Source organism: Pseudophryne corroboree, chromosome 5, assembly GCF_028390025.1.
Source record: "Pseudophryne corroboree isolate aPseCor3 chromosome 5, aPseCor3.hap2, whole genome shotgun sequence".
Classification (NCBI taxonomy): domain Eukaryota; kingdom Metazoa; phylum Chordata; class Amphibia; order Anura; family Myobatrachidae; genus Pseudophryne; species Pseudophryne corroboree.
Window position 1 is genome coordinate 777,895,770 of NC_086448.1, and position 72,089 is coordinate 777,967,858.

The following is a 72,089-nucleotide window of genomic DNA, read 5'->3' on the forward strand; positions in this document are numbered from 1 at the left end:
GAGGAAGAACAGACAGGCAATACTTTAAACAAACATGTCTCAGCACAGGAGGAACCCCATGCCAGGATTTGCGTAGTCGTCCAATCAATTGTAGGATTGTGAAGACGGAGCCATGGAAGGCCCAGGACCACAGGATGTGTGGCTCTTGGAATCACTAAAAAAGGAATAAGTTCGGAATGAAGAACTCCCACTCTCAGACGAACTGGTAGAGTCCTTAAAGAAATGACTGCATCAAAAATTTTGCTGCCATCCACGGCAGTTAAAGAAATGGACGAAGGAAGTCTCTCGGTGGGTAGGGACCACCGTTTAACATAGGCTTCGGTAATAAAGTTCCCAGCTGCTCCGGAATCAAGGAGGGCAATGACGTTCCGATAACGTTGAGCAACTTGAAGCGAGACTGGGAGATTACAATCTTGAGGAGATGGAGAGGAGATCATTACTCCTAGCCGGCCCTCTCCTTGGCGAGCTAGGATTTGGAGTTTCCCGGACGTTTGGGACAGGCATTAATGGTGTGAGACGGAGCTGCACAATAGAGACAGAGAAACTCGGAGAGACGTCTTCGGCGCTCAGCAGGAGTTAAACGGGAACGGCCAAGTTGCATGGGCTCATCTTTAGATGGTGACAGTTGACGAGGAGGAGGAGCAGAAGATTTTGGAGCAGATGATCTTCCACGCTCAGTTGCTCTCTCTCTGAAACGTAAATCAACTTTCGTGCAGAGTGAGATTAGCTCATCTAACTTAGAAGGTAAGTCTCTGGTAGCTAACTCATCTTTAATACGCTCAGATAAGCCATGCCAGAATGCAGCATACAGGGCCTCGTCGTTCCATGCCAGTTCGGATGCCAGGATCTGGAACTGTATCAGATATTGTCCTACAGTACGTGACCCCTGGGGTAAACGGAGAATCTCGGATGAAGCTGAGGTTACCCGGCCTGGCTCGTCGAAGATGCGCCTGAATGTTGACACGAAGGCAGTGTAGGAAGATAGCAGGGTGTCGGACCTCTCCCATAACGGTGATGCCCAATCAAGGGCTGAGCCACTGAGAAGAGAAATAATGTAGGCAATTTTTGTACGGTCACTGGGAAAATTGCCAGGTTGTAGCTCAAACTGAATCTCACACTGGTTGAGAAATCCCCTGCAGAATCTTGGAGATCCGTCAAATTTTGCTGGCGTTGGAAGATGAAGACGTGGAGCAGAAATGGGTAAGGTGGGTGGGGTTATAGCTGGAGTCACTGTGGTTGACGCACCAGACGCGCCTGATCCACGGAGAGTTGTCTGAATCCCATCCAGCCGAGTAGAGAGATCCTGGAGACAGCGGATGATGTGGCCCTGTGCAGCCTCCTGATGTTCTAGTCGGGCTGCCAGTTCTTGCATCGGCCTGGCCGCTTGATCCTGGTCTCCGGCTGGATTCATTAGGTCAGTGCTTACTGTCACAACTGAGGGCCTGAGCTGACGGGAGGCAGCCTCAGTTGTAGGGGCTGAGATGTACCGGAACCTGGGAGGTTGTATCAGACCCCTGGACATGTAAGTAACATGAATAATAACTGCCCGAAGGCGTGACCACGACAACTTGGATAAAAGTCAATGATGTTTATTATGACAACTCCGCAACACAGCAGCAGTAAAAGAAAACGTAAAAGTCAGCAAAGAATAAATACAGTTCCTGGGTACTACAGGATGGCAGGAGCCACAGGGCACTGGTAGTGTGAGATAGTTCTTATGATCTTCTAGATGGAAAGTCCTTACCAGGCCCGACTGTAGCAATGGAGATAACCCAGGATTGTGCCAGCTGGTGTTCCAGGAAAAGCTGGGTTGCTGAAGATAAAACAGCTGCTGTGGATACTGGCTGGAACCAGACTGTTGTTAGCATGGAGTGGATACTGGCTGGAACCAGTTAAATAATAAATGAACTTGGGAGCGATGAAATATGAACTGAAATGTAGAACTTGAGAGCGGAGAAATAATAATACCGGTGGAGAGTGGTAAAGTGTAGAAAGGACACCGGCCCTTTAAGGGAAGCTGTACTCTGCTGGTAGCTGAGCTGGAAGCAGGTAATGTTGTAGCTGGAAACAGATGAATCCACAATGGATTGGAGAGTCAGGCTACATCGCAGGTGGAATGCTGGTGCGGGTCTCTATGGTGGAAGTCTTGAGACAGGAGCTGGAACCTGGAAGACAATCACAGGAGAGAGACAAACAGGAACTAGGTTTGACAACCAAAGCACTGACGCCTTCCTTGCTCAGGCACAGTGTATTTATACCTGCAGCAAGGAAGGGATTGGCTAGGCAATTATGCAGATTAACAATACTGACAACAGATTGGAGGAAATGATCAGCTGACAGAATCCAAGATGGCTGCGCCCATGCAGACACTTGGAGGGAAGTTTGGTTTGTAATCCATGTGGTAATGAAAACAGTAATGGCGGCGCCGGCCACTGGAGACAGGAGACGCCAGGCTGACAAGTGCACATCCAACCACGCGGACACAGCGGAGGCCGCGGCTGACGTAATCGCCACTCTGACACTCTGCATGCAGAAGCTCAGGGACGGCGGCGGAGGCCGCGGGAGACGCCATGCCAGATATAATAAGGCGTTACTGTGACAGCGTCTCAGAGAGACAGGAGAGGATGCAGGAATGTGAACATTAGGATAACAGATGGGATCCGGTCCTGGAGCGCTGAGCCAGCCTTAGGAGGCATCTGATGGGTAAGAAATGGCGTCCAGATACCCGGATCGTGACATGTACCTTATTTGTTTGGGGTGCCACTCAGAGGCGGAGCTACAACCTTGGGGGGGTTTAACTGAACTCCATGCAAAAGGCGGTAATTCTGCCACTGCCTGCACCCACATAAATGGGTATCCGTTCAGATGGTCGACAATGTGAAGGTCGACACTCATTAGGTCGACCACTATTGGTCGACATTGACATGGTCGACACATGCAAATGATCGACACATGCAAATGGACGACTTTTTATTATTATTATTGATTTTTAACTTTTTCATACTTTAACATTTACGTGGACTATGATTGGGAATAATAACCTGTGCTGAGCACAGCAGAGCGAGGCACATTGCCCGCAGCATGGCGAGCGAATCGGGCCATGCAAGGGGACGCAATGCACTAATTGGGGTTCCTGGTCATGTTACGGAAAAAAGTGACACCAAAAACAGTTAAAAAATCCATTTGTCCATGTCGACCAATAATGGTCGACCTAATGACTGTTGACCTTAACATTGTCGAGCCATTCATACCGGAACCACATAAATGCAGGGCTTTTTTAACGAAAACCATAGCCCTCTGTACATTTCCAGATTGATCACACAAGAACTGCAGGAGGATGGACTCATCTCCACATACTGCCATGGGGCCTAGCAAAGCCACTGGTATGAGAAAACAAGCAACCTGAAAGATAAGATGGCAACAAACTAAACAAAATGATTCCCTTCACACCAAATCCTGGGCACAACCTGGGTTAATTGAACACAGTTTAAGCCACGTCACAGCAGCTGAAAGTCCATTCATACCACGGGCTTGACCCGGGATATTGCTGGGGGTTGGTGTTCAGGTTGCCGACTGTCGGGATCCCGGCACCCAGTATACCGGAGCCGGAATCCCGACAGCCGGCATACCGACAGATTTTCTCCCTCGTGGGGGTTCATGACCCCCCTGGAGGGAGAATAGATAGCGTGGCACGCTACCGTGCCTGCAAGGGGCTCATTTGCGCTTGACACGCTGTCGGTATGCCGGTGGTCAGGCTCCCGGCGCCGGTATGCTGGTCGCCGGGAGCCCAGCCGTCGGCATACCATACTACACCCATTGCTGGGTGGGTAGACACCATTCAGACTGCATCCATGTGCAGTCTGCCAGCCATTAGAGATGACATCATCTCCAAGCGCCAGTGATCCGGCACGCTGTATACTTTTAGCGTGACCTGGGTCATACCGTTCATACTGCAGACTGTCTGGGTCGGCGCCAAGTTTCGACCCTGGCAGTTACCTGGGTTGGATTCCCAGGTAACACAGCTCGGGTAGACTCTTTTCCACCAAGCTGGGACCCAGGTTGCCCCGACAATAACCCAGGTTATATATTTGGTGTGAAAGGGGTATTACAGTAGATCACAGATTCTCAAATTCGTCTACACGGTGCATGTTTTCCAGGTCTCCTCACAGAATCCCAAGTGAAATAATTAGCTCCACCTGTGGACTTTTTAAAATGTGTCAGTGAGTAATAAATACGGGATGCAGTCAATTTACCTCCAATTAAAATCCCGATGGTCAAAATCCCGACAGCAATTGACCGACGGTCAAAATCCCGACAAGGTCAAAATCCCGACATGGACAAAATACAGACAAAGTCAAATTACCGACATGTAAAATGCCGACATGAGTTTTTCATTGAAACCGACTTGTTCATACTTTACCATGAAATAAAGAACAAAAAAAGCCGGTTGATAGGTCGGGTGCACAAATCAAATTGATATGATTGATTATTGTATTAAAACGTAGCTTTTATTGCTTTTCATTAATATAAACACAGTCCATATTGTAGGACACATACAGCAAAATATAGAGGTTAAAAGTAACACATACAAACATATAAGTGATGAAAAGTGAGAAAAAAACATGATATAACATCAACGGTTTGAAATGTTTTTCATGGCCCGAATTACATACATTATAAACACATAGTTGCAGGAGTTATTGTGGTGAGCCCACCTTTTAACCTATCTAGTACACCATTTTCTCACTTTTCATCACTTATATGTTTGTACAGGTTGAGTATCCCATATCCAAATATTCCGAAATACAGACTTTTTTGAGTGAGAGTGAGATAGTGAAACCATTGTTTTTTGATGGCTCAATGTACACAAACTTTGTTTAATACACAAAGTTAATAAAAATATTGTATTAAATGACCTTTAGGCTGTGTGTATAAGGTGTATATGAAACATAAATGAATTGTGTGAATGTAGACACACATTGTTTAATGCACAAAGTTATAAAAACTATTGTCTAAAATGACAAGGCTGTGTGTATAAGGTGTATATGTAACATAAATGCATTCTGTGCTTAGATTTAGGTCCCATCACCATGATTTCTCATTATGGTATGCAATTATTCCAAAATACGGAAAAATCCCATATCCAAAATAACTCTGGTCCCAAGCATTTTGGATAAGGGATACTGAACCTGTATGTGTTACTTTTAACCTCTATATTTTGCTCTGTGTGTCCTACAATATGGACTGTTTATATTAATGAAAAGCAATAAAGGCTACGTTTTAATACAATAATCAATCATATAAATTTGATTTGTGCACCCGACCTATCAACCGCCTTTTTTTGTTCTTTATTTCTTGCTACATACTTGGTTGTATCAGGGTCGCACCCCCAGAGAGGTATAAGGTCTAATTAGACACACTAATATTGGGGTTCCTATAGGTGTCATTATATATGGGTCAATCTATATATAATGCTGATTTATTATTTATTTAGTGTGCAGATGTTTTTTTCTTTTTTCTTTTTTGTCATACTTTACCATCCCAGTGGACCTGGAGGGGGAATATAATAGTGTGCCGAGTGCAGCGAGGAACCGTGCCCGAAGCGCGAGGGGATGCGGTACACTTATATGGTGTCCATGTCAACCTATGTCAACATACACACCAAAAAAACAATGAAACACGCATGTCGGTATTTTGACCTGTGAACATTTTACATGTCGGTATTTTGACCTTGTTAGTATTTTAAATGTCAGTATTTTGTCCATGTCGGGATTTTGACCGTTGGGATTTTGATTGGAGGTATTTCATAACAGTCCCATAAATACACCTGTGCACCTGCTGGGATACCTGGTAAACAATGACTGTTTGTGGTCCTGAGGACAGAGTTTGAGAATCTATGCAGTAGAGTAGATCATTTCTAAAGTAATACTGTACACAAAGCATTTTATGCACTTTAAAAATCAGAATTTTTTTTATTTGTGGTGACATTTACTCAGTAAAAGCATAGTGTGGTCAGACATTTCGTGGGATGAACCAATTTATTTATTAACAATTATTTATATATAGTGCTAGAACATTCTATTGCGCTAACTAATCAATTCTCACAAGAATTCAGCCTATTAAGTCACAAGGAACTAGTGACATCATTTAGGTAGTAAGCGAAATGTGACATCACTGGATTCTAGAGAGCTGATTGTATTTTCATGACTATTTTTTCACCACAGAAGCACCTTAGTTATAGAGAGGCAGCTAATAGGCTTGGCTCAATGACAATCCCCATGTTTGGGAGTACCACTGTTCTGATAAAGGTGGTGGGCTTTAAAATACTCAAAACTGCCACCTGCAACTATCAATATCAGGGATGGAAGGACCAGAGGTTATGACTTTTGTACAACATATACTGTATAGGACATACAGTATATGTTGTACAAAAGTCATAACCTCTGTTCCTTCCATCCCTGATAGATATGTGTGTCTCTAACAGATATAGAAATACTGTAGGCTTCAAAGTAAAAGGTCATTGATTGTATCAGTCACTGCTTAGTAGATGTCTTAGCTCCTGATCCGGACCCAGGAATTATTATAGACGCAGAACGCGGCATGTAGGGGTTCTGTGAAGTGAGTGATGAAGGTGTGCAAGTGTCTGATTGACCCACAGATCTGATAAAAGGAAAGTCGCCCGGCCTCATAGTCTAAGTATATCCCTAATCTTTGCACCGAAATATCAGGGTACAAGGGGTTTATCTTGGAATCATGTATGGCTGAGTGTGTTTTATCCGACATACGGAGGCACCAGGACTTCTTATTATAACCTGTCACAGCCCGATCTCCCTTCCTCTCTATACTGGGATATGCCAGTCCTACCATCCAGTAGCCCAGTTCACTGGCCTCCACTTCCCAGTAATTCTGTCCAGAAGTGAAAATCTTTGTGCTCAAAATGTGATAATTCACAAATCTTTCGGGTGTCTTAGGCCGGCACTGCTTGGTTTCCGACCAAGACGCCATTTTAAAATCCCGAGACACAGCAACATAGTCTCCCGCAGTATATACGTCAAGAAGTATGTCCGAGGCCACCTGCATGTGGAATCCCCGTTTTGACTTCAGGCCCGTCACAATGTCCGTTAAGCCCGTGTGCAAAATAACCGAGATCAAACCCTCATCCAAATCGCATACGGCCTGCACGTTTTTCACGTCTTTCTTCTTGTCCTTGTGATCTTCCTCCTCATTATCGCAGTTGGTAGCGTCAGACTCCCGCCCTCGCAAGACGGTCAGGGGGTCCATGATGTTGCACAGTTCCTCAATGTGTCGCATCTTCTTGGATAGCTCCTCCTTTTCTATCTCCAGCTGCTGGATGAGATCGGACACATGAAGCGAGACCTGCTCCTCCTGGCCGGTGATCTCACTCAGGACTCTCTTCTCCAGGACCTCTAGATGTTCCCGGATTTCTTTGAACAAGAGGGTGACTCTCTCGGTTATACTGGATGCCTTTTCCTCGACTTTTTGCCGGTGTTCCCGTAGACTTTGCGTCCTTTTCTCTGTCTCCTCTCTTTTGGAGGTCAGTTTCTCCATGACCAGCCTCAGCTTGTCCTTCTTTTTCTTTGAGGCCTCATAGAGGAGCGCAACCTGGTGCCCTCTATGCTCTCCAAAAGCGCAGCAGGACACGCAGATGCACGCAGCGTCCTCGGGGCAGTAATACTCCAGGAGCTTCTTGTGGATGGAGCACTTTCTGTTTTCCAAAGAGGTCGTAGGATAGGTTAAAGTGTGTTCCACCAGCTTGCTGTGCGCCTGCAGATGGATTTCGCACAGGGAGGTCTCGCACTGCAAACAAGTCTTCACAGCAGGCACAGGGCAGTGCACACAGTAGGTACAGAAGATCCCGGCTTGCTCTTGCACTGGCCGAGAAGTCAGGAAGCACTCCACAATGTTGCACAGCTTCATGTTCTTCTGCAGCGTGGGTCTCTCTTGGAATTCCGCTCTGCATTCGGGACAGGTGTAAAGGCCGGCTTCCTCCTGGGTATCCAGGACTCGGCTGATGCAGAGGCGGCAGAAGTTGTGGCCGCAGCTCAGGACAGCAGGATCTGTATAAATGCTCAGGCAGATGGAACAGTTCAGCTCCTCCTTCAGTTCAGCAGAAGCCATTCTTACAAGCAGCAGCAGGAGCAGCAGGGAACTGGGCTGAATGTACTTTCTGTTGTGCAGCAGCTTTCCTCTCTCTCAGCACGACAAGCCCCAGTCTGCTGATAGCCCTGCACCAGCGTAATTAGATCTGAGAGCCAGGCACCCAGCAGTACTCCCCAAGAAAAATGAAAGTATACTGCAGAAACACTGTAGCAAGAGTTCTCCTTCCCTCTCACTGGCAACGCCAATAGAAAGCTTGCTTTCACCCTCTGCCACTCTGTGCAAAGCCAGCTGGGATTGGTCGGTGTGTTGGTATGCAGTAAGACCTGTGAAAAGCAGAACACTTCTGCTGTGTGGGAGTGTTAGACTCCCAGGCTTATTATTGGGGGATCATGAGGGAACTAACCCTAGTACAACACTCAGGTTACCCCAAGCACATAAAACACAAACAATTTCCACTTTCAGATATACTTCTCCCCTGCCTGTGTCTGAAAGTAGTTGGGCGGTGTCCCCTGGTAGCACATGTGCTGCATAACTTTGCTAATTAGTCAGCTGTTCACATAACTGTTCTCAGGATGTTGTTATTCACTTATCACAAGTTACGACTTGGCCTTTCTGTTTCAGAGGATTTAAAGGCCCCGATACGTCAACAATCCCAAAAAGCAATTTGCAGATTCTGAGATTTTTTGCCCAGATTTAAAGATTCCCCAATCTACAAATCGGTGCCCATGCATTACCGCAGATCATACATGCAGACATCCTGGCTGCTCTCTCCGAGTCAGCAGGGGGGCGGGGCAGGGTTTGACACGCATAGGGGGCGGGGTGGAGGAAGAACAGGGGCAGGTGGAGGCAGAACAGGGGCGGGGTTATCGTGGCACATAGTTTAAGCCACGCCCCCTGCTATGTAATGCCGCGATTACCGGCAGTATACAGCAGGGGGCGTTGCTATGATGACGCGATTCAGCAAGAATCGCGTCATCGACTGCCCGGACCGCCCACTTTACTCACTAAGTGGGCGGCAGGGCAGGGGTCCCCTAAAAAATCGGGAGACTTGCCTGCTCCTCCGGAGGGGCGGGAGGGTCACCCGATTTTTGGGAGCCTCCCACCCATTCCGGGAGAGTAGGCAAGTATGCTGCAGATGCATTCCAGCAAATACAGATCTACCAATCTGGAAAGGCTTTACTAGAAACGGTCTCCAAATCTGCTGATTGTTACCATACACTAACAATCTGGGGCCTAATTGATCTGTGAAATCCAACATGTTGGCCAACCTGATTTAACAATCCCCATCGATTTTTGGCTGGACTCTGCGACCTGTGAACCCCATACATTGCAGATTTATAAACACAATCGTCTGCAAAACTCCAAATTGCTCCAATTGGAAAAATCGGAGGAGGGTTAGCCAGGGCCGGCGCTACCATTAGGCAGCTTTAGGCAGCTGCCTATGGGCGCTAGCCACTGGAGGGCGGCATGCTCCAATTAAATATATTTTACAAAAAAAAAAAATATATTAGACGGAGCTGCGCGTATGAGAGAGCAGGTCAGGAGACGGGCGCCGCACAAGCGCACGGCATGTTCGTGCTGACGGCGCCTAGGATGCGTGTTAGGCTGTCAGTGTGGGCGGCGCCCGTCTCCTGACCTGCTCTCTCATACGCGCAGCTCCGTCTATTTCTGTTAGAGACATGGAGCAGGGAAATCAATACACTGGCGTAGGTGAGGTGACTGACGGCTGTGGCAGGCTAGACCCTCGCCGCGGCCGCCCCTGGTCTGGGCTTACTTATCAAAATATTTTTTTTTTGTAAAATATATTTAATTGGAGCATCTGAAAGGCAAGAGAAGTCTCCCTATCCCCTCCCACCCTGCCGCCCCGCGCCTTCCTATCCCCTCCCTCCCTGCCGCCCCGCGTCTCCATATCCTCTCCCTCCCACCCCGCGTCTCACTATCCCCTCACTGCCGCCCCGCGTCTCGCTATCCCCTAGCTCCCCGCCGCCCCGTGCCTCCCTATCCCCTCCCTCCCTGCCGCCCCCGCGTCTCCCTATCCTCTCCCTCCCACCCGCGTCTCACTATCCCCTCACTGCCGCCCTGCGTCTCGCTATCCCCTCCCTCCCCGCCGCCCCGCGCCTCCCTATCCCCTCCCTCCCTGCCGCCCCGCGTCTCCCTATCCTCTCCCTCCCACCCCGCGTCTCACTATCCCTTCACTGCCGCCCCGCGTCTCGCTATCCCCTCCCTTCCCGCCGCCCCGCGCCTCCCTATCCCCTCCCTCCCTGCCGCCCCGCACCTCCCTATCCCCTCCCTCCCTGCCGCCCCGCGTCTCCCTATCCCCTCCCTCCCACCCCGCGTCTCACTATCCCCTCACTGCCGCCCCGCGTCTCGCTATCCTCTCCCTCCCCGCCGCCCCGCGCCTCCCTATCCCCTCCCTCCCTGCTGCCCCGCGCCTCCCTATCCCCTCCCTCCCTGCCGCCCCGCGTCTCCCTATCCCCTCCCTCCCCGCGTCTCACTATAACCTCACTGTCGCCCCGCGTCTCACTATCCCCTCCCTCCCCGCCGCCCCGCGCCTCCCAATCCCCTCCCTCCCTGCCGCCCCGCGCCTCCCTATCCTCTCCCTCCCTGCCGCCCCGCGTCTCCCTATCCCCTCCCTCGCACCCCGCGTCTCACTATCCCCTCCCTGCCGCCCCGCGTCTCGCTATCCCCTCCCTCCCTGCCGCCCCGCGCCTCCCTATCTCCTCCCTCCCACCCCGCATCTCCCTATCCCCTCCCTTCCACCCCGCGTCTCCCTATCCCCTCCCTCCCACCCCGCGTCTCCCTATCCCCTCCCTCCCTGCCGCCCCGCGTCTCCCTATCCTCTCTCTCCCACCCCGCGTCTCACTATCCCCTCCCTGCCGCCCCGCGTCTCGCTATCCCCTCCCTCCCTGCCGCCCCGCGCCTCCCTATCTCCTCCCTCCCACCCCGCATCTCCCTATCCCCTCCCTTCCACCCCGCGTCTCCCTATCCCCTCCCTCCCACCCCACGTCTCCCTATCCCCTCCCTCCCTGCCGCCCCGCGTCTCCCTATCCTCTCTCTCCCACCCCGCGTCTCACTATCCCCTCACTGCCGCCCCGTGTCTTGCTATCCCCTCCCTCCCTGCCGCCCCGCGCCTCCCTATCTCCTCCCTCCCACCCCGCATCTCCCTATCCCCTCCCTTCCACCCCGCGTCTCCCTATCAACTCCCTCCCACCCCACGTCTCCCTATCCCCTCCCTCCCTGCCGCCCCGCGTCTCCCTATCCCCTCCCTCCCACCCCACGTCTCCCTATCCCCTCCCTCCCTGCCGCCCCGCGCCTCCCGATGTTGGAGTTGCCTACAGCAGCGGCAGCTCCGGAGACAACAGGCAGCGCTGTTACCTCTATTTCCGTGCCCTCAGCATCTCCGGCAGCATCTGCTTCCTCCGGGACTGAGGAACCAGGACCACTAAGGCGAGGGGTGGGGGGAGTTGTGCTTGGTGGCAAGTGTCTGGGCAGCTCACCCCCAGATCACTTGGACTGCAGCTCCCCCCCTTGTGATCTGGGGGCGAGCTGCAGTCCAAGTGATCTGGGGGTGAGCTGCAGTCCAAGTGATCTGGGGGTGAGCTGCAGTCCAAGTGATCTGGGGGTGAGCTGCAGTCCAAGTGATCTGGGCAAGATCACTTGGACTCCAGCTCACCCCCAGATCACTTGGACGCAGGGACAGGGAAAAATAAATAAAATAAATGTAAAAAAATTATATATTTATATCACAGCTGCCCGCCTCCCACCGCTGACCAGCGCTCACTTCTGCACGCTGCACCGCCATTGAAAGCTGACCACCGCAGACCACAACTGGCGGTGGTCAGAGGGACATCAACGCCTCAGCGAAGAAGGACAGCTTAGTACCGCCGCATCCCCCGCAGACCATGGGCTCATCCGCCACCGACAACCACAGTCCCTTCCGCACCTCCGCTGCACATATCAGGTAATGTTACCCTATGTCCCTGCTGTCACGCTCTCAGTCCCTGCTGTCACTCTCTCAGTCCCTGCTGTCACTCTCTCAGTCCCTGCTGTCACTCTCTCAGTCCCTGCTGTCACTCTCTCAGTCCTTGCTGTCACTCTCTCAGTCCTTGCTGTCACTCTCTCAGTCCCTGCTGTCACTCTCTCAGTCCTTGCTGTCACTCTCTCTCCCTGTCCCTGATTTGTGGGTCATACCGTTTGCTATAATGTGAATTTTGGCTCATACCATGTGCTATAATGTGAATTTCGGCTCATACCATGTGGTAAAATCAGAATTTTGGCTCATACCGTATGCTGTAATGTGAATTTCGGGTCATACCGTGTGCTATAATGTGAATTTCGGCTCATACAGTGTGGTAAAATCTGAAATTTTGGGTCATAGCGTGCTCTGTAACGTGAATTTCGGCTCATACCGTGTGCTGTAATGTGAATTTCGGCTCATACTGTGTAGTAAAATATGAATTTTGGCTCATACTGTGTGCTGTAATGTGAATTTCGGCTCATACTGTGTGCTGTAATGTGAATTTCGGCTCATACCGTGTGCTGTAATGTGAATTTCGGCTCATACCGTGTGCTGTAATGTAAATTTCGGCTCATACTGTGTGCTGTAATGTGAATTTCGGCTCATACCGTGTGCTGTAATGTGAATTTCGGCTCATACTGTGTGGTAAAATATGAATTTCGGATCATACCATGTGCTGTAGTGTGAATTTTGGCTCATACCATGTGCTGTAGTGTGAATTTCGGCTCATTCCGTGTGCTGTAATGTGAATTTCTAGATAGTATAAGAATATCTAGATAGTATAAGGGGTCCTAATACACTGAAGGACACGCCCCCATTTGAGTGGCCACACCCCCTCTTCCGGAGGCGCGCGCATAATTGCAACCTTCACTTTTCCATACCCCCACTTCAAAATGTCCACTTCGACCACTGTATATGTATGTGTGTGTGTATATGTATATATATATATATTATATATAAAATCTCAGTGCCTCCCCAGCCAATGACCTCACCGCACGTCACTGCCACAAAGTTCTAGTTACAACCCTGGTGCCTATTATACTGTATAAAACTACAGACTGTGGTATTATACTATATATGGATGTGGGGCTGGATGCTTTTTAACTTGTGTGCATTTAATATAATATTTGTCAGGTTTTCTTTTGCTGTTATTTGGCTGCTTCAGGAGGATCAACATACTGTTAACACAGCCTCTAGATAACGTGATCACTCCACTGTCCAAGCAACAGGGGAAGGGGAGGGCCGGGAGGACGGGGGGGTGTAGGCAGAAATTTTGCCTAGGGTGCCGAGAAACCTTGCACCGGCCCTGGGGGTAGCAATGTATGTAAAAAATACCATAAATACTACATTAATACAAAGTATTGAAGAAAAAACCGAGGCCCTTTGGGTGACCATAGAAACAGGGGAAAAGTCGAGTATTCGTATTGGCGTGATATACAGGCCACCAGGTCAGGAAGAGGAACTCGACAAGTACCTATTGCAGGACATAACTAAAATGGCATTAAAAGGAGAGGTAATAATCATGGGAGACTTTAATCTTCCTGATGTCAACTGGGAAGTGTCTGTTGCTAGTTCCACTAGAAGTAGGGACATTTTAAATTCCCTTCAGGGAGCATCCCTCCACCAATTGGTGAGGGAGCCCACTCGGAAAGACGCTATATTAGACTTAATACTTACAAATGGAGACAAAATATCGGACGTAAAAGTGGGTGAAAACCTGGGATCCAGTGATCATCAAGCAGTATGGTTCAGCATAAAGACAGAGACTGACTCATCCCATACAAAAACAAAGGTGTTGGATTTTAGGAAGGCTGATTTTGTAGGGATGGGAAAATGTGTAAGCGATTCTTTGGTAGAGTGGAGGAACTTGGAAGCCGCGCAGGAGAGGTGGGAAACATTAAAATGTGCAATATTAAAGGCAACAGACATTTGTATCAAAAGTGTTAGGAAAAACACAAGGAAAAGAAAGTTAGTGTGGCTTGCAAAAGAAGTAGCAAATATTGTGAAAGCAAAACAGATGGCTTTTAGGAAATATAAGCAGACACAAAATAATGAAGACAAAGAGATATATCTTGTTAGACAGAAGGATACTAAGAAGGTAATCAGATGTGCAAAGGCACAAGCTGAGGAGAAAATGGCCCAGTCAGTGGGTAAAGGAGGCAAAACTTTTTTTAGGTATATAAGCAAAAGGAGAAAAACAAAAGGCGGAATAAAACTAAAGACAGACACTGGGAGTCTTGTTGACGGAGACAATTTAATTGCAGATCATCTTAATAATTATTTTTGCTCAGTATTTACTACTGAAAGAGAGGGGAAGGGGCCACAGTTCAGTTTCAAGGATATTCAGGAAAATGACACAAGTACATTTACAGAGGAGAAGGTCCTAACAGAACTCTCAAACCTGAAAGTGGACAAATCTATGGGGCCAGATGGGATACATCCAAGGATACTAAAAGAACTTAAAGAGGTGCTGGTAGCACCATTGACAGAATTATTCAACCAGTCATTAGCTACAGGAGTAATTCCAGAGGACTGGAAAAGAGCAAACGTAGTCCCACTGCACAAAAGTGGAAGCAAGGAAGAGGCAAACAACTACAGACCAGTGAGTCTTACATCAGTAGTAGGGAAATTGATGGAAACACTCTTAAAAGAAAGAGTTGTAGATTATCTTAAATCCGGCAATTTACAGGATCCCAAACAGCATGGATTCACTGGGGGGAGATCATATCAAACAAATCTTATTGACTTTTTTGACTGTGTGACTACAGTGATGGATAAAGGTGGAGCCATGGATATAGCTTATCTAGACTTTAGTAAGGCTTTTGACACTGTTCCACATCGCAGACTGCTAAATAAACTTGAAAGTTTGGGATTGGATATGAGGATTATTGAATGGATAAGATCTTGGTTGAAGGATAGAAAACAGAGAGTTGTGGTAAATGGAGTGCATTCACAGGAGGGAAATGTTACCAGTGGAGTACCCCAGGGATCTGTACTTGGACCAGTGCTTTTTAATATCTTTATTGGTGACATTGCAAATGGCATTAAAGGGAAAGTATGCCTTTTTGCAGATGACACAAAGGTATGCAACAGGGTAGACACACAAGGTGGGGTAAAACAAATGATTGAGGATCTAGGTAGACTAGAGGAATGGTCAAGAGTGTGGCAATTACAGTTTAATGCCAAAAAATGCAAAATCATGCACTTGGGTCTCAAAAATCCAAATACTAAATATAGTATTAATGGCACTATACTGGAAACTACTGAGGAGGAAAAGGATCTAGGAGTCACTATTTCAGATGATTTAAAGGCAGGTAAGCAATGTAACAAAGCAATGAGGAAGGCTAGTCAGATGCTTGGCTGCATTGGGAGAGGAATCAGCAGCAGAAAGAAAGAAGTAATAATGCCACTGTATAGGTCATTGGTACGGCCTCATCTAGAATACTGTATTCAGTTCTGGAGGTCATATCTTCAAAAGGATATTAATACATTAGAAACTGTACAAAGAAGGGCAACTAAAATGGTGCATGGCCTACATCACAAAACATACCCAGAAAGACTAAGAAATCTCAATATGTATAGTTTGGAGCAGAGAAGGGAAAGGGGGGACATGATAGAAACTTTCAAATATATCAAGGGTTTCAACAAAGTCCAGGAGGGAAACATTCTCCAAATGAAGAGAAGCAAAAGGACACGAGGACATGCACTGAGACTGGAGGGGGGGAGGTTCAGGGGAAATTTGCGGAAAAATTACTTCAAAGAAAGGGTAGTGGACAAGTGGAATAGCCTCCCATTGGAGGTGGTAGAGGCTAAGACAGTAGAGCAATTTAAACATGCATGGGATAGACATAAGGATATCCTTACAAAGAAATAAGGATCAATTAAGGCTAGAGATTTAAAAAAAAAAAAAAAAAAAAAAAAAAGGCAGACTAGATGGGCCAAGTGGTTCTTATCTGCCGACAAATTCTATGTTTCTATGTAACTGCTTGTGATGTATGGGGGGCTTTATTTGCAATTTCAGGCAATAAAACATATTCGAAAAAAATGATGGTGATTAAATGTAATCACCCTTCTTCCCCCACACTGTCCTTATATTCCCTTCTTAGCGACTTAACTGGTTCATATATTTCCCCAAAACTGCTCAGAAATTATTTTATGATTGAATTAAGGACTTTATTTAGGTTGGATTGCAAAATTTGAGTATCGCAATCCGGGCGATTATCGTACGACTGCACATGTGCAGCGTTCGCATTGCACATGCGCAAGGGAAATAGCGAGAGAAATTGCGTACAGATCATAATGCAGCCGCTGTTTGACTGACAGAAAACCAGCGTTTCTGAGCAGAAACCTGACGTTTTCTGGGTGTGTCTGAAAAAATGCAGGCGTCTTTAAGGAGGGCCTCTTGCCTCACCAGAATTGTGGACGACCTTGCCTGGCGCAGATGGGGAAAAATCTTCGATATTCCGGTTATTGTGTCTGGTTTTGCGATCAGAACGCAAATTGCCATGCATTTATAATTTCTGCAATGGACGTTTTTCTCTCTGGGCGGCAACTATTTGATCAAGCAACTGGTTTTTGGCAGAAACTGCAATCCTTACTGAATGAGGTCCTAGGTCCAGAACATCTATTTAAAACTACCACTTAACTGATGAATTTTTCCCCTCAAAAATCGCCCCAAAATTGTCTTTTTTTTTTTTAAATGAGTGAATTAGGTGAAGAACATTAAATTAACCCTATCCAAAATGATTTTAGTTAAAAAAAAATCTATATATAAACATTATTTTTTCCGCAAATCCCCCCCAAACATCGATCGGGAACATTGTGACTATCGGAACAACAGAAACATCGCGACCATCGCAGGTTTCATTTTGAAAGCCAAAGCAGCCTCCAGGTATACGGGGGGGAGGGGGGGTACTGGGGGTGGCTTGGGGGTTAATTTACACTCCCCAGCGGCTGCTATTGGAGGGGGGTCCTGCCGTGCTGACCAATCAGCAGTGATCGGCAGCACGGCAATCAGTAGGGGAGAGTACAGGAAGGGAAGTTTCCCTTCCCTGCCGCTGCTAACATACTCTATTTGACTGGTCGCATCCTGTGCATCTGATGCGACTATGCCAGGCAAGTGGTTAAAAGTAAATCTCGGTTTTGAAACACAGTGTACCAGAAAAATAGCATTCTTTAAGGTATACTGTACTTATGACCATTGAAGGCTGTGAATTGAATAGGTGACGAGTTTAACCATTGAAAAAATTATGCAAATGCGCAGACTGTGGCTTTCGTGGCAGTGTCGCTGAGGTTTTCTTGGCAGTGGGGGGAACTGCCATCGATGGTATGACAACGGTGCCCCACCATCGATGTCAAAACACTTGTCATCGACTAGGCAAACTATTGATAATTGATGGCCAAGATTAGTAGGGGGCCTTGCATTGATATTCTTGATCAATACGGGATTACCATAATCAAAATTATGAATTAATTAGCTCTCATTATCATACCAATATTTAAAATAAAATAAATTACTAAAAATAAAACAATAAAAAAGAATATAAAATAAAAATAATAAACAAAAATTGACAAAGCGATAAGTGCTTATAATCGGTATGAGTGCTGAAAGTTGGGATTCTGCTGTTTATATGTTCCCGGCAGATGCTCCGCTCTGTAGAAGCTGGGACTACACTAGGGGCAGCTCTGGAGGTATGTACATTCCCCCAGCGGCTGCTTCTCTCTGCAGCTGCTGGGACTACATTGGGGGCAGCTCTGGAGGTATGTACATTTACCCAGCGGCTGCTTCTCTGTGCAACTGCCGGGACTACATTAGGGCCAGTGCTGCAGACATGTAAATTTACCCGGCAGGCTGCTCCTCTCTGTAGCCGCTGGGACTACACTGGGAGCAGCACTGGAGGCATGTACATTTACCCAGCGGCTACTCCTCTCTGCAGCTGCAAGGACTACACTGGGGAGAGCTCTGGAGGTATGTACGTTTACCCAGCAGCAGCTCCTCTCTAGGACACTAGGAGTTTGTGCGGGTGCCATGTACATTTACCCAGTGGCTGCTCCTCTCTGCAACTGCCGGGACTACACTGGGGGCTGCACTGCAGGTATGTAGAATTACCTGGTGGGCTGCCCCTTTCTGCACATGACGGGACCCAGGGGCGGATTGGGAACAAAAAGCGGCCCTGGAAAAATTTGTACTAGTGGCTCCACATGGGCAGCACCAGAGGTGTAAGGTCTAGCCATGGGCCATGGCAGCAGAACCCTCCCCCCAAGACTTTCCAGATAGTGGGCATGTCCAGCATCAAGGGGGAAGTTAAAAATAAATAAAATTAAATATTCTGAGCACATTATATGATACACCTTCAGAATTTAGGAAACTATATCATTCTTTAGAAAGATATATTTTCTTGCTTATTTCACCAACCGTATCCCAATCACTATTCACTTATATATGTCAGCCAAGCAGGCAGACAGAGCATACACTAGATCATCTGCAATCACAAGTGGCAAATTAATTTTCATATATGCTAATTATTTTGCATCTTATTCATTATGTCTATAAAAATGACCACATGTCCTCAAACAAAACAGGCCCCACAGGTGCGTTGGCCCACCGGGAATCTTCCCTGTAAACCCTATGGCCAATCCGCCTCTGACGGGACCACACTGGGGGCTGCGCTGCTGGTATGCAGAATTACCCGGCAGTCTGCTCCTTTCTGCAGGTGCAAGGACTACACGGGGGCAACTATGGAGGTAATTACATTTACCCAGTGGATGCTTCTCTCTGCAGCTGCTAGGACTATATGTGGGCAGTGCGGACGCCATGTACATTTACCCGCTGGCTGTTCCTCTCTGCAGCTGTTAGGTCTACACTGGGGAGAGCTCTGGAGGTATGTACATTTACCCGGCGGCTGCTCCTCTCTGCAGCTGTCAGGTCTACACTGGGGAGAGCTCTGGAGGTATGTACATTTACCCGGTGGCTGCTCCTCTCTGCAGCTGCCAGGACTACACTGGGAGTAGTGTGAGCACCATGTACAGTTACCCAGAGGCTGCTCCTCTCTGCAGCTGCTGAGACTACACTGGGGGCAGCTCTGGAGGCATGTACATATACCTGGCGGCTGCTCCTCTCTGCAGCTGTTAGGACTACACTGGGGAGAGCTCTGGAGGCATGTACATTGTTTTCATTTTTTTAAAATTTTCATACTTTACGATCCACATGGACTACGATGGGGAATAGTAACCAGCGAGGCACCTTGCCCGAAGTTCGCTCGCCATGCAAGGGGACACGGTGCACTAGTTGGAGTTCCCGGCTCTTTCTGGAAAAAAAAACGATACTAAAAAAAAAACCAAACCCTTTTTTCAATGTCGACCTTTTCCAGGTGTCGACCTAGTGCCTGTCGACCAATAGTGGTCGACCTAATAAGTGTTGACCTAAATAGGGTCGATCCAACAAACCCATTCTCCTGGAACCATGAAAGTGGTACCAGACCCCCTCCCTCTGGGGGCTGTGGTTACACCTTATAAATAAAACATTAATAAATAATACATATAGGGCCTAATGTTTGAGAAAAAAATGCAAGCGTTTTCTGCGGGGGGGTTGCGATCACCTCTGCCTGTGAATGATACAGAAGCGGTCACAGGTGTATGTGTGTGTGCGAGCAACGCTCTGTTTCCAGGGGGAGACGGAGCGTTGCTGGGGCAGTGTGGCGCAAACGGGGGCGTGATCACGGCAGCCGCCGCGAACGCGAACATAGCGGAGGGACTCCTGCAGCTGCGCCGGCGGGAGGAGTCTACAGTTTCTGCTAACAAGCAGAAATTGTGAAGCAGTCGCAATTTCTGCTGGTGAACGGGGGAAGGCGTCGGTCAGCATGCTGGGCGGCCTTGTCCCGCGATTTGCTATCCTTCCTGAATTAGGCCCATACTTCAGAGAATTTACAGTTAAACGGAAATGTTTTCCATGTAGTGCTCCTTTACAAGGCCAAGGATTTTATTTAGTTTTAGTAAAGGAATAAATTAACTTCCTAACTTTTTACATCTGCTTTTCAATTCTGCAAGATGACAACAATACAGTTTCTAAAGATACTAAAGTGCTAAAGTGAACTGGCTGAGCCTATCGCACCCAAGCCACCGACTCTTTTCCATGAAGCGGTCAGTACAGTCCCCATCATGGGTTGCTTACTCTAATTGTTATTAGCGAACAATGGCCCAAATGTATTAAGCCTTAAAAAGTGATAAGATGGAGAACAGCGACGGACTAGGGCCTTGATTCGGCCTTGGCATTTGTGAACGTGCGCGCACACGTCACAGGGGGCGCGCCGTATGATGTATGGGGGCGTGCCACGAGTCATGGGGGCGTGGACTTGTGGCACGCCCCCATTACCATGGCGACGGTTGCTGGGGGGGGGGGGGACGTGCCCTGAGTCCGGGGGCGTGGACTGGCAGCACGCCCCCATTTCCATGGAGACCATGGAACCAGAGAGCTGGAGGCTGCGCTGCGCGCGGCCTTCCTAGCTCTCTGAGCGACTGATTCGGTCCACCTGCCCATCTGGCATGTGCCAGAAGTACCAGATGGCCAGTCCGGCCATGGTGGAGAGTGATAAAGTATCAGCCAATCAGCTCCTAACTGCCATATAACAGGACGTGTTTGAAAAATGACAGTATCTGATTTGTTAGTACTTTATCTCTCTTTATCACTCTCCACTTTATCACTTTTTAAGGCTTAATACATTTGTGCATTTTAATATAGGGACAGTTGTCAATTACACAACATAATTGAAATAGCTGCTGACTTTTCGTGGGTGGCCAGACTGAAAGAGTTAACACAACATCTGCAGCTTCTGACCCCCAGAATGACCGTTTCCTGTCTCCTGCTCAGCGTAACGCATGGGTTAATCCAGCAGAGCTGACTATACAAGGCAGGCAGACAGCTCCCCCCTGACCGTACCACTGCACTCCGGAGAGGGGTGGTCACTACTTTATATCTTTACTATTTACATGAATCTCTTTCCCTGGCGGAATTGATGAGGTGATAACAGACAGTTCCCTTGTAGAGATTTCTCTATATAGAGCTGGGTCTCAAGGAGGGGAGGATTCTCTGGACAGTTACCCTCCCATGGCTCTGGCAGATGGTGAGGGCCTGTGTTCAGGCAGCAGAGCTCTCAGTCTGGCTGGAGGAGTGGGAGGTAAGCAGCCCTTCTGTGTGTCCTCTGAGTGTCACCAGCTTGTTACATTGTGTCTCATTGTATCAGGGGGCTCTGCTGCCACCCTGGATGTGTGCGTAAGCAGTGTGGCTGATACTGTGTATCACTGTGTACAGTACTGTAAGGGGGCAGCAGTGTAGCTGATACTGTGTATTACTGTGTACAGTGCTGTAAGGGGGCAGCAGTGTGACTGATACTGTGTATCACTGTGTACAGTACTGTAAGGGGGCAGCAGTGTGGCTGATGCTGTGTATCACTGTGTACAGTACTGTAAGGGGGCAGCAGTGTGACTGATACTGTGTATCACTGTGTACAGTACTGTAAGGGGGCAGCAGTGTGGCTGATGCTGTGTATCACTGTGTACAGTACTGTAAGGGGGCAGCAGTGTGACTGATACTGTGTATCACTGTGTACAGTACTGTAAGGGGGCAGCAGTGTGACTGATACTGTGTATCACTGTGTACAGTACTGTAAGGGGGCAGCAGTGTGACTGATACTGTGTATCACTGTGTACAGTACTGTAAGGGGGCAGCAGTGTGGCTGATGATGTGTATCACTGTGTACAGTACTGTAAGGGGGCAGCAGTGTGGCTGATGCTGTGTATTACTGTGTACAGTACTGTAAGGGAGCAGCAGTGTGGCTGATGCTGTGTATCACTGTGTACAGTACTGTAAGGGGGCAGCAGTGTGGCTGATGCTGTGTATCACTGTGTACAGTACTGTAAGGGGGCAGCAGTGTGACTGATACTGTGTATCACTGTGTACAGTACTGTAAGGGGGCAGCAGTGTGGCTGATGCTGTGTATCACTGTGTACAGTACTGTAAGGGGGCAGCAGTGTGACTGATACTGTGTATCACTGTGTACAGTACTGTAAGGGGGCAGCAGTGTGACTGATACTGTGTATCACTGTGTACAGTACTGTAAGGGGGCAGCAGTGTGACTGATAATGTGTATCACTGTGTACAGTACTGTAAGGGGGCAGCAGTGTGGCTGATGATGTGTATCACTGTGTATAGTACTGTAAGGGGGCAGCAGTGTAGCTGATACTGTGTATCACTGTGTACAGTACTGTAAGGGGGCAGCAGTGTGGCTGATAATGTGTATCACTGTGTACAGTACTGTAAGGGGCAGCAGTGTGACTGATGATGTGTATCACTGTGTACAGTACTGTAAGGGGGCAGCAGTATGGCTGATAATGTGTATCACTGTGTACAGTACTGTAAGGGGGCAGCAGTGTGACTGATGATGTGTATCACTGTGTACAGTACTGTAAGGGGGCAGCAGTGTAGCTGATACTGTGTATCACTGTGTACAGTACTGTAAGGGGGCAGCAGTGTGGCTGATGCTGTGTATCACTGTGTACAGTACTGTAAAGGGGAAGCAGTGTGGCTGATGCTGTGTATCACTGTGTACAGTACTGTAAGGGGGCAGCAGTGTGGCTGATGCTGTGTATCACTGTGTACAGTACTGTAAGGGGACAGCAGTGTGGCTGATAATGTGTATCACTGTGTACAGTACTGTAAGGGGGCAGCAGTGTGGCTGATACTGTGTATCACTGTGTACAGTACTGTAAGGGGGCAGCAGTGTAGCTGATACTGTGTATCACTGTGTATAGTACTGTAAGGGGGCAGCAGTGTGGCTGATACTGTGTATCACTGTGTACAGTACTGTAAGGGGGCAGCAGTGTGGCTGATACTGTGTATCACTGTGTACAGTACTGTAAGGGGGCAGCAGTGTGGCTGATAATGTGTATCACTGTGTACAGTACTGTAAGGGGGCAGCAGTGTGGCTGATAATGTGTATCACTGTGTACAGTACTGTAAGGGGGCAGGAGTGTGGCTGATAATGTGTATCACTGTGTACAGTACTGTAAGGGGACAGCAGTGTGGCTGATAATGTGTATCACTGTGTACAGTACTGTAAGGGGGCAGCAGTGTGGCTGATGCTGTGTATTACTGTGTACAGTACTGTAAGGGGGCAGCGACGTGCCTGATACTGTGTACAGTACTGTAAGGGGGCAGCAGTGTGGCTGATACTGTGTATCACTGTGTACAGTACTGTAAGTGGGCAGCAGTGTGGCTGATGCTGTGTATCACTGTGTATCACTGTGTACAGTACTGTAAGGGGGCAGCAGTGTGGCTGATGCTGTGTATCACTGTGTACAGTACTGTAAGGGGGTAGCAGTGTAGCTGATACTGTGTATCACTGTGTACAGTACTGTAAGGGGGCAGCAGTGTGGCTGATACTGTGTATCACTGTGTACAGTGCTGTAAGGGGGCAGCAGTATGGCTGATAATGTGTATCACTGTGTACAGTACTGTAAGGGGGCAGCAGTGTGGCTGATACTGTGTATCACTGTGTACAGTACTGTAAGGGGGCAGCAGTGTAGCTGATACTGTGTATCACTGTTTACAGTACTGTATGGGGGCAGCAGTGTAGCTGATACTGTGTATCACTGTTTACAGTACTTTAAAGGGACAGGAGTGTGGCTGATACTGTGTATCACTGTGTACAGTGCTGTAAGGGGGCAGCAGTGTGGCTGATAATATGTATCACTGTATACAGTACTGTAAGGGGGCAGCAGTGTGGCTTATACTGTGTACAGTACTGTAAGGGGGCAGCAGCGTGGCTGATACTGTGCATCACTGTGTACAGTACTTTAAAGGGGCAGCAGAGTGGCTGATACTGTGTATCACTGTGTACAGTACTGTAATTGGGCAGCAGTGTGGCTGATACTGTGCATCACTGTGTACAGTACTTTAAAGGGGCAGCAGAGTGGCTGATACTGTGTATCACTGTGTACAGTACTGTAATTGGGCAGCAGTGTGGCTGATACTGTGCATCACTGTGTACAGTACTTTAAAGGGGCAGCAGAGTGGCTGATACTGTGTATCACTGTGTACAGTACTGTAAGGGGGCAGCAGTGTGGCTGATGCAGTGTACAGTACTGTAAGGGTGCAGCAGTGTGGCTGATACTGTGTATCACTGTGTACAGTACTGTAATTGGGCAGCAGTGTGGCTGATACTGTGTACAGTACTGTAAGGGGCAGCAGTGTGGCTTATAATGTGTATCACTGTGTACAGTACTGTAAGGGGGCAGCAGTGTGGCTGATGCTGTGTACAGTACTGTAAGGGTGCAGCAGTGTGGCTGATACTGTGTATCACTGTGTACAGTACTGTAAGGGGGCAGTAGTGTGGCTGATACTGTGTACAGTGCTGTAAGAGGGCAGCAGTGTGGCTTATACTGTGTACAGTACTGTAAGGGGGCAGCAGTGTGGCTGAAACTGTGTATCACTGTTTACAGTACTGTAAGGGGGCAGCAGTGTGGCTGATGCTGTGTATCACTGTGTACAGTACTGTAAGGGGGCAGCAGTGTAGCTGATACTGTGTATCACTGTTTACAGTACTGTAAGGGGGCAGCAGTGTGGCTGATGCTGTGTATCACTGTGTACAGTACTGTAAGGGGACAGCAGTGTGGCTGATACTGTGTATCACTGTGTACAGTACTGTAAGGGGGCAGCAGTGTGACTGATACTGTGTATCACTGTGTACAGTACTGTAAGGGGGCAGCAGTGTGACTGATGATGTGTATCACTGTGTACAGTACTGTAAGGGGGAAGCAGTGTGACTGATGCTGTGTATCACTGTGTACAGTACTGTAAGGGGGCAGCAGTGTGGCTGATGCTGTGTATCAAAGTGTACAGTACTGTAAGGGGGCAGCAGTGTGGCTGATACTGTGTATCACTGTGTACAGTACTGTAAGGGGGCAGCAGTGTGGCTGATAATGTGTATCACTGTGTACAGTACTGTAAGGGAGCAGCAGTGTGGCTGTGTACAGTACTGTAAGGGGCAGCAGTGTGACTGATACTGTGTATCACTGTGTACAGTACTGTAAGGGGGAAGCAGTGTGGCTGATGCTGTGTATCACTGTGTACAGTACTGTAAAGGGGAAGCAATGTGGCTGATGCTGTGTATCAAAGTGTACAGTACTGTAAGGGGGCAGCAGTGTGGCTGATACTGTGTATCACTGTGTACAGTACTGTAAGGGGGCAGCAGTGTGGCTTATACTGTGTATTACTGTGTACAGTACTGTAAGGGGGCAGCGACGTGCCTGATACTGTGTACAGTACTGTAAGGGGGCAGCAGCGTAGATGATAATGTGTATCACTGTTTATAGTACTGTAAGTGGGCAGCAGTGTGGCTGATACTGTGTATCACTGTGTACAGTACTGTAAGTGGGCAGCAGTGTGGCTGATGCTGTGTATCACTGTGTATCACTGTGTACAGTACTGTAAGGGGGCAGCAGTGTGGCTGATGCTGTGTATCACTGTGTACAGTACTGTAAGGGGGTAGCAGTGTAGCTAATACTGTGTATCACTGTGTACAGTACTGTAAGGGGGCAGCAGTGTGGCTGATACTGTGTATCACTGTGTACAGTGCTGTAAGGGGGCAGCAGTATGGCTGATAATGTGTATCACTGTGTACAGTACTGTAAGGGGGCAGCAGTGTGGCTGATACTGTGTATCACTGTGTACAGTACTGTAAGGGGGCAGCAGTGTAGCTGATACTGTGTATCACTGTTTACAGTACTGTATGGGGGCAGCAGTGTAGCTGATACTGTGTATCACTGTTTACAGTACTTTAAAGGGACAGGAGTGTGGCTGATACTGTGTATCACTGTGTACAGTGCTGTAAGGGGGCAGCAGTGTGGCTGATAATATGTATCACTGTATACAGTACTGTAAGGGGGCAGCAGTGTGGCTTATACTGTGTACAGTACTGTAAGGGGGCAGCAGCGTGGCTGATACTGTGCATCACTGTGTACAGTACTTTAAAGGGGCAGCAGAGTGGCTGATACTGTGTATCACTGTGTACAGTACTGTAATTGGGCAGCAGTGTGGCTGATACTGTGCATCACTGTGTACAGTACTTTAAAGGGGCAGCAGAGTGGCTGATACTGTGTATCACTGTGTACAGTACTGTAAGGGGGCAGCAGTGTGGCTGATGCAGTGTACAGTACTGTAAGGGTGCAGCAGTGTGGCTGATACTGTGTATCACTGTGTACAGTACTGTAATTGGGCAGCAGTGTGGCTGATACTGTGTACAGTACTGTAAGGGGGCAGCAGTGTGGCTTATAATGTGTATCACTGTGTACAGTACTGTAAGGGGGCAGCAGTGTGGCTGATGCTGTGTACAGTACTGTAAGGGTGCAGCAGTGTGGCTGATACTGTGTATCACTGTGTACAGTACTGTAAGGGGGCAGTAGTGTGGCTGATACTGTGTACAGTGCTGTAAGAGGGCAGCAGTGTGGCTTATACTGTGTACAGTACTGTAAGGGGGCAGCAGTGTGGCTGAAACTGTGTATCACTGTTTACAGTACTGTAAGGGGGCAGCAGTGTGGCTGATGCTGTGTATCACTGTGTACAGTACTGTAAGGGGGCAGCAGTGTAGCTGATACTGTGTATCACTGTTTACAGTACTGTAAGGGGGCAGCAGTGTGGCTGATGCTGTGTATCACTGTGTACAGTACTGTAAGGGGACAGCAGTGTGGCTGATACTGTGTATCACTGTGTACAGTACTGTAAGGGGGCAGCAGTGTGACTGATACTGTGTATCACTGTGTACAGTACTGTAAGGGGGCAGCAGTGTGACTGATGATGTGTATCACTGTGTACAGTACTGTAAGGGGGAAGCAGTGTGACTGATGCTGTGTATCACTGTGTACAGTACTGTAAGGGGGCAGCAGTGTGGCTGATGCTGTGTATCAAAGTGTACAGTACTGTAAGGGGGCAGCAGTGTGGCTGATACTGTGTATCACTGTGTACAGTACTGTAAGGGGGCAGCAGTGTGGCTGATAATGTGTATCACTGTGTACAGTACTGTAAGGGAGCAGCAGTGTGGCTGTGTACAGTACTGTAAGGGGCAGCAGTGTGACTGATACTGTGTATCACTGTGTACAGTACTGTAAGGGGGAAGCAGTGTGGCTGATGCTGTGTATCACTGTGTACAGTACTGTAAAGGGGAAGCAGTGTGGCTGATGCTGTGTATCAAAGTGTACAGTACTGTAAGGGGGCAGCAGTGTGGCTGATACTGTGTATCACTGTGTACAGTACTGTAAGGGGGCAGCAGCGTGGCTTATACTGTGTATTACTGTGTACAGTACTGTAAGGGGGCAGCGACGTGCCTGATACTGTGTACAGTACTGTAAGGGGGCAGCAGCGTAGATGATAATGTGTATCACTGTTTACAGTACTGTAAGTGGGCAGCAGTGTGGCTGATACTGTGTATCACTGTGTACAGTACTGTAAGTGGGCAGCAGTGTGGCTGATGCTGTGTATCACTGTGTATCACTGTGTACAGTACTGTAAGGGGGCAGCAGTGTGGCTGATGCTGTGTATCACTGTGTACAGTACTGTAAGGGGGTAGCAGTGTAGCTGATACTGTGTATCACTGTGTACAGTACTGTAAGGGGGCAGCAGTGTGGCTGATACTGTGTATCACTGTGTACAGTGCTGTAAGGGGGCAGCAGTATGGCTGATAATGTGTATCACTGTGTACAGTACTGTAAGGGGGCAGCAGTGTGGCTGATACTGTGTATCACTGTGTACAGTACTGTAAGGGGGCAGCAGTGTAGCTGATACTGTGTATCACTGTTTACAGTACTGTATGGGGGCAGCAGTGTAGCTGATACTGTGTATCACTGTTTACAGTACTTTAAAGGGACAGGAGTGTGGCTGATACTGTGTATCACTGTGTACAGTGCTGTAAGGGGGCAGCAGTGTGGCTGATAATATGTATCACTGTATACAGTACTGTAAGGGGGCAGCAGTGTGGCTTATACTGTGTACAGTACTGTAAGGGGGCAGCAGCGTGGCTGATACTGTGCATCACTGTGTACAGTACTTTAAAGGGGCAGCAGAGTGGCTGATACTGTGTATCACTGTGTACAGTACTGTAATTGGGCAGCAGTGTGGCTGATACTGTGCATCACTGTGTACAGTACTTTAAAGGGGCAGCAGAGTGGCTGATACTGTGTATCACTGTGTACAGTACTGTAAGGGGGCAGCAGTGTGGCTGATGCAGTGTACAGTACTGTAAGGGTGCAGCAGTGTGGCTGATACTGTGTATCACTGTGTACAGTACTGTAATTGGGCAGCAGTGTGGCTGATACTGTGTACAGTACTGTAAGGGGGCAGCAGTGTGGCTTATAATGTGTATCACTGTGTACAGTACTGTAAGGGGGCAGCAGTGTGGCTGATGCTGTGTACAGTACTGTAAGGGTGCAGCAGTGTGGCTGATACTGTGTATCACTGTGTACAGTACTGTAAGGGGGCAGTAGTGTGGCTGATACTGTGTACAGTGCTGTAAGAGGGCAGCAGTGTGGCTTATACTGTGTACAGTACTGTAAGGGGGCAGCAGTGTGGCTGAAACTGTGTATCACTGTTTACAGTACTGTAAGGGGGCAGCAGTGTGGCTGATGCTGTGTATCACTGTGTACAGTACTGTAAGGGGGCAGCAGTGTAGCTGATACTGTGTATCACTGTTTACAGTACTGTAAGGGGGCAGCAGTGTGGCTGATGCTGTGTATCACTGTGTACAGTACTGTAAGGGGACAGCAGTGTGGCTGATACTGTGTATCACTGTGTACAGTACTGTAAGGGGGCAGCAGTGTGGCTGATAATGTGTATCACTGTGTACAGTACTGTAAGGGGGCAGCAGTGTGGCTGATAATGTGTATCACTGTGTACAGTACTGTAAGGGGGCAGCAGTGTGGCTGATGCTGTGTATCACTGTGTACAGTACTGTAAGGGGGTAGCAGTGTAGCTGATACTGTGTATCACTGTGTACAGTACTGTAAGGGGGCAGCAGTGTGGCTGATACTGTGTATCACTGTGTACAGTACTGTAAGGGGGCAGCAGTGTGGCTGATAATGTGTATCACTGTGTACAGTACTGTAAGGGGGCAGCAGTGTGGCTGATGCTGTGTATCACTGTGTACAGTACTGTAAGGGGGTAGCAGTGTAGCTGATACTGTGTATCACTGTGTACAGTACTGTAAGGGGGCAGCAGTGTGGCTGATACTGTGTATCACTGTGTACAGTGCTGTAAGGGGGCAGCAGTATGGCTGATAATGTGTATCACTGTGTACAGTACTGTAAGGGGGCAGCAGTGTGGCTGATACTGTGTATCACTGTGTACAGTACTGTAAGGGGGCAGCAGTGTAGCTGATACTGTGTATCACTGTTTACAGTACTGTATGGGGGCAGCAGTGTAGCTGATACTGTGTATCACTGTTTACAGTACTTTAAAGGGACAGGAGTGTGGCTGATACTGTGTATCACTGTGTACAGTGCTGTAAGGGGGCAGCAGTGTGGCTGATAATATGTATCACTGTATACAGTACTGTAAGGGGGCAGCAGTGTGGCTTATACTGTGTACAGTACTGTAAGGGGGCAGCAGCGTGGCTGATACTGTGCATCACTGTGTACAGTACTTTAAAGGGGCAGCAGAGTGGCTGATACTGTGTATCACTGTGTACAGTACTGTAATTGGGCAGCAGTGTGGCTGATACTGTGCATCACTGTGTACAGTACTTTAAAGGGGCAGCAGAGTGGCTGATACTGTGTATCACTGTGTACAGTACTGTAAGGGGGCAGCAGTGTGGCTGATGCAGTGTACAGTACTGTAAGGGTGCAGCAGTGTGGCTGATACTGTGTATCACTGTGTACAGTACTGTAATTGGGCAGCAGTGTGGCTGATACTGTGTACAGTACTGTAAGGGGCAGCAGTGTGGCTTATAATGTGTATCACTGTGTACAGTACTGTAAGGGGGCAGCAGTGTGGCTGATGCTGTGTACAGTACTGTAAGGGTGCAGCAGTGTGGCTGATACTGTGTATCACTGTGTACAGTACTGTAAGGGGGCAGTAGTGTGGCTGATACTGTGTACAGTGCTGTAAGAGGGCAGCAGTGTGGCTTATACTGTGTACAGTACTGTAAGGGGGCAGCAGTGTGGCTGAAACTGTGTATCACTGTTTACAGTACTGTAAGGGGGCAGCAGTGTGGCTGATGCTGTGTATCACTGTGTACAGTACTGTAAGGGGGCAGCAGTGTAGCTGATACTGTGTATCACTGTTTACAGTACTGTAAGGGGGCAGCAGTGTGGCTGATGCTGTGTATCACTGTGTACAGTACTGTAAGGGGACAGCAGTGTGGCTGATACTGTGTATCACTGTGTACAGTACTGTAAGGGGGCAGCAGTGTGACTGATACTGTGTATCACTGTGTACAGTACTGTAAGGGGGCAGCAGTGTGACTGATGATGTGTATCACTGTGTACAGTACTGTAAGGGGGAAGCAGTGTGACTGATGCTGTGTATCACTGTGTACAGTACTGTAAGGGGGCAGCAGTGTGGCTGATGCTGTGTATCAAAGTGTACAGTACTGTAAGGGGGCAGCAGTGTGGCTGATACTGTGTATCACTGTGTACAGTACTGTAAGGGGGCAGCAGTGTGGCTGATAATGTGTATCACTGTGTACAGTACTGTAAGGGAGCAGCAGTGTGGCTGTGTACAGTACTGTAAGGGGCAGCAGTGTGACTGATACTGTGTATCACTGTGTACAGTACTGTAAGGGGGAAGCAGTGTGGCTGATGCTGTGTATCACTGTGTACAGTACTGTAAAGGGGAAGCAATGTGGCTGATGCTGTGTATCAAAGTGTACAGTACTGTAAGGGGGCAGCAGTGTGGCTGATACTGTGTATCACTGTGTACAGTACTGTAAGGGGGCAGCAGTGTGGCTTATACTGTGTATTACTGTGTACAGTACTGTAAGGGGGCAGCGACGTGCCTGATACTGTGTACAGTACTGTAAGGGGGCAGCAGCGTAGATGATAATGTGTATCACTGTTTATAGTACTGTAAGTGGGCAGCAGTGTGGCTGATACTGTGTATCACTGTGTACAGTACTGTAAGTGGGCAGCAGTGTGGCTGATGCTGTGTATCACTGTGTATCACTGTGTACAGTACTGTAAGGGGGCAGCAGTGTGGCTGATGCTGTGTATCACTGTGTACAGTACTGTAAGGGGGTAGCAGTGTAGCTAATACTGTGTATCACTGTGTACAGTACTGTAAGGGGGCAGCAGTGTGGCTGATACTGTGTATCACTGTGTACAGTGCTGTAAGGGGGCAGCAGTATGGCTGATAATGTGTATCACTGTGTACAGTACTGTAAGGGGGCAGCAGTGTGGCTGATACTGTGTATCACTGTGTACAGTACTGTAAGGGGGCAGCAGTGTAGCTGATACTGTGTATCACTGTTTACAGTACTGTATGGGGGCAGCAGTGTAGCTGATACTGTGTATCACTGTTTACAGTACTTTAAAGGGACAGGAGTGTGGCTGATACTGTGTATCACTGTGTACAGTGCTGTAAGGGGGCAGCAGTGTGGCTGATAATATGTATCACTGTATACAGTACTGTAAGGGGGCAGCAGTGTGGCTTATACTGTGTACAGTACTGTAAGGGGGCAGCAGCGTGGCTGATACTGTGCATCACTGTGTACAGTACTTTAAAGGGGCAGCAGAGTGGCTGATACTGTGTATCACTGTGTACAGTACTGTAATTGGGCAGCAGTGTGGCTGATACTGTGCATCACTGTGTACAGTACTTTAAAGGGGCAGCAGAGTGGCTGATACTGTGTATCACTGTGTACAGTACTGTAAGGGGGCAGCAGTGTGGCTGATGCAGTGTACAGTACTGTAAGGGTGCAGCAGTGTGGCTGATACTGTGTATCACTGTGTACAGTACTGTAATTGGGCAGCAGTGTGGCTGATACTGTGTACAGTACTGTAAGGGGGCAGCAGTGTGGCTTATAATGTGTATCACTGTGTACAGTACTGTAAGGGGGCAGCAGTGTGGCTGATGCTGTGTACAGTACTGTAAGGGTGCAGCAGTGTGGCTGATACTGTGTATCACTGTGTACAGTACTGTAAGGGGGCAGTAGTGTGGCTGATACTGTGTACAGTGCTGTAAGAGGGCAGCAGTGTGGCTTATACTGTGTACAGTACTGTAAGGGGGCAGCAGTGTGGCTGAAACTGTGTATCACTGTTTACAGTACTGTAAGGGGGCAGCAGTGTGGCTGATGCTGTGTATCACTGTGTACAGTACTGTAAGGGGGCAGCAGTGTAGCTGATACTGTGTATCACTGTTTACAGTACTGTAAGGGGGCAGCAGTGTGGCTGATGCTGTGTATCACTGTGTACAGTACTGTAAGGGGACAGCAGTGTGGCTGATACTGTGTATCACTGTGTACAGTACTGTAAGGGGGCAGCAGTGTGACTGATACTGTGTATCACTGTGTACAGTACTGTAAGGGGGCAGCAGTGTGACTGATGATGTGTATCACTGTGTACAGTACTGTAAGGGGGAAGCAGTGTGACTGATGCTGTGTATCACTGTGTACAGTACTGTAAGGGGGCAGCAGTGTGGCTGATGCTGTGTATCAAAGTGTACAGTACTGTAAGGGGGCAGCAGTGTGGCTGATACTGTGTATCACTGTGTACAGTACTGTAAGGGGGCAGCAGTGTGGCTGATAATGTGTATCACTGTGTACAGTACTGTAAGGGAGCAGCAGTGTGGCTGTGTACAGTACTGTAAGGGGCAGCAGTGTGACTGATACTGTGTATCACTGTGTACAGTACTGTAAGGGGGAAGCAGTGTGGCTGATGCTGTGTATCACTGTGTACAGTACTGTAAAGGGGAAGCAGTGTGGCTGATGCTGTGTATCAAAGTGTACAGTACTGTAAGGGGGCAGCAGTGTGGCTGATACTGTGTATCACTGTGTACAGTACTGTAAGGGGGCAGCAGCGTGGCTTATACTGTGTATTACTGTGTACAGTACTGTAAGGGGGCAGCGACGTGCCTGATACTGTGTACAGTACTGTAAGGGGGCAGCAGCGTAGATGATAATGTGTATCACTGTTTACAGTACTGTAAGTGGGCAGCAGTGTGGCTGATACTGTGTATCACTGTGTACAGTACTGTAAGTGGGCAGCAGTGTGGCTGATGCTGTGTATCACTGTGTATCACTGTGTACAGTACTGTAAGGGGGCAGCAGTGTGGCTGATGCTGTGTATCACTGTGTACAGTACTGTAAGGGGGTAGCAGTGTAGCTGATACTGTGTATCACTGTGTACAGTACTGTAAGGGGGCAGCAGTGTGGCTGATACTGTGTATCACTGTGTACAGTGCTGTAAGGGGGCAGCAGTATGGCTGATAATGTGTATCACTGTGTACAGTACTGTAAGGGGGCAGCAGTGTGGCTGATACTGTGTATCACTGTGTACAGTACTGTAAGGGGGCAGCAGTGTAGCTGATACTGTGTATCACTGTTTACAGTACTGTATGGGGGCAGCAGTGTAGCTGATACTGTGTATCACTGTTTACAGTACTTTAAAGGGACAGGAGTGTGGCTGATACTGTGTATCACTGTGTACAGTGCTGTAAGGGGGCAGCAGTGTGGCTGATAATATGTATCACTGTATACAGTACTGTAAGGGGGCAGCAGTGTGGCTTATACTGTGTACAGTACTGTAAGGGGGCAGCAGCGTGGCTGATACTGTGCATCACTGTGTACAGTACTTTAAAGGGGCAGCAGAGTGGCTGATACTGTGTATCACTGTGTACAGTACTGTAATTGGGCAGCAGTGTGGCTGATACTGTGCATCACTGTGTACAGTACTTTAAAGGGGCAGCAGAGTGGCTGATACTGTGTATCACTGTGTACAGTACTGTAAGGGGGCAGCAGTGTGGCTGATGCAGTGTACAGTACTGTAAGGGTGCAGCAGTGTGGCTGATACTGTGTATCACTGTGTACAGTACTGTAATTGGGCAGCAGTGTGGCTGATACTGTGTACAGTACTGTAAGGGGGCAGCAGTGTGGCTTATAATGTGTATCACTGTGTACAGTACTGTAAGGGGGCAGCAGTGTGGCTGATGCTGTGTACAGTACTGTAAGGGTGCAGCAGTGTGGCTGATACTGTGTATCACTGTGTACAGTACTGTAAGGGGGCAGTAGTGTGGCTGATACTGTGTACAGTGCTGTAAGAGGGCAGCAGTGTGGCTTATACTGTGTACAGTACTGTAAGGGGGCAGCAGTGTGGCTGAAACTGTGTATCACTGTTTACAGTACTGTAAGGGGGCAGCAGTGTGGCTGATGCTGTGTATCACTGTGTACAGTACTGTAAGGGGGCAGCAGTGTAGCTGATACTGTGTATCACTGTTTACAGTACTGTAAGGGGGCAGCAGTGTGGCTGATGCTGTGTATCACTGTGTACAGTACTGTAAGGGGACAGCAGTGTGGCTGATACTGTGTATCACTGTGTACAGTACTGTAAGGGGGCAGCAGTGTGGCTGATACTGTGTTTCACTGTTTACAGTACTTTAAAGGGACAGGAGTGTGGCTGATACTGTGTATCACTGTGTACAGTGCTGTAAGGGGACAGCAGTGTGGCTGATAATGTGTATCACTGTGTACAGTACTGTAAGGGAGCAGCAGTGTGGCTGATGCTGTGTATCACTGTGTACAGTACTGTAAGGGTGCAGCAATGTAGCTGATACTGTGTATCACTGTTTACAGTACTGTAAGGGGGCAGCAGTGTAGCTGATACTGTGTATCACTGTTTACAGTACTTGAAAGGGACAGGAGTGTGGCTGATACTGTGTATCACTGTGTACAGTACTGTAAGGGTGCAGCAGTGTGGCTGATGCTGTGTATCACTGTGTACAGTACTGTAATGGGGCAGCAGCGTGGGTGATACTGTGTACAGTACTGTAAGGGTGCAGCAGTGTGGCTGATACTGTGTATCACTGTGTACAGTACTGTAATGGGGCAGCAGCGTGGCTGATACTGTGTATCACTGTGTATAGTACTGTAAAGGGGCAGCAGCTTGGCTGATACTGTGTATAGTACTGTAAGGGGGCAGCAGTGTGGCTGATAATGTGTATCACTGTGTACAGTACTGTAAGGGGGCAGCAGTGTGGCTGATGCTGTGTATCACTGTGTACAGTACTGTAAGGGGACAGCAGTGTGGCTGATACTGTGTATCACTGTGTACAGTACTGTAAGGGGACAGCAGTGTGACATACTGTACTGTATGTCATTGTGTACAGGGCTGTAAGGATTTGTGATCTGGGAGGACGTAGGTGGAAGATGGATGAACTGAATACAGTGTGTCCGGTCACATGGTCGACAATAACCATTCAATATCACAATGTTGACACTAGAATGTCGACATGGATCAACATGTCTGCAAGCACCATGTTGATATGCTCAGATTGTTACATTCATGATGTCAACACAGGAATGTGAACAGGCACATCTTCAGAATGTCAACACGTTCACAATATCAACATCTTAAATGTCAACATTCTCAGAATGCAAACAGTTACGGTTTGGCGCCACCAGGTGGTCTGGTTGTTGGCGGAGTATAGTATTAGGCTGCATTGGGGGGTTTAGGGGGTTGGATTAGGTTTATGGGGAAAATATTTATTGGAATGCCGCTGATTCGCCAATCTGCGCCAGAATTGCTGCTCACATGACCGCAAAATGACACTGGGGGTGTAGCTTCTGCTGATACCAGGTAAGTTTTGACATGTCGTCCGTTTAGATGTTGACGTGAGAAGTGACGACCTAACATGCCACACCTGAATACAGTGCCGATACCTAAACATTCCGCACCTGCTGTATGCTTGCTGCATGTTATGTTCTTGAATAAGTTACCGGCATTGACTGAGGTTAATGTCCGTAGGCTAGAGTTGCACTTAATTTGATTTTTATAGGCTTGAGAATTCTCCAAACCCGACTTAATTAATTATGTACAAGATGACAAGTATGATGCATGTGGTTTTTTCTTAATTGCATTGCGAGATTACTAGGATTGTTATTTATTTATAAAGCAGCGACCTCTTCTGCAGTAAATAACACATTCACACAAACAAGGGAACAAGAAACAGGCGACAGAGCGATGAGAAACAAGAGGAGAGGCAGGGTGGGAATATGTTGGGGAGGTGACGGGCAAATAACGTTCTCATTTACAATTCCCAAATAAAGCAATGTCGGGATAGTGCAGGAAAGGTGCGGCTTGGCATATTCCCCTGGATGAGAAGACTGTATTCACCTGGCACCGAATATAGATTGTCAGCCTGTTTGTAGCATATTCATAAGTACTTGTGGTCTGATTGAGTTGGAAGTGAGCCCAAATGCAGGTGGAGCCAGTGCCGGACTGGTCCGCAGGGGCGATTGGGATTGAAATGACGCCAGTCAGAATACCGACTGTGGCATTCCGCTACTGATAATCCCGACAGGGGCAAGGTAAGTATACATACCTTCCTCTAATGGCTCCCTAAACCTCTCCCCCTCCCACAGCCTAACCTTCCCGGGGCAGTGCTTAAACCCCCCCCCACCACCCCTTCCTGACAGCCTAAACGTGAACCCACCGCCACCCCCTGCAGCCTAAACCTAACCCGCCCCCCGTGCGGATTACCTGTTGTGCGGCCTGGCACACGCTCGTTCGGGATTCCAGCTGTTGGGATTTGTCCCTATTCGGGATTCTGGTGTCAGCATTCCAAGTGGGGGTCAGGATTCTGGTGTTGGTATTTTGATTGCCTTGATCCTGTCTGGATACTCACAGGGGGCACAGCGGGGGGATAGTCCTGGTGGGCCCCCACCACCTGCGGGCTGCACCCCTTCCTCTAATGGTTCCAGACAGTGCACTCAAATTATACATTGTCACCCTATTAGAGGGTCCAATACATGGGGGTAAATGTAATAGGTTGCCGGTGGTATGGGACTATTTTTATAGCTGCAATCATTTTACAAGGCAAAACCAAGTGTGACTTACAGTCAGGCCCTCGGTGAGTATTCCAGTAAATTATTGACCTACAATACAAACTGTTATGTGAGGGATGAAATCTATTTATTGTGCAGAGGTTGATGCATTAGCACAGGGGAACGCTGGGATTACTGGAGAAAGATTCTTATCAGACAGTTATGGGAAGAATAGATGGTATTCAGTGACGGCTCCAGAGGTCACTGTTACTGAACAGTAAATATCCCCTGTCAGGCTTGGACTGGCCCACAGGGGTACAGGGGAAACCACCGGTGGGCCCACCTCCTGCTCTAAGGATCAGGTTCCAGACTGTGCACCTGAATGATACATGATACATATGTTACCTTATACTGTACTATGGTGTATTTCTACAGTGCATTGCTGTTATTAATCTGGTACATTATCATGCACGCAGCAGGTGAATTTACTGTATATATTTATGAAGGGGTCCAGACATTGCACTCTATAAATGGTTAGTCAAACCAATGAGGTGGCAGGCCACCCCCCCTCTGTGGACTGGCCACACCCCTAAACATATGTTATGTCCACAGACCTGCTTTCTTAAACCATAAAACCAAAAACATTTGCAAACTGCGCAGTGCAATAGCGCCCACTCAGTAGTTAAATACGTATGGGGGGGTGGGGGAGGGGGGTTAGCACTAATTCTCTTTTGGCACAGTGCATCAAAATCCCTAGTTACAGCACTGGGAATACATCACTTGTATCCAGATAGCTGCATGAGGTTTTCTATCTAGTTTTAGGCATATATCTGTTTATACTGAATGTTAGTTATTGATATAATTAACCTTTAGTCTATATTATACCTCCCAACTTTTAATTCTTCGAAAGTGGGACACACGTGCGGCGAAGCCGTGCTCGCTCATGAAAGGGGGTGTGGCCTAAGAAAAGGAGGTGTGGCTTCACGGAGGACCCGCGGTCGCGAGCCACGCCCCGTTTTCGGCACTGAGGGGGGCATGCCAAGCGCTCTGTGAGCCGCTGGCATGCTCCCTCTCCCTCCAGTGAATAGACGCTGTGCGCATGCGCACAGCGTCTATTCACCGCTGCTCTTCTAAGCAGGGCAGCGAGAGGCAGAGCCTCCCAACTGCCCCCACCGCGGGACACTGCGGCCCACGGGTGGGACAGCGGGACAGTCCCCAAAAAACGGGACTGTCCTGCGAATATCGGGACAGTTGGGAGGTATGCTTTATAGAAGGCTAGCACTGGTGCGTGTTGGAGCTTTTATAGCTATTGGTTTTGCACATTTGAGTGTGGAGTTTAGGCGCTGCCTCATTATTTTTTTCAGAGTAATAGCATACAGAAGTGATTTCCCGTGCTCATATGCTCATGCAAGGTGTTTTTATAGGGAAAAAATGTATGTATTGGTTAGACACCTATTTGGACTACTCTGGAAGGGTGACATGCAGCACGTCAACATACTTAGTATGCAGACAGTGACCATATTGACATTCATCATGTCTACATGGATGACAATCCCATAGATTGTAAGCTTGCGAGCAGGGTCCTCCTACCACTATGTCTGTCTGTTTTTGCCCAGTTTTGTTCTATTACTGTTGTTCTAATTGTAAAGCGCAAAGGATTATGCTGCGCTATATAAGAAACTGTTAATAAATAAATAAATGTCCCCCTAATGTCCCTGGTGGCCCAGCGGTCATTTACCTGATCCCGGTGGCAGCAGAATGTCCAGAGTTGTCTTCTGGTCATGTGATGAGGAGTACTGACACAGATGGCTGATGAACGGCATCAGTGAGTATTTTCCAATTAACCCTATTCCCTAACCCTTACCCTAGTGCCTGACCCTAACCCTCCGCCCTAGTGCCTGACCCTAACCCTCCGCCCTAGTGCCAGACCCTAACCCTCCGCCCTAGTGCCAGACCCTAACCCTCCGCCCTAGTGCCAGACCCTAACCCTCCGCCCTAGTGCCTGACCCTAACCCTCCGCCCTAGTGCCTGACCCTAACCCTCCGCCCTAGTGCCTGACCCTAACCCTCCGCCCTAGTGCCTGACCCTAACCCTCCGCCCTAGTGCCTGACCCTAACCCTCCGCCCTAGTGCCTGGCGCTAACCCTCCGCCTTAGTGCCTGGTGCTAATCCTCCGCCCTAGTGCCTGACCTTAACCCTCCGCCCTAGTGCCTGACGCTAACCCTCCGCCCTAGTGCCTGACGCTAACCCTCCGCCCTAGTGCCTGACCTTAACCCTCCGCCCTAGTGCCTGACCTTAACCTGCCACCCTAGTGCCTGACCTTAACCCTCCCCATAGTGCCTGACCTTAACCCTCCCCCCTAGTGCCTGACCTTAACCCTCCCCCCTAGTGCCTGACCTTAACCCTCCGCCCTAGTGCCTGACCCTAACCCTCCGCCCTAGTGCCTGACCCTCCGCCCTAGTGCCTGACCCTAACCCTCCGCCCTAGTGCCTGACCCTAACCCTCCGCCCTAGTGCCTGACCCTAACCCTCCGCCCTAGTGCCTGACGCTAACCCTCCGCCCTAGTGCCTGGCGCTAACCCTCCGCCTTAGTGCCTGGTGCTAATCCTCCGCCCTAGTGCCTGACCTTAACCCTCCGCCCTAGTGACTGACGCTAACCCTCCACCCTAGTGCCTGACGCTAACCCTCCGCCCTAGTGCCTGACCTTAACCCTCCGCCCTAGTGCCTGACCTTAACCCTCCGCCCTAGTGCCTGACCTTAACCCGCCACCCTAGTGCCTGACCTTAACCCTCCCCATAGTGCCTGACCTTAACCCTCCCCCCTAGTGCCTGACCTTAACCCTCCCCCCTAGTGCCTGACCTTAACCCTCCGCCCTAGTGCCTGACCCTAACCCTCCGCCCTAGTGCCTGACCCTAACCCTCCGCCCTAGTGCCTGACCCTAACCCTCCGCCCTAGTGCCTGACCCTAACCCTCCGCCTTAGTGCCTGACCCTAACCCTCCGCCCTAGTGCCTGACCCTAACCCTCCGCCCTAGTGCCTGACCTTAACCCTCCGCCTTAGTGCCTGACCCTAACCCTTCGCCCTAGTGCCTGACCTTAACCCTCCGCCCTAGTGCCTGACCTTAACCCTCCGCCCTAGTGCCTGACCCTAACCCTCCGCCCTAGTGCCTGAGCCTACCACCCCCTAGTGCCTAACCCTATCACTCCCTCCCCCTAGTGCATAACCCTACCACTCTCCCCCTTAGTGCCTAACTCCAACACCCCCCTCCTCCTCGTGCCTAACCCTGCTACCCCCCCCCCCCAGTGCCTAACCCTACCACTCCTCCTAGTGCCTAATCCTACCACTCCCCCCCCAGTGCCTGACCCTACCACTTCTCCTAGTGCCTAACCCTACCACTCTTCCCCTTAGTGCCTAACCCCAACACCCCCCTCCCCCTAGTGCCTAATCCTACCACTCCTCCTAGTGCCTAACTCTACCACTCCCCACCTCCTCCTAGTGCCTAACCCTACCACTCCCACCCAGTGCCTAACACTACCACTCCTCCTAGTGCCTAACCCTACCACTCCCCCCCTCCCCCTAGTGCCTAACCCTACCACTCCTCCTAGTGCCTAACTCTACCACTCCCCCCCTCCTCCTAGTGCCTAACCCTACCACTCCCACCCAGTGCCTAACCCTACCACTCCTCCTAGTGCCTAACCCTACCACTCCCCCCCTCCCCCTACTGCCTAACCCTACCACTCCTCCTAGTGCCTAACTCTACCACTCCCCCCCTCCTCCTAGTGCCTAACCCTACCACTCCCACCCAGTGCCTAACCCTACCACTCCTCCTAGTGCCTAACCCTACCACTCCCCCCCCTCCCCCTAGTGCCTTACCCTACCACTCCTCCTAGTGCCTAACTCTACCACTCCCCCCCCTCCTCCTAGTGCCTATCCCTACCACTCCCACCCAGTGCCTAACCCTACCACTCCTCTTAGTGCCCAGCCCTATTCTTTTCTAATGTTTACACCTAATGGCCGGCATTCTGAGAATGTCAGCAGTATGACCGGATACCCTCTGGAACATTCTATTTAGCAAACACACAAGAATACTCCAAAAAAGCTCCCCAAAAATGTCTGTGTGGATAAAGCTTCAATGGAGACTGTAGCAAAAAATATACTGTAAGCCCAAATAACAGACTTAAAATTATAAATGGCTGTTATTTAATTTCACCAAAGGGCAAGAAGATAGTTGTCGAGTTGAGCTAGGATTATATACTCCGCACACTGCTTACACTGCTGGTGTCAGATTTGATAAAAACCAGCAACAGACTTGTGTAAAAGTCTGTCTCAGATTCTGATTTAGATACTTTTTTTTTGTTGTTTTTCCATTTGGGTTGTTCAATAGTGAACAGCTTGAAAAATGTATTAACCCTATCTTCTTGTGCACTGCCAGCACTCGTAGCATGAGAGTGTTATCTGTGATGGTAGGGAAGACTACTTACTGTTCAATGTGTACAGTAAATGTGGAATTGAATTGGATAAGAGTCTTGGCCAGTGTAATCAGAAACTGCGTTTACTAAACTACTCTACGGCCGAGCCTAATGCTAAACACTGGTCATCAATTGGTGGTTGGGCCTCAAATGGATGAAAGTTGGTCTACCGAGAGTGGACTAGCCATTTTTAAGAAGAGTATCCTACACTTTTGTGTGAATGTTAATACTGCGTGTCGGAAGACTGGATTATTATTGTTATAAAATATTTTCAGAAACACAAAACATACCGGTAATTAACTCTTATTAGGTGTAGGGTTGGGCTGCAAATCAGAATATTAGTTAAAATATTTTATAGCGGTTGCTGAGCTAGATAATACATTTGTGAAACACTACAGTGATTTTCTGTGAACAAATGTGAGTAAAAATTCTTGTTTATTCTAGATATGACAACTGACCTACGAAAAAGGAAAAAAGACACAGAGTTGGACAATGCCACCCACCAGGAAACTGTGGACAAAGAGAAAAGCAAGAAAGAAAAGCATCCATCGGTCTGGTATAAATGGCTTAAGAGGGCAATGATTGTGGCGTTGCTCCTGGTCATGCTGATTGGAGTAAGGATATACAGAGATCATGAACTGGTAAAAAGTCAGGAGGCAGCTCTGCGGGTGCTAGGTACTGAAGGTCTCTTTCTTTTCTCTTCTCTGGATGTTGACAAAGACATGTCCATAAGCCCTGAAGAGTTTAAGCCTATCGCTGAAAAACTCACCGGGATTACCCCAGCATCCGACTATGAAGAGGTGGAGGACCTGGATCCCAATGGTGAAACTCTGTCAATAGCTGCTCGTTTCCAGCCTCTGGTCATGGAAACTATGACCAAGAGCAAAGATGGGTTTTTAGGAATTGCCAACAGTGCATTATCAGGATTGAGAAACTGGACTGTGCCGGTGACACCGAACACCGTGTTTTTTGCCAAGCAATTCAAGGCTTTCCTCCCACCAAGAAACAAAGTTGATCTGGGAGATCCTTGGTGGATTATTCCAAGTGAGTTAAATATCTTCACCGGCTATTTACCAAACAACAGATATTATCCTCCTCCTTACAAAGGAAAAGAAATTATTATCCATAAACTTTTGTCAATGTTTCATCCTCGTCCATTTATAAAAACCAGGTTTGCAGCACAGGGTTCGGTGGCCTGTATCCGAGCCATCAGTGACTTCTACTATGATGTTGTGTTCAGGATCCATGCTGAGTTCCAGCTTAACGAACCTCCCAATTTCCCCTTCTGGTTTTCTCCTGGTCAGTTCACTGGTCATATAGTCATCTCAAAAGATGCTTCTCATGTGCGATACTTCAAGCTGTATGTCCCTAATAACCGGACTCTGAATGTTGACATGGAATGGTTGTATGGAGCAAGTGAGAGCAGTAATATGGAGGTCGACATTGGCTATCTGCCTCAGATGGAATTGGAATCATTGGGGCCGTCCATCCCCTCTTTGATTTACGATGAGAATGGAGACCTCATCGATAGCCAAAATACTGGAGGAGAACCCGTAGAATTTGTATTTGAAGATATAAACTGGCAGGATGAGATAAGTTGGGATGAAGCTGCCAAGAAACTAGAGGTCATTATGTACCCATTTAAGAAGGTGTCATATCTTCCTTTCACGGAAGCTTTTGACAGGGCATTTGCTGAAAATAAACTTGTGCACTCTGTCTTACTGTGGGGTGCCTTGGACGATCAGTCCTGCTGAGGTTCGGGGCGAACTCTCCGAGAAACCGTCTTGGAGAGTTTGCCCGTTCTTGCTTTGCTCAACCAGAGCTTCATCAGCAGTTGGTCGTTGGTGAAAGAACTGGAAGACCTGCAAAACAACAGAGAAAATGAATCATATGCAACTTTTGCTTCTCTCCACCTGGAGAAATATAACTTCCCGGTGGAGATGATGATCTGTCTCGCGAATGGAACTGTAGTCCATCATATTAATGCTAATTACTTTCTAGATATCACTTCTGTCAAGCCAGAGGAAGTGGATTCCAGCGTGTTTAGCTTTTCTGATGGTCTGGAGGATATATCTAGTTCCACGTATATAAAATTTCTGAGAGAAGGGTTGGAGAAAGCAAAGCCGTTAATGAATTCCTAGTTGTACATTACAAATACAGACCCTCCAACATGACCATCCCCACTAGGTACAAAATGCTCTGTTTCTGGACTTCCCTCTTAATTTATGATTTCCATCACCTGTGTTGAACTAGTTAAATGATAAGAAAGCTGTTTCTTCACAGGTGATGGCAATAATAAATTAAGAGGGAAGTCCAGAAACAGAGCATTTTGTACCTAGTGGGGCGGGTCATGTTGGAGGGTATGCAAATATCTATGTTTTAAGTGCATTGTCCATACTTTAAAACTCCAGTCCTCAATTACCACCAACAGGTCATGTTGTGTGGATGTCTTTTAATCATGCACAGGTGGGTTAATCTGTGTTGCTGGGTCAGTCATTATCTCACCTGCTCCCATGGACAAAACATGACCTGTTGGGAAAGCTTGAGGATTGATGTTGAGAACCACTGCTATAAGTGATGCCTGGCTGGAAACAGACTCTAAAGCCGGCCACAAATGCTGTAATGTTGCAGCTGGCCCATTGAGCATTCAAAACCTGTAGCATGTTTGTCCAAAATCTTCAGAATAGGGATGGAAATCAAAGATTAATCTATTGGAAAGTTTGGTTCACATGTCCAATACATTGTAATTTTTTTTTACATTTTTTTATCGATTGTGGAGGTATTACTGTATATATCAGTAAGACTGACCAAAAAAACACAATGTTGTCAGCGTTATCACTGGTTCCTGGTGTCTCTTGCTCCATTGAGCAAGCATGACCTTTTTTTTTTTTAGATTGTGCACGCGCAACCTTTTTCTAATTCCCAGCCACCAATGTCTAAAAATAATATCGATCCTGGAGCAGATCAATATTATTTGCATCATTATTCTCTGTATTAAATACAAAAATACTGATCCCATATTGATTCAAAAAGTTGATTGGTCATCCCTATGAAAAAAAAGATGCCTGGCAATAATCTGATCTAAATTAATCACGTATGTATGAAGTATACAGTGTTAGCCAATTTAGTATGGATCCACCCTTACGGTTACAACCCACCTCTGTGATAATGAGTATTAAAAACTAGCAGCAGTACAGATGTGTCCTCTTACATCCTGGCTGCAGTCACACTAAACAGCCCTTGTAGTCACGCCACCCCGTGGCGGGACTCTGTAGCCCTGATCGTCTTTTTTTTTTGCATTTTTTTTCGTGAAAATGCGTCTAAAGGTGGGTACACACTGGCCGATATATCGGCCATTCTCTTGAACGGCCGATATATCGCTGGTCCGTTGGCCAGTGTGTACGGGTGATATGTCTGTGAACTCCGTTGTTCACAGACATATCGCGTCGGCCCCGCAGCAAAGCCGACGGCCAATATATCTACCGATATATTGGCGCGTCGCTGTGTGTGTACAGGCGGTCAGCCGACCGCCCGTACACATGCTGCGGCAGCCGGCGGTGATTGACAGCTGAACTGGGCGGGCGTGTGTACACGCCCACCCAATTCATGATGTCAGTCCCCGATGGATCGGGCAGTGTGTATGCTCAACACACTGCCCGATCTGTCCATAGATATATCTGCAGATCAATTGATCGTCAGATATATCTATCAGTGTGTACCCACCTTTAGACACTAAGTAATGTAATAGGACGCACAAGCAGCTTCTGATTAAAATGATATGCAACATGCCTATATTCTGTGTGCAATAGCGGCTCTATCTGCATCCGAAATGCCATGTTACAGTGTTTTTGAGGAAAACACTGTAGCATAGCATTTTGTATGCAAATACAGTCGCAGTCACACACACAATATAGGTATGCAGCATAGCATTTTAATCAGCAGAATCTGCTTGTGCGTCCTATTACATTACTTTGCATCTAAGACGCATTTTCGTGGGGAAAAAAAACACAGAAAAAAAAGATGCACCACGCTACCGAGTAACATGGCACTCGTGTTGTGTAACGCGACTTGTAGTGCATGGAGCAAAAGATGTAAGAAGACCCATCCGTAGCTGGAGATGAAAGTTGGCTTTTGTTTTTGACATGATCTACCATTGTTCTTTAAAGAATCAATACATCCTGATTAGATGTAATCATCTGAAAATCTATTCCAGCTATGGTGACGTAAATCCTTTTCCAGCTGATTGCTTTCTCATTCTCCCGCTCTAATGTGGGGAAACTCCAGAAAAAAGGTCATTCTTAACTCTAATCCCACCCCTCTCGCCTATACCCAGCACGTGTAATTCATCATTCTCCAGATATAATAGGTTGGGGGTTTTCGACCAAAAACTATATTTTGCCATTTTCTGATTACACCGTGTGTAACAAAATCAAATCCCCATAGAGAGGGGAAAGGACAGAGAAACCAGGTACGATTTGAGGTGCACTCAACCCAACTAAATCAAATAAATCTTTATTCACATTTTGTTCTATTTCTTTCACATTTAATATTTTCTTTCCTTCTCTTTGGATTTTAATATTTCGCTCTATTATTAATAAAGGACATATTTAAGTCCCGTACGCAATAATAATTTCAAGTACCAACGAGTATTTAAGTCTTTATTTGGTATTACAGGGTAGATACACAGTTCTGAAAATAAATACATTAAAAACTTTAGTTGGGTTGAGTGCACCTCAAATCGTACCTGGTTTCTCTGTCCTTTCCCCTCTCTATGGGGATTTGATTTTGTATCCTTGTGCAAACCAGGTGGTAGCACCTTGTGAGCCTTAATCCTTCTGTTTCACATATACATATGTGAAATCCCAAAACCAGGGTTGAAACAGAGAGTATGGTAAGGTACCCCAACTTTGTGACACAAACTATAATTAAGATATCTCGGTGCGGGTTACTCTCCTGATTTGGTGGGAGCTCTGTGTTTGACCAATATCGGAACTTCTAGAAACACCGTGTGTAACGTCAACATGCCAGCCTGTGGTTCTGTCATTCTTTCTACCTATGCATAAAACCATAATACCTAACATGTTCTTGTTTACTAGTATACTATACACGCAAAATTAACCTTTTAGATATGTATATTTTTTTCTATGTATGTCATTGTACTGTAGCTCAAAGAAGGATTATGTGCACTGTCCTGAATGCGCTGTTCTATATGACGGTGTGATCCTAAATTTGCTGTTTAACGGGTTACACCTGACTCCTTGTTTGTAGCAGCGTCTGTTCCGGCAGTAAACGGTAGTTCCTCCTTTCTGCATGTATTTCTTCTTTAACCGCTAGCATTTTGTATATTTTATAACTATAACCTATAATATTGTGTGTGTTTTTATGTTCCTATTATGCAATCGTGATAACTATTGACTTTCATGATTGGCTGCTGATGGAGCGTTGCTCTAAGATTCTGGACCTCAAGTACGTCGTCTAATATTGATGTAATGAGCAGTATTATGATTATATACAGTATATATTTTTCACGGGGGTATAAAAGTGTTGACCTTAAACTAATACCACCTAGAGCATTTTAATTACCCAGACTAGGGCTGGATATGATAATGTTCTACATGTTAAACTGTAACTTGCCAATTATACAGAGGATATGCTTTGTTGGGGTTGAAATGCCGGCAGTCAGAATGTCGGCAGTCGAACACAGACTGCGGCATCCCGAACTTTAGAATCCCGACAGGGGTCGGGTAAGCATGCTACCCCTCACCCTCTAACCCTAACCCTCCCTGACCACAGCCTAACCCTAACCCTCCCTGTGGGCGCCTAAACCTAAGCCTCCCTCACCGCAGCCTAAACCAAAGCCACCCATCCCACAGCCTAACCCTCACCCTCCCCCCGCCCAGTTTACCTCTCTCACTCGTTCGGGATTCCGGCAGTGGGAATGCCAGCGCAGGGATTGTAATATCATTCAGGATGCCAGCGTCGGCATTCCGTGCAGTGACAGGAATGCAGCGTTGGTATTTCGATAGCCGGGATCCCGACCGTATCCTGTGTAACCTATAGCAGGGCCGAATGAAGGGCCACATAGGCTAAAAATGTTAAAGAACCTATTGTGAAAAGCGGAGGAGGTGTGGCCAGTGCTTCGTGGGTGTGGCCAGTGCTGTGTGGGTGTGGCCAGTGCCATATGGATGTGTAAAGTCCTACACTATTGGCCCCAACATCACTGCTGCTCCTCTGGCCCTGCCTGTAGGCATATTAGAAATCACTGACCTATTCCTGGTCTGTATAAAGGCATAAATCCACTAATCTCCTTATCTACAGAAGGGTGTATGCTATTTCTTATATTATTACTACACCTATGTTTTAGTGGCAAATATTGAAATGAAAAATCATTTTTTTATGTTCATACAGATATAATGTATTTACTGAAATCAATCTTACCTGCGTAATGTGATCTCACATCTACATACTCACAACATCATGTACCCCATCCCGCCCCTTTCACTGGGTTGTCCTGGGGCACGTCCCAAAATTTCGGAGTCTCCCCGACATTCTAGGACAGCGGGCAAGTGTGATATAGGAAATTAACATACGTAAACTGTATTAACATTATGAAAATGAATACCTGATCTAGAACGTCAATTGATGTCTGTGCTCATTATGAAAGCTGTAAATGACTGACATTGTGGTTTTGTGCCTTTGCAGGTAGTCAAAAACTCTGTGTATGTATGTATGTATGTATGTATGTATGTATGTGTGTGTGTATATACATATATATATATATATATATACACACACACACACACACACACACACACACACAGTGATTCATCGCGCCCTACGTCTAGTCATTTTTGTCGTGGAAGGGGCATTAACGAAGGCAATAAAGCTACCCTGTTTTAGTTTTGCTATGTTATGTTTAGTAAGTCACTATTTTTGTCACCATTTCCAAGCATGACACTCGTGACTTCCATTCAGCCTTAGACACCAGGTGGTACATTATACCTTATGCTACGGTTACTCCTGTAACTTATGTAGTGTGTTGTTTGTTACATACGTTTTATAACAATGTACTGATACAATAGAAAGGGACGTGGCCAAAAAGTCTTCCTATGCAGAAATAGATCCTTCTTTCCTGACATTCTGTACCAGGTCAACAGGTCAAAGTGTGTTTTTTTTTTTTGTTGTTTTTTACTCTGTACAAATGTTACATTTACAGTGGTATAAACTGTTTTTAATATTTTTGTATCTGACGCCTAATATAACAAAATTCTGCTGTGCTTCTTTTTTTTACTGTTTCAAGATAAATGTTCAAGTAGCATTCAGGTATGTGATCTGTTATCCGGAACCCCCCTGCCAGTCTTCTTGCAGAGTCTGGCATCCCTCTCCATCTAATTGTGCTCCTCACAGTGACTATATGCCAAACTCTCTAGTAATCAAAGTGGTCTATTTACTAAGCAATGGATGGAGATCAGGTCGCATTGTGCCGCAAAATCAGTATTGGGACCCACAAACGCATGCGCAGGTCCCATCCTGCGCATGCCTCCACATTAAATGTTGGGTCACCCGAACGCCTCTGCCTGGTCGACAGGCAGAGGCGTCAGCGTGGTGACAACTCCCGGCAGGAGGCATCCATACTTTCAGTGATCACACTGTAACTGCGGCGTGATCACAATTTCAGCGTGATCACAGTGGATGGATGGTGGGCGGCCTTGCCCTGCGATGGGCGACCCCCAGCATGCAATTCAAAGGATTGCAAATTCTGCTAAAAAGCAGAATTTGCAATCCTTAGTGAATAATCCCCAATGTTCCTGCACAATCAGCTCCTATCTGCCATGTTGCAGGCTGTGTTTAAAAAATGGTAGGAGCTGATTGTCTGTCTGGTACGTTATCTCCATCCACTTTATTTCGCCAAAGCTTAGTAAATAGACCCCCATGTCTGTGGTTTAAATGACCACAAATCAAACATTATTGACTTTATTACTGGCTTTCAGAAGTATCTGGGTGTTGGGTTTGTGGGTAAGATATGCTACACCTGTCTATAGATAGCTCTATTTATTCAGATATGGACTGGCATAGAACATTGGTATGTTTTTGGCACAACAGTTCGGACACCTGCCTACTGATATGGAGCAAAGCCATCAATATTTTAGGGGCACTCTATTAATGCTCTGGGTGTAAATGTTTCACCTTTTTTAAAGTAGCAGATCCATATTCTCCCTATAGAAACCTAGCACAGTTTGGAATGCCACACCTCTAAATGTTCCAAGCTGGGTACCTCTATATGTGGAACCCAATCAACAACCGCGTAAGTGCTAAACCCTGTATCTTCATAATATGGGGGAGATTTATCAAAGCTTGTGAAGAGAGATAAAGTACCAACCAATTGGCTCCTAAATGTTACACAGCCTGTAACATAAAGGCCCGTACACACTGGCCGATATATCGGCCGTTCTCTTGAACGGCTGATATATCGCGGGTCCGTCGGCCAGTGTGTACGGCCGATACGTCTGTGAACTCCGTCGTTCACAGACGTATCGCGTCGGCCCCGCAGCACAGCCGACGGCCGATATATCTACCGATATATTGGCGCGTCGCTGTGTGTGTACGGCGGTCGGCCGACCGCCCGTACACATGCTGCGGCGGCCGGCGGTGATTGACAGCTGAACTGGGCAGGCGTGTGTACAGGCCCGCCCTGTTCATGACGTCAGTGCCCGACGGATCGGGCAGTGTGTATGCACAGCACACTGCCCGATCCGTCCATAGATATATCTGCAGATCAATTGATCTGCAGATATATCTTTCTAGTGTGTACCCACCTTAACAGTTAGGAGCTGGTTGCATACCTCCCAACTTTACCATAGTCGAAAGAGGGTCTCCTGCGCTGCAAAGCCACGCCCAGCAGGGAAAAGGGGGTATGGCTTTAGAAAAGGGGGTATGGCTTTGGGGAAAGGGGCATGGCTTTGCGGTAATGCCGCTATTGCGAGCCACAGCCCCCGTTTCTCGTCACTATGGGGGCATGGCCCCAGTCCCTCTGCCTCCATGAATAGAAGCTGTGTGTGCATGCGTGCAGCGTCTATTCACCGCTGCTCTACAGCAGAGCAGCGAGTGCAGAAGCCCAGAGCTGGCCCTAACCAATATGATGCCCTAGGCAAGATTTTGGCTGGTGCTTCCTAGCACCGCCGCTAGTTCTGCAGGAGATGCCTGGCATGAGTCAGCTGGCAGCTCTGCTAACGTCGGGTGCCTTTTGTTTATGAAAATGCATCTTATTTGCATTACTATGTGGCTAGGATGCACAAGCAGCTTCTGCTGATTAAAATGATATGCAGCATGCCTATATTCTGTGTGCGACTGTAGCTGTGTCTGCATATGAAATGCTACAGTACAGGGATTTCCAGGAATACACGCAATGTAGCATTTCATATGCAGATACAGCCGCAGTCACACACAGCATATAGGCATGCCGCATATCATTTTAATCAGCAGAAGCTGCTGGTGCCCCTGAGCATACCAAATGCCCTAGGCATTTGCCTAGTTTGCCTAGGCCTAAGGCCGGCTCTGCAGGAGCCTCCCGGCTGTCCCCCACTGCGGCCTGCGGGTGGGACAGCGGGATAGTCCTAAATAAACGAGACTGTCCCGCGAAAATCGGGACAGTTGGGAGGTATGTGGTTGGCTGGTACTTTATCTCTCCCCACTTTATCCAAGCTTTGATAAATCTCATCCTGTGAAACATAGAACCTGTTCTAACCCCAGGAAATTGCCCTTCTACCCAACTTGCTAGCCCTTCGCTGCTGCCCATCTCATCTACGTAACCCTGAGGTATCAGAAAAGGGGATCTTGTAGTTTATGCACAATAGAATACATATAGGGAGTTATATCTCTTGAATATTAAACTTTTGTGAAAGCACACAGTACTGCAATGAAACTAAACACTGTTTTTCTATGTCTTGTACTTTTGTACTGTCGCAGGCTGGATGGATTATTCCGTTTCCTAAATTTACCGTTCTCTATGATGGTTTAATCTTAAAGTTACATTGTTAACGGGTTAGACCTGAATGCTATAGACGGATGTTTAGTAAGAAATAACAAGTAATTTATCCTCCCTGCTCAAAATTACTTTTTTTTTTTTTTTTTGCCTACAAATTTTGTAACCATTTCTTTTTTACATTGTCCGCTGTCAGATTCCTGTGTTTTGAAGTCTAATGTCGTTGTCTTTTTTTCAATAAACTGAGACATTCTCAATAAAATAGTTTGTGTAATTGTGTCTGTTATTTACCACGACTGTCACCAGACATGTAGCAAGCAGTTAAAACAGTGGAGAAGTTGCCCATAGCAACCAATCAGCACCTACTTTTCATTATCAGGTGCATTCTGTAAGATTATATCTCAATTTTATTCAAAGCACTGCTTAATGTTACTCTCTCCTAGGGGTAAATTTACTAACGCTTCTAAAACAGAATTGGTGATGTTGCCCACAGCACCCAATCAGATGATGTCTATCATTTTCTAAAAGGCAAAAGAAAGATGATAGACAGCGTTGGATTGGTTGCTGTGGGCAACATCACTAATTGTCTGTTTTAGGAGCTTAAGTAAATTTACCCCCTAGTGGGATTTTGGGAGATACTTCTGTTTTTTTTTTTTTGTCCTTTCTTTTTTTTGTCTTCTACTTACTGCACAGAGCCTTGTGCAGAGGAAGACAAATTAAAGGGCCCTACACACTGCGCGACCCGCCGCAGAGCTGCCCCGGCTGCCAATACGGCAGGCGAGCGACCTGGCGGTTGGGGGGGGGGGGGGCAGGGGTACGGGGGGGGGGGGGGAATGAAGTTTCTTCACTCCCCCATCACCCGGCTCCATAGCACTGCATGTAAATATGGACGAGATCATCCATATTGGCCTGCATGCACAAGCGACGGGGCACCAGCGATGAACGAGCGTGGGGCCGCGCATCGTTCATCGCTGCTGCCTGCACACTGAAAGGTATGAACGGTATCTCGTTCATTAATTGTTCATATCTTTCAGTAATATCGCCCAGTGTGTAGGGCCATTGAGACGGGTGTAGTATGCGCCGGAATCCCGGCCGCTGGCATACCGACAGCTGGGTGAGCGCAAATGCGCCGCTTGCGGGTTCACTGTGCTCACCGCGCTGCGGGCAGGGTGGCGCGCTACGCTATCTATTCCCCCTCCAGGGGGGTCGTGGACCCCCAAGAGGGAGAAAAGCTGTCGGTATGCCGGCAGTCGGGATCCCGGCGCCGGTATGGTGGTCGTCGGGAGCCCGACCGCCAGGAATCTGAAGACCACCCCCCTAAGACTGCCCGATCCTTTAGAAACAAGTAATTTAAGATCTTTACACATTTTTGCATATAAATAAACTTCTGAAATAATAAAAAAATAAAAATAAAAAAAGAGAGAAAAGACCCAGATAGCTCATCCCCTATTTACATAACTGGTGCAAATTGGAAAATTTATAAAAAGAATAATCATTAAAACATTTATTGGCAGATATTAAAATGTAAATACAGGAAGGGCAAGGTTCAATTCTATGACAGTATGCAGATGCTGCTGCTACCTTCGTTGGCTGCGAGCAGAATCAGCCTTCTGTAGCTAACAAATGGAAGCTGCCGGGATCCATTCCTGCGGCTTCCATGGCTATTTGACTCTGCCCCTAATTACTGCAATCTAAATTTTAATTAAATGAACTGATCACAGTGTTATGGTGGTTATAAACGGGTCACCAACGGAAGGTTACAGCCCCGAACAAGCAGATACAGGTTCTTTCTCTGTTTGATACTTGCCTACGCTACGTTCCTGACTCACAATTTTTCCGGTAGTCCCCAGCACCCATGGAAGAGTAGGCAAATCTCCCACATCCCACCAGCTTCCTAGTGAAGGGGGCAGGATGGTGAGAAAGTCACCGAAATTGCGATGCCGGGTGGAGGGGTCAGGAGTAGATGACGCAAATCTGGCCCAACCCGCGAATCATGTCGGTTTTCTCAGGTTGTGGGCGGGGTCTAATGATGTGTAAGTCCAGCCCTTCCCCCAAAGCCTCCAACAGCCACTCCTCTCCGGGCTTCTCCCAAAAAGGAGACAGAAGATCTAGGTAAGTATGCTCTGTACCCGACTCGCCAATCCTGATTTCAATGTAGCAGATAAAGTAATTACCTCTAACTTTTCAGGGAATTATTCATCACTAACTTAAATGTGTTATAAGCTGCATTTGTGACTTGGACGGTACTGTAAGGGAAACAGAGGATTTCAGCACTGCCACAGATCTAATTGGATCCCCATCCCAACACAGGCACTCCCTTCCATACACCCATCTAACTGCCGCCAATAGCAGCCTGTGACTTAGGGGTCTATTTACTAAGCCTTGGATGGAGATAAAGTTGATGGAGATAAAGTGCCAGCCAATCAGCTCCTAACTGCCATGTCACTGACTGGGTTTGAAAAATGACAGTTAGGAGCTGATTGGCTGGTACTTTATCTCCAGCGACTTTATCTCCATCCAAGGCTTAGTAAATAGACCCCTTAATTGCCTAATTGCGCACATGCTGGGATTTGATAGCTAAAAGAGGTAACACCTCCATGGACTGGTATTTCAAAGGTTTAAAGGGCCCTACACCCTGGCAGATAACACTGCACAATATGAACGTTCTTGTTCATTAATGAACGAGAACTCATTCATATCGTGCAGTGTGTAGGCACCAACGATGAACGATGTGCGGCCCCGCGCTCGTTCATCGTTGGTGCCCCGTCGCTTATGCATGCAGGCCAGTATGGACGAGCTTGTCCATATTAGCATGCACTGCTATGGTGACGGGGGGAGTGAAGAAACTTCACTCCCCCGGGTCGCCCTGTCTGCCGTATCGGCGGTCGGGCAGCTCGGCGGCGGGTCAACCAGTCTGTAGGGCCCTTAACACATCCAAATGACTTATCTTTTCCAAACAGGCTTTTAATTCACATACAGCAACAAGGACATAAACTTATTAAATAAAAAAATTTATGCTGAAAAATAGCTAAATGCTTATGAGACATAAAAAAGGAGTAAAGGTGATAGCAGATGGCAAAAACAGTTATAAGTGCGGGAGTCTGGGGGAACGGCAGAAAACCTAATACTGACCCTGGACATATATGTACACATTGGTCTTTTATACACAATATATAGATGGCCTGCATAGGCAAAACTAGACACTTGGTAATGGGTGGTCCCAGCTGCACCCCCACTTCCAAAAAGACCTGCAAAGCTAATCATGTGCCCGTGCCAAAGGCGTGCGTGGGGGGGAAATGGGCATGGTCACTGAAAATGGCGCGTGTCAACATGACATGCCACCTGTTTCTCGTCACACTGGGAACATTCTTTTCAATTCCAAATGCACCTTACCTTTATGATGGTTGATCACAATGTGGAACCTCTGAAGAACTGTATCCTCTAAGGCAGACAGAGTCTTCAGTCGGTATTCACAATTCATGTAGGATATCACATCGTCCAGAAGATGCCTGTTGTGTAAGAAAATTAACAAGGTCATCATCATACAACAGCTGTTCAAGCAGACTCACATCCTACCCCCTGCATCTCTCAGCCACACCATCACCTACTCCCTGCATCTTCTCTCAGCACACCATCTCCTACCCCTTACATTGTCTCATAGTACACCATCACCTACCCCCTGCGTCATCTCTCAGCACACCATCACCTACCCCCTGCGTCGTCTCTCAGCACACCATCACCTACCCCCTGCATCTTCTCTCAGCACACCATCTCCTACCCCTTACATTGTCTCTTAGTACACCATCACCTACCCCCTGCGTCATCTCTCAGCACACCATCTCCTACCCCTTACATTGTCTCTTAGTACACCATCACCTACCCCCTGCGTCATCTCTCAGCACACCATCACCTACCCCCTGCATCTTCTCTCAGCACACCATCTCCTACCCCTTACATTGTCTCTTAGTACACCATCACCTACCCCCTGCGTCATCTCTCAGCACACCATCTCCTACCCCTTACATTGTCTCTTAGTACACCATCACCTACCCCCTGCATTATCTCTCAGCACACCATCACCTACCCCCTGCATCTTCTCTCAGCACACCATCTCCTACCCCTTACATTGTCTCTTAGTACACCATCACCTACCCCCTGCGTCATCTCTCAGCACACCATCACCTACCCCCTGCATCTTCTCTCAGCACACCATCTCCTACCCCTTACATTGTCTCTTAGCACACCATCACCTACCCCCTGCCTCGTCTCTCAGCAACACCATCACCTCCCTGCGTTGTCTCTCAGCACACCATCACCTACCTCCTGAATCGTCTCTCAGCACACCTTCACCTACCCCCTGCGTTGTCTCTCAGCACAGCAAACTATCACCTACCCCTGCGTTCTCTCAGCACACCATCACCTACCCCCTGTGTCGTCTCTCAGCACACCATCACCTACCCGCTGCGTCGTCTCTCAGCACATCATCACCTACCCTCTGCGTCGTCTCTCAGCACACCACCTACCCCCTGCGTCATCTCTGAGCATACCATCACCTACCCCCTGCGTCGTCTCTCAGCAACACCATCACCTTCCCCCTGCGTCGTCTCTCAGCACACCATCACCTACCCCCTGCATCGTCTCTCAGCACACCATCACCTACCCCCTGTGTCGTCTCTCAGCACACCATCACCTACCCCCGTGTCATCTCTCAGCACACCATCACTGGCGGGAGGACTTTGACAGGTGCAAGTGCGGTGTTACGTCATCACGTCACGCTGCGCACATTCAATAGCATGGGGAAGGGGCGTACTTGGGGATCAGCAGCATGGCTATAGTCCTCCCAGTCAGCAAATGCATTCCTGGCCGAGGGGACACTAAATTATTAAATCATGGATTCAGGGTAATGGGTGGTCCGGTGAACCCCCGGACCCCCCCCCCCCCCCCACCCACCCCTGTCTCTTCTTCCAGGCAGCTACTCTCTGGTCCCGTGCACTCACTGAGCACTCAGATCCACACACAGCAAACTTGGTAGAAGAAGTCGCTGCTACTAGGCTTGTACAGAACTCCGCTTTGTCCCTTAAACTTCATGTTGTGGCGGCAGCTCTAGTAATCGTTTTATATATTGTATTTCTAGTAATCGTTTTATATATTGTATTATTGCTACTGTTGTCATAATATGAGCCATTGGTAAAAAGGAGGTGGGTTTTTGTGCAATGGCTGGTGTGTCTAAAGATGCACCGAGACAGACTTGCACCACCCCAAGTGGACATCTTACTATGGACAAATTTAGCCACGGCATTAGGATAAAGATGAAGGTGTGGCTTCATCCGTCTCAAAATCATGTCTTTTTTGCCATACAGATGGAGCCACGCTAGTCGTGGCGCGCCTACCGCCTAGAGAGTCCCCGTCCGCCCGCAACGGAGACGCTCCCCATTCACTTGAATGGAGTGTCTCCGTCCGCACAGAGACGCTCTGAATGGGAGCGTCTCTGTGCACTCCCAGCGCGAGTAGGCAGACAGATCGCATAGTCGTGACAGGAGTGCTCGTTTGCGATGGAGCCGCCTCAGACGAGCGCGGCTCTATCTGTATAATAAGGTCAACTTGTTTTGCCTCTTTCCAGTAGATTTGCTGCATATGGGCCTATTTCAGAGATGTACGCAAACCCGATGGATTGCATACATCTCCTCCTGCGCAGGACCCGTTTAGTGCATGTATAGAATGGGTCCTGCGTCATTGCATGCAGTGCCCCAAAGCTGCAGCCTGTCCATTTCGGAGAGAGGAGGGCTGGCCTCTGTTCCAGAAAATAGGGACATGTTGACCCTGTTTTCTGGGAGTGGCGTTTGCTACAGAGCTGCGAGAGCCAATCTGAGTAACCTCAGGGTTACACACCTCCCAACTTTTGCTGACTCCAATTTGGGACCTGGCCGAAAAGGGGTAGTAGCCTTGGCGTGTGACCTCTGTTGGGTAGGTATGACCTAGCGGCCCTCCCCCATTTTCGTCATTTTGGTGGGATGTCCAGCATTCCCTGAGCTGCAGTGATCAAAGGCCAAACCCAACCCGCCACCCGCTCCTGGTGGGACACTGTGGCCAGCAACTGGGACAGCTGGACAGGGTTTCTGAATAGCTGGAATTAGGAGCGTTAGCTGCTGGTTTCCAGACAATCTGATGCTGGAGACAGGAGGTGTCTTTTTACCCTAAGGCGCCTCCTGCTGCATTCATATGTTTTAACATCACTGTTGCCTTCAAAGCATGGATATCCCTAAAACCTAGACTGTTAGGGCGCCTTGAGGAACAAGTATGGGAACCCTGCTTTGGACTAATCCGTTGCATCAGTGAACCTCAAAATACATGCTGCTGTGATGTCACCATTCCCAGCGCATATACTGCATTCCCAGAAACCGCGCCGCAGCTCACAGAAACAGCTGCTCCCGTTGTGTACCGGCGTCAGGACCGCTTAGAATCTGGCATTTACCAGGCAGGCTTACGCAATGCTGTAAACTCTGTTCTTTTATGATGCTGAAAAAGAATCACTTTATTGATATTTATTACCAGCTGGGACACATTAGTGGCACTTGATCCTCGGCAGAGGTCAGCAATGGCAATCAAAAGGTTTCACTTATTACTTAATGAACGTTTCAATTTCATACTGAGATAATATAGATTTACGGCCTGATGCAAAATGACTTCTGGCATCTTGGCCAAAAAACCAACTGACTTTCTACACATAATTCCAAGCCAAGTCTGAGATACAGTATGTTGTTTTCTTATCAATATTATTACACTATCATTAATTAATTAATTAGTAATTTGAAAGGCAGAAATAATGTAATTGATATAAATATATAGGCATTAGGGCACAGGGCTAATTTCAGGCATCGGAAGATAGGTTTAAAAATAAATTAAATGTATACTGGCAAATAAAACTTTAGTGTTAGTGTAAAGGGCCCTACACACTACTCGATCCCCGCTGACGCAGATATTGGCGGCGGCGGGGACCCAGCGAGGGGGGCTGGCATTGGCAAGTGCATACACATTTGCCAATGTGGCCAGGAGACAGCGATGGCGGGGGGAGGGCGCAGGAGGAACGACGGCCATGGCTGTTGTTAACGAGGACCTCCCTCGTCCGTAAATGTTCGGACGAGAGAGGGGGTCGTTAACGCATCGTAAAAATAGGATTTTGATAACCTACCGGTAAATCCTTTTCTCCTAGTCCGTATAGGATGCTGGGGAGGACATCAAGACCATGGGGTATAGACGGGATCCGCAGGAGACATGGGCACTCTAAAGACTTTTCATTGGGTGTGAACTGGCTCCTCCCTCTATGCCCCTCCTCCAGACATCAGTTGTAGGAACTGTGCCCAGGGAGACTGACATTTCGAGGAAAAGATTTACTTAAATTAGTGGTGAGATATCTACCAACTCACACCCTCAACCATGCCGCACACATGGCATTCAACATAACACACACCAACAGGCATGAACCAATTGCGGCAACATGCTGAAAACGAAGATAACACAACTTGTGTAACTCTAATAACTAAAACTGCAGGTAAAGTACGCACTGGGACGGGCTCCCAGCATCCTCTATGGACTAGGAGAAAAGGATTTACCGGTAGGTATCAAAATCCTGTTTTCTCATACGTCCTAGAGAATGCTGGGGACGACATCAAGACCATGGGGTCTATACCAAAGCTCCAGTACGGGCGGGAGAGTGCGGATGTCCCTGCAGCACTGACTGACCAAACTTTAGGTCGTCCTCGGCCAAGGTGATAAACCTGTAGAACTTAGCAAATGTGTTTGACCCTGACCAAGTAGCTGCTCGGCACAGTTGTAATGCCGAGCCCCCCCGGGCAGCCGCCCAGGATGAGATCACCTTCCTAGTGGAATGGGCCTTCACCGACGTCGGTAACGGCAATCCACCCGTAGTATGAGCTTGCTGAATCGTATTTCTGATCCACCGTTCAATAGTCTGCTTGGAAGCAGGACACCCAATCTTGTTGTAAGCATACACGACAAACAAGGCCTCTGTTTTCCGTATACGAGCCGTTCTAGCAACATAGATTTTCAAAGCTCTAACCACATCTAGAGATTTTGATTCAGTGAATGTGTCAGTAACCACTGGCACTACAATAGGTTGGTTTATGTGAAAAGATGAAGCCACCTTAGGAAGAAATTGTTGTTGAGTTCTCAACTCTGCCCTATCTTCATGGAAGATCAGGTAAGGGCTCTTGTGAGACAAGGCCCCCAATTAAGACACCCGTCTTGTAGATGCCAAAGCCAGAAGCATCACCACTTTCCAAGTGAGAAACTTTCACTCTATCTTTTGTAGAGGTTCAAACCAATCCTTTGAAGGAACTGCAATACCACGTTAAGGTCCCATGGTGCCACTGGAGGCATGAATGGAGGCTGGATGTGCAGAACCCCTTTCACGAAGGTATGAACTTCTGGAAGAGAGGCCAATTGTTTTTGGAAGAACACTGACAAGGCCGAAATCTGAACTTTGATTGATCCCAATCGGAGGCCCGCCTCCACACCATTCTGCAAAAAATGGAGGAAACGCCCTAAGTGAAACTCTTCCGTAGGAGCTTTCTTGGATTCACACCAAGACACATATTTTCTCCAAATATGGTGGTAATGTTTCGACGTTACTCCTTTTCTGGCCTGAATAAGGGTGGGGATGACTTCCTTGGGAATACCCTTTCGGGCTAGGATCCGGCGTTCAACAGCCATGCCGTCAACGGTAGCCGCAGTAAGTCCTGGTACGTGCACGGCCCCTGCTGCAGCAGGTCCTCTCGAGGAGAAAAAGGCCGAGGATCTTCTATGAGCAACTGCTCAAGATCTGGGTACCAAGCCCTCCTTGGCCAGTCTGCCTCAGACAGCAATGAAGATTGCTCGAACACTTGTTTTTTCTTATGATCATGAGTACTTTTGGGATCAGTGGAAGTGGAGGGAAGACATACACTGACGGGAAAACCCACTGTGTCACCAGTGCATCCACTGCTACTGCTTGAGGGTCTCTCGACCTGGAACAGTATCTCTAAAGCTTCTTGTTGAGGCGAGACGCCATCATGTCTATTTGAGGAACTCCCCAAAGACTTGTCACCTCTGCGAAGATTTCTTGGTGGAGGCCCCATTCTCCTGGATGGAGATCGTGTCTGCTGAGGAAGTCTGCTTCCCAGTTGTCTACTCCTAGAATGAATATTGCCAACAGAGCTAGTAGATGTTTTTCTGCCCAGCGGAGGATTTTTGTCGCCTCTGCCATTGCCGCTCTGCTTTTCGTTTCACCCTGCCTGTTTATGTACGCGACTGCTGTTACATTGTCCGCCTGGATCTGCACGGGACGGTCTTGAAGAAGATGTACCGCTTGTTGAAGGCCGTTGTAAATGGCTCTTAGCTCCAGTACGTTTATGTGAAGGCAGGCTTCCTGATGTGACCAACGTCCTTGGAAGTTTTCTCCCTGAGAGACTGCTCCCCAGCTTCGGAGACTCACATCCGTGGTTACCAGGACCCAGTCTTGAATCCCGAACCTGCGTCCATCTAGTAGGTGAGCATATCTTTAGGTGCATGTGTAGGTGTGATCCCGACCAGTTGTCCAACAGGTCCCACTGGAATACTCTGGCATGGAACCTGCCAAATTGTATGGCCTCGTAGGCCGCCACCATCTTCCCCAACAACCAAATGTACTGATGGATCGACACACTCGATGGTTTCAATATCTGTTTTACCATTTTTCGGGATTTCCAGAGCCTTTTCCACCGGAAGAAATACTCTCTGAACTTCTGTGTCCAGAATCATCCCGAGGAAAGACAACCTTGTCGTCGGTTCCAATTGTGACTTTGGGTAATTTATGATCCACCCGTGTTGTTGGAGTGTTGACAGAGAGAGTGATATGTTTTGAAACAACTGCTCCCTGGATTTCGCCTTTATCAGGAGATCGTCCAGATAAGGAATTATATTAACTCCTTTCTGACGAAGGAGGACCATCATCTCCGCCGTCACCTTGGTGAATACCCTCGGCGCTGTGGAGAGGCCAAAGGGTAACGTCTGGAATTGGTAATGGCAATCCTGAACCGTGAATCTCAGATACGCCTGGTGAGGAGGATAAATGGGAACATGCAGGTAAGCATCCTTTATGTCTACCGACACCAAGTAGTCCCCTACCTCCAGACTGGCAATCACCGCTCAAACTGATTCCATCTTGAACTTGAACCTTTTCAGATAACAATTCAGATTCTTAAGATTTAGGATCGGTCTGACCGAGCCATCCGGCTTCGGAACAACAAAGAGGCTTAAATAAAAACCCCGCCCTTGTTGTGACAACGGTACCAGGACTATGACCTGGTCTTGACATAACTTTTGGATTGCCGATGTTACTGCTTCTCTTTCTGGCAGAGAAACTGGCAAGGTTGATTTGAAAAATCGGCATGGGGGAACGTCTTGAAACTCCAGTTTGTATCCCTGGGATACTATTTGCAACACCCAGGGATCCAAGCCAGACAAAATCCAACCTTGGCTGAAGAGTTTGAGACGTGCCCCCACCCAGTGGCGGATCCAGGGGGGGGGGGGCACTCGGGCCCGTGCCCCCCCTGTCATTTCTGGCCTCCGTCCCGTTCTCCCCCGGCACCGCACAGGGAGATGACGGGCGCCCGCTGAGATTGTGTTACCAGCGGGCGCCCGTCTCCCTGCACAGCAGCAGCCGGAAGCAGGAGCTCAGTACTGAGCTCCGGCTTCCGGCGCTGTCACTGTGCGCTATGGGAGAGACGTCAGTCATGACGTCTCTCTCATAGTGCTGCTGAGTGACTGAGGAGCGGACGCCCGGGGAGAAGGAGGACTTCAGCGGCGCGGGAACGGGGCTCGGTAAGTATGTTTTTTATTTTATTAATGCAGCGGGGGCATCTCCTGGGGGCAAACTACGGGGGACATTACTACTGGGGGGGCATCAACAAGGGGCATTACTACTGGGGGGGGAAACTACTGGGGGCATTATAACTGGGGGGCATCTACTGGGGGCATCACTACTGAGGGGTCATCTATTGGGGGCAGCTACTGGGGGACATTTTTACTGGGGGCCATCTACTGGGGTATTACTACAGGGGGGTCATCTATTGGGGCAAACTCGTAGGGGGCATTATTACTGGGGGGTCATCTATTGGGGGCAGCTACTGGGGCATTATTACTGGGGGGCATCTACTGAGGGCATTACTACTGGGGGGTCATCTATTGGGGGCAGCTACTGGGGCATTATTACTGGGGGGCATCTACTGGGGGCATTACTACTGGGGGGTCATCTATTGGGGGCAGCTACTGGGGGACATTTTTACTGGGTGGCATCTACTGGGGGCATTATTACTGGGGGGCATCTACTGGGGCATTACTACTGGGAGGTCATCTATTGGGGCAAACTCATAAGGGGCATTACTACTGGAGGCAAACTACTGGAGGACATTATTACTGGGGGGCATCTACTGGGGGCAAACTACTGGGGGCCAACTACAAAGGTGCCAACTACTGGCGGCGTAACTACAGGGGCATTACTACAGGGGCATTACTACTTGGGGGCTAAACTACAGGGGGGCCAAACTACTGGGGGCTTAACTACAGGGGCCAAACTACTGGGGGATAACTACAGGGGCCAAACTACTGGGGGCATTACTACTGAAGGCTAAGCTACAAGGGGGCATACCTACAGGGACTAAACTACAATGGGGCAAACTACAGGGGGGCATTACTACCGGTGGCTAAACTACTGGGGGCATTACCACTGGGAGGCTAAACTAAATGGGGGGGGGGGTAAACTACTGGGGTCATGACTGCAGGGGAATTACCACTGGGGGAATAATGACTGGGGGCATTACTACAGGCAACATTACTACAGGGGGCAATACGGGCATTGAAAAAGGGGCACCACTACTTGGGGGTCTATATAAAGGGCACTACCAGTACAGTGGACATTGCATAATGAGCGCTACAACTGTGGGCATTGTATAAGAAGCGCCACCTCACATGCACCGAAGCTGCACGCAAATATACTTGCCCCTTCCATGGTGCCCCCCCTATCATTTTCTTCTGGATCCGCCCCTGCCCCCACCCGAGCGGCCTCCCGCAAGGGAGCTCCAGCGTCATGCTGAGGATTTTTCAGAAGCAGGGGTAGACTTCTGCTCTTGGGAACCTGGAGTCGCTGTGGGCTTCTTTCCCCTTCCCCTACCTGCAAAGAAGGGGGAACCTCTCCTCTTTTTGTATTTATTGGGCCGAAAGGACTGCATTTGCAGGTGATAGGTCTTTTTTTGCCGGTGCAGGCGCATAGGGCAAAAATTTCGACGTACCTGCGGTAGCCGCCGGGACTAACGCATCCAGGCCATCGCCAAATAAGGCCTCACCTTTATATGGGAGCGCCTCTATTGATAATGTCAATTATTATCTTTAAACATAAAGCTATTCACTATTACCGTGGAGCCGCTATGGCCGCTAGACCACGTGCACGAGCTACGCACTTTGTACGCTATTTGCGTACAGAGTCCCGCACGTGGTACGCACTTGGCGCACACACGCTGCGCTGAGTGTACGGATTACACACAGCGGGCGCACACACAGTAGATAACCTTTAAACCTTGTTAATAAAACACAGTAAGAATATACTTATACTCTAAACCTTAGTAGTCAAATACTGTAATGATGTAACGCTTAAAAACCTTAACAATGTGTATGCTGTTTGAGCGATTGAGACGCTAAGAGAGCCCTTTGCAGGAAAGTGAAAACACAACACTGGGTTTGGTTATAACCGCAGCAGCTCTAACACTGCCGTGGATTATTCAGAGTAAAAGGGGAAAAACAGTACAAATCATACACTACAAACTAACATAGAAATCTAACATAATAACAGAGAATAACATGAACAATGGCGAACAATGGCTACAGAGAATATACATACGTGGGGAATCTTTCGCATGCGCGACCTGGAATCCAGTCCTCAGCTATCAGGTAGAAAGCCTTCAGAGACATGAGGCTGGCCAGGCAAGAGTGGTCTTTATATACACAACATACATTTACAATACAATGGTACCTGTATCTCATTGTTCATTGGACACAGGGATGTGTCTCTACATTACAAGAAAGGTCATAGGTGGATTTGAACAGGTGGGCTGTGTCTTTCCCCAACTGCTCTGGTGGGAGGTATTCTCAGGATTCCCGCCGCATGTGTAATTTACAGCAAATACAGTTAATGTTCATAATCTACTTCTGTACATAACTATACGCAGGAGCGAGCGATCCTTTTCTAACTTACACCGGAATGTTACCCTTAAAATACCCTACAGCTGGATACTAGACACCACCTTTCAACCTTTATCTGACCCTTCCTATCATGCAGAGAGGAATCTCTCTGTCCAGGAACAGTTTAAACTAATCATACTCGCTGACATGGTCTAGGGGAATATTAACTACAAAATGCACTATTTAGGTTAAATATGCTACAATCGAGTCGCACGCTACACGCTCACAAACCCTACCGTAAATGCGCACACCACGCGCCAAGGCGCATGGCCGTGGAAGCTTCGTTACGCAAAGTGCGGATATGCGCACGCACGGCAGAGCGAGTGCACACGCAGCGGGCATGTGCATGGGGTTAGTACAAAAGGATATGCATCATGATATTTTTCGACTTTGACAGTCCACCCTTTGGCAGTCAACTATATCTGCCACTATCTAAACAATTAAGCAGAAAAATATACAATACAATGAAATACCTATAAATGATTGGGTGGAGGGAGGAGAGGAGAAGGTGGGAAATGTATGACCTAGTGGGATAGTAAAAGCATGTATGTATGAAATTCATGTCTGAGGGGTCATGTATCATCGTGCCGTACATGTTCTAGATAAGCTTCGAGGTATTGCGAAGTATGCATTAAATCCTTCTTATCCCGTATTAAGGGTCTGTGAGTGGGCTAACAAACACTACCAAGCTCTTTTCGGCTTTTAGTTCCAACAAATGGGGTGCACATTAGTTGATGATACATGGAGGGGGAAAATATGTGAGTGCTAATATATGTACCTATATCACCTGTCGACTATGTGTGTCACTACCTGAAGATCGTAGAGATGAAGATAAGAAACATGTGTTATAAATACATTCATATGATAATGTGTGTAATTGTCCTTGGATGTCTGTTGAAGTCTTGTCCGGATAGGTGTATCTTTGCTGTGGGTGGTAAGCAAAGTTTTTCAAGTGTCCATAGAAAGTTAAAGTCTCTAAAGTGTCTCGCAAAGTCTGTGAAAAAGTTCATCAAAGGTCTGTAGAAATGTGCATCAAAATCTTCTTCCGAGTGGATGTCTTTTTACCTTGGAGAAAAACAAAGGAGAAACGGGTGAAAGAAACGGACCGTGGAATCACGTCTTATCACAACATTGTCTCGATTGATGGGTCATAAATTAAACCAGTTGTTGTAACAATGCCCTCGCTCCTTAAACTCATCAATTTGGTACTGCGCTTGCAATGCATTAAAATCCGAACACATCTAAATATCAATCCAATCATTATGACAACTCCTAGGATACAAAGGAGAAATTTCCCTACATTCACGATAACATTTTGAGCCCATTCTCCTAAACCTGAGAACCAATTGCGTGGGTTCAACCATGAAACCCAGCCGGTCAGTTCATTACTCACAGCAGTAAGGGTAAGGTTGTGTTTCCTTCGGAACTCCCACTTCAATTGCAAGATATCGTCCATCTTTTTGATCTATGACCTCGGTTGGGTCATCGGTGCTGTTTGTGATATATGTACAGCACTTCACGCCATACTGAGTTGCTAGGGTGACACAATACCCGCCTGTCACCGCTGTGAGGTAATTGAGAATCATCCTGTGCTGGATCAGTTCCGTTTTGTAAGCTTGCAATTCCTTCCCAGTATACCTGAAGGTGTCATCATACATCTCGGTGATATTGTCTATCAGGTTCGCTAGCGCAGTAATATACCTAAAATTTATAATTCCTCTGGCGGTACGGGTGATATCTAACACCTAGTAGGAATTGAATCCCCGTGGATTTGTGGATCAAATCAGAGGCTGCGTGCTCTGTCCTATCTATAAGGTGTCTCTTAACTATGTGTTCGTAGTGAGTGTGAGTGTAAGGAGCTTGAGCATTGCGGTGAACGTCTTTCATCTTATCATGGGTAATGGTCATTACTTCTGGCAACACTCTTCCAATGTAACACAATCCCTCTGAGTTTGGGGCAAGCCACTTATACGCCTTCCTCCCACATATGAAATATGCATCATCGGGGAGGACATATGGGACAGAATATGACATCACCATATTGCAAACCTTCCAGGTGAAAAATCCTATCCCTAACTTTCTCATCTGTTCAGTACACGTATCAGGCTGTATGATATGCGCACAGTATCCTGGAGATACTTCTCCAACCCGCATGGTCCTACTTCCTAGAGTGTACCTATACTGAAAATATCTCCCACCGTTGGCTATTTGGCGTATAAGTTCTGAGTCTACGGGCATTCTATCGGCTCTGTGTGAAAATGCCATGGTTTGGTTGTTCCATGTCACTTCCCAATTTCCCGGCTTTCGGGGATTGGAAATGTTAAAACATACTAAGGACCTATCCACATGATATTGGTGGAGCTTCAAACTAGGAGGCCTAGAAATATTAAATTTCTTGTCCACCGGTCTCCCACCCCTTAATTCAAGTACCTCACCTATTGTTAAAGAGTATGGCACTAGTCCTGACTTGCTCTGGCCTTGAGGTACTTGAGAGCACACCCAGCATTCTGTTTGGTTTAAAACCTTACCCACTAATGAGTGATAGTCACTCAATGGATGACGGTCCATGTTGATATTAAGGCTGGACTGACATCTCTGGATGCACCCGTCCTCAACTATGTTTTCACAATTCCTACAGATACAATTTTCCTCAGCTAACAATCCTTCACAATGTCTCCTAGTGTCATGACTACCAGATCGTTTTCTGATACTCGCCTTTGCTCGGTGATTGTGTTGCTCTTGGAATTCTACGAATCCGTCCTTGTCATCAGAACCCATTCCAGATCCTTTCTCGACCTCTCTGGTACTCTCACCGAAACAGACTGTTCTGGTCAACAACAGGGTCAACAGGAAAACCCGGAATGCAGTCTCTTGGGGCAAGTCCATCTTGCAGGAGGAGAAAGAAAGAGTGGTAATGGGAGGTAAAGAAAATAATTAGAAGGGGAAGGAAACTGGCGCGACAACCGCCTCTGATCCTGTAGTTCTCTGTGCTCAGGTGCCGTGACAACAGTCCTGCCTCTCAACTTTCCCGGAACAGGCACTCCAGTGATATGGTTTCCTCTATACTCTGCTCTTTGTCACGGGCTTTCTCTGGGTCAGCGACCTTCTTACAGTGGGACGAGTGGACCCAAGTCTCTCTTTCGGCAACCTTCAATGCTGTCGTGCTGGTCAGTAAGACTTGGTACGGTCCTTCCCACCGGTCAATCAGGCAACCTGAGCGTAGAAAATTTCGAATCATTATATAATCCCCAGGTTCAATGTCATGACAATTACTGTCTGGCAGATCAGGTATCACTAGCTTTAGATTGCTATTTTGATTCCTCAACTGCTTGCTCATTTTAACCAAATACTTTACAGTTACTTCATTGTTTCATTGTTGCATTTCAAATCATCCTGGGGGTCAATCATTACATGGGGTTGTCGACCAAAAAGAATCTCAAAGGGTGACAGGTTATGAGGGGACCTGGGAGTGGTTCTGATGCTGTACAATACAAGTGGCAAAGCTTCTGGCCACAACAATCCAGTTTCAGCCATCACTTTGGTCAACTTGTTCTTAATAGTGCTGTTTACTCTTTCCACTTTCGCACTCGCCTGTGGGCGGTACGGAGTATGCAGCTTACTATTAATTTCCATTAATTTGCACATTACCTGAAAGACTTCACCTGTAAAATGGGTACCCCTATCACTTTCAATTATCCTAGGGATACCATACCTGCACACAAATTCCTGCACAATTTTCTTTGCAGTAAACACAGCAGTATTTGTGGCAGCAGGGAACGCTTTGAATTTGAAAACACATCAATACAAACCAACACATACTTTAAATTTCTACAAGGTGGCAATTGTATGAAATCAATTTGTATTACCTGAAAAGGGCCGTCCGTTGGCGGGATATGGGATGGTTCTGTTGGTATCGCCTTTCCAATATTCTTCCTCAAGCAGGTGAGGCATGTCATTGCTCTCTTACCCCCATGAGAAGAAAATCCTGGCGCGCACCAGTAGGCTCTTACCAACTTGCACATACCTTCTTTGCCTAGATGAGTCAGACCATGTGCCGCCTTAGCTAAACTTGGAAGGTATGCTCTGGGTGCCACTGGCTTACCCTGTCCATCTGTCCAGAGTCCTGAGGACTCCTGGCCATATCCTTTTGACCTCCAGACTGCCTTTTCCTGTGGGGAACACAAATTTTGTATTTCACTCAATTTCTGTGTGTTGACAGTATTGAATACCATCAGTTGTGTGATGTCTGTCTGTATGGGGGTGCTGGCTGCTGATTTAGCAGCTTCGTCTGCCAGGCTGTTACCAAGTGACACTGGGTCTTGGCTGTACGTGTGGGCTTTACACTTGATAACAGCCACTCTGTCAGGTTCCTGTATCGCTGCTAGAAGTCTTTTGATGTGGGTCGCATGCGCCACGGGTGTGCCAGCTGCCGTCATGAAATTTCTGAGGCGCCATAGGGCCCCGAAATCATGCACTACTCCAAAGGCATACCTAGAATCTGTGTAGATATTGGCTGACTTACCCTTAGCCAATTCACACGCTCTGGTTAGGGAGACCAGCTCAGCAACTTGTGCTGAGTGTGGTGGACCCAGGGGTTCCGCTTCTATGGTACCTTTGTCATCTACGACTGCGTATCCAGTACACAAGTCTCCCGAGTCCGTCTGTCTGTGGCAACTACCGTTAGTGTAAAAAGTAAAATCTACACCTTCCAGTGGGTTGTCACTGATGTCAGGCCTTGCAGTGAAATGTTGGGTCAAATATTCCATACAATCATGTGTGTCAGTGTCTGTACTAAATCCTCCTTCACCATTACTATCATCCCCCACCCTTTGTGCCTGTCCAGGCACACCTGGGAGATACGTTGCAGGATTTAGTGCGCTGCATCTCCTTATGGTGATGTTTACAGGGGCCATTAGTGCTAATTCCCACCTTGTAAACCGTGCAGATGAAACGTGTCTGGTTTGGGCAGAATTTAGTAAGGCTGACACTGCATGAGGTGTATGGATGGTCAGGTTGTGACCTAACACTACATCTTCGCTTTTACTCACTAGCAATGCTATCGCTGCAACACTTCGCAAGCATGTGGGGAGGGATCGTGCTACGGTGTCTAGCGGAGCGCTGTAGTAGGCTACCGGCCTGCTGGCATTACCGTGTTTCTGGGTTAAAACACCTGCCGCACACCCAGCACTCTCCGTACCGTACAATTCAAAGGGTTTCCCATAATCTGGCATACCTAATGCTGGTGCCTGCGATAGGCACTGTTTGAGTCTCTCAAACGCCAGTTCGGACTCGTCTGTGTGCGAAATCCGATCTGGTTTGTTTAATGAGACCATCTCTTGCAAAGGTAAGGCTAGCATGGAAAACCCTGGGATCCAGTTTCGGCAATATCCACACATTCCTAGGAAAGTGCAGGTCTGTTGCTGGTGTTGTGGCAGAGTCATGTCGCGAATCGCCTGTATTCTATCAGCTGTGAGGTGTCTCAGTCCTTGTGTCAAGCAATGTCCCAAATATTTTACCTTGGTCTGGCATAACTGCAACTTATCCTTTGAAACCTTGTGTCCCGTATCAGAAAGATGAAACAGAAGCTGTTTCGTGTCTCTCAAGGACGATTCGAGTGAATCAGAACACAACAGTAAGTCATCTACATACTGTATTAATATTGATCCGCTCTCAGGTTGAAAGGATTGTAAACAATCATGCAAAGCCTGTGAGAAAATACTTGGGCTGTCAATGAAACCTTGTGGTAAACGAGTCCAGGTGTACTGTACTCCTCTGTATGTGAATGCAAACAAGTATTGGCTGTCAGGGTGCAGAGGTACCGAGAAGAAGGCAGAGCAGAGGTCAATAACAGTGAAAAATTTCGCAGTGGGAGGGATTTGCATAAGGATGACAGCTGGATTTGGCACTACGGGGAATTGGCTCTCGACTATTTTGTTGCTCTCCCTTAGATCCTGCACTAGCCTGTAACCCCTCCCCCCCACTCTTTTTCACAGGGAAGATGGGACTATTGGCAGTGCTGGACGTCCTAACTAGGATGCCCTATTGCAGCGAGCGCTCTATGACTGGGTACACTCCTAACTCCACCTCTTCAGAGGATACTGTGGGATTTTTGGAGCTACCCTACCATCTTTTACTTGAACTACTACAGGAGCTACATTTGCCATCAATCCAGTGTCTTGTCCATCTTTGGTCCAAAGTGACTCCGGTATCTGGGAGATCATTTCCTCTACCTTGGATGGACACCTGTCTGTAACAGCAGTGTGTGACATTAACCTTTGTGGGGAGCCTAGCATATCTTGCACTTCCTGAGCGTGATTCTCGGGTATATCTAAGAAAACACCTTCAGGAGTACAATATATGACACACCCCATCTTACACAGTAAATCTCTCCCAAGTAGATTAGTCGGAGCCGATGCAGCTAGCAAAAAGGAGTGCTTGGTCTGCAAAGGCCCTATCGTAATCTCTGCTGGTTTACTTAAAGGGTAGTGTTGTACTACTCCTGTTACTCCCATTGCTGGAATTGTTTTACCCGTGGTTTTCATACCCACCGTTGAATTTAACACTGACTTGGCCGCCCCTGTATCTACAAGGAAAGGTAGTGATCTACCAGCTACATCAATTGTGACCTCAGGTTCATTTCCAAGGCTCGCAATTAATTTCACTGGCTGCAGACTACAGGTGTGGCCTGACCCCTATTGTAAGTTGTGACCCTCCCGCAGCGCGTTGGCAGCTACGATATGTGAGGGGGGTAACTGAGAATTTTCAGAGACCTGCCAGTCTCTCTTTGGTGGGTACCTCTTTGTTTCCCCTGCATGTGGCTCGTAACTCCTCCTCTGCGGTCCCTAATCCCATTTGCGTGCGTCATACTGTGTGTCATGTTCTGGTCTAGGGGGTCGGTATACCTTATGTGGGTCTCTAAATCTGCAACTCCATGCAATATGTCCTTCCTTATGGCAGTTATAACATTTTACCACATACGACTTACCATCAGGGGTCTGGGGCTTAGGCTGAGGTGGCCTTGTTGTAAGGGCCTGTATACTTACTGCCATCAGCTTATCCCCCTGTGACTCCCTGTGTCTAACGATGTTCCGATCATGCCCAACAGCGGACTCTCTTAATGCAGCCACCGAGATACCTCTCCAGTTAGGTTGAGTGGTCTGTACCCTTGTTCTCAACACTTCCTTTAAACCGTCCATTAATACGGACACCGCTACCTC

The 72,089-nt window shown here is 47.7% G+C and overlaps 2 protein-coding genes across 2 annotated transcripts; one reads left to right on the forward strand and one right to left on the reverse strand.

Annotated features, from left to right (window-relative positions):
- Nucleotides 1–5,279: 5,279 nt before the first annotated feature.
- Nucleotides 5,280–8,347, reverse strand: LOC134928502 (E3 ubiquitin/ISG15 ligase TRIM25-like). Its single transcript, XM_063924326.1, has one exon. The coding sequence runs from the start codon at nt 8,137–8,139 to the stop codon at nt 6,553–6,555; it is 1,587 nt and encodes a 528-aa protein (XP_063780396.1). The 5' UTR covers nt 8,140–8,347; the 3' UTR covers nt 5,280–6,552.
- A 12,729-nt stretch (nt 8,348–21,076) lies between these two features.
- On the forward strand, nt 21,077–43,825 carry SELENON (selenoprotein N). Its single transcript, XM_063924328.1, has 2 exons — nt 21,077–21,312; nt 42,066–43,825. Exons 1-2 carry the CDS (start codon nt 21,243–21,245, stop codon nt 43,760–43,762), a joined length of 1,767 nt encoding a protein of 588 aa, XP_063780398.1. The 5' UTR covers nt 21,077–21,242; the 3' UTR covers nt 43,763–43,825.
- The last annotated feature ends 28,264 nt before the right edge of the window (nt 43,826–72,089 follow it).

What these genes read in the sequence shown, in the direction of transcription:
- LOC134928502 (XM_063924326.1), bottom strand. Translation starts at nt 8,139, where the DNA reads ATGGCTTCTGCTGAACTGAAGGAGGAGCTGAACTGTTCCATCTGCCTG.